At 34.7% G+C, this 72,089-nt stretch overlaps 2 protein-coding genes and 2 pseudogenes across 4 annotated transcripts; all 4 read left to right on the top strand.

Annotated features, from left to right (window-relative positions):
• The first annotated feature begins 6,577 nt into the window (after positions 1-6,577).
• Positions 6,578-8,104, top strand: LOC149220760 ((+)-borneol dehydrogenase 1 pseudogene; annotated as a pseudogene).
• Positions 8,105-39,096: 30,992 nt separating this feature from the next.
• On the top strand, positions 39,097-40,529 carry LOC149220759 (uncharacterized). 3 transcript variants are annotated; one of them, XM_089382851.1, is made up of 3 exons: positions 39,097-39,310; positions 39,399-39,443; positions 40,321-40,529. In XM_089382851.1, the coding sequence occupies exons 1-3, from the start codon at positions 39,111-39,113 to the stop codon at positions 40,382-40,384; spliced, it is 309 nt and encodes a 102-aa protein (XP_089238977.1). In that variant the 5' UTR covers positions 39,097-39,110; the 3' UTR covers positions 40,385-40,529. The 3 variants fall into 3 exon arrangements, with proteins under 3 accessions (XP_089238977.1, XP_089238978.1, XP_089238979.1); XM_089382852.1 differs by lacking the exon at positions 40,321-40,529 and adding an exon at positions 39,615-40,009; XM_089382853.1 differs by lacking the exon at positions 40,321-40,529 and adding an exon at positions 39,534-40,009.
• Positions 40,415-42,163, top strand: LOC149220758 (putative pectinesterase 68 pseudogene; annotated as a pseudogene).
• A 24,713-nt stretch (positions 42,164-66,876) lies between these two features.
• LOC149220757 (momilactone A synthase-like) lies at positions 66,877-68,233 on the top strand. Its single transcript, XM_089382850.1, has 2 exons — positions 66,877-67,029; positions 67,126-68,233. Exons 1-2 carry the CDS (start codon positions 66,896-66,898, stop codon positions 68,012-68,014), a joined length of 1,023 nt encoding a protein of 340 aa, XP_089238976.1. The 5' UTR covers positions 66,877-66,895; the 3' UTR covers positions 68,015-68,233.
• The last annotated feature ends 3,856 nt before the right edge of the window (positions 68,234-72,089 follow it).

Raw genomic sequence — 72,089 nt, 5'->3', positions numbered from 1 at the left:
ACCTTTGAAAGTTCAATCATTAAGCTAAGCAACATGAAACACTAGCTATCTCACTTTGTTTAGTGAATGTGGCTATAGTTTAAATGTTATATATTCTAAATTTTTCCATTTTAATCAAAATTTAATTTTAAGGTTACAAAATTTTAGATTTCAATTTTTGTTTTTTTTTTTTTTCTAGGTTAAGACTAAACTAAGTACCCACGGGGAATTGAACCAGTGACCTATCGCAAGGAGTGTCTTAACAGCGCACCCATTCACCGTCAATCCAAAGCCCCGTGGGCTAGATTTCAATTTTTGTTATTGAAATCATATATTCTAATTGAAATTGTATATTTAAATATATTTCTAAAATTTGTAAATATTATATTAATTTATATATTCAAAATTGTGATTTAAATAATATAAAATTAAAATTGAATTAATAATAAAATTGCTAATTTTTAATAAAAATATAAAATATTTAAACAAATTTAGCACACATTGACGAAACTACTCTTTTTATTATTATTATTATTATTATTATTATTATTATTATTATTATTGAAATAATGTATCTTGATTAGACAATGAGAATTTCGGTTGGACACTCCATCCATCATTAGAGTTGTATATGTTATTCGAAGGTATCATTTATCTTAGTTTCCATGATCCAATCCCTTGTATCCTATTTAATGCAGGGTGATAGCATGGAGTCGAGCTACACTTTTTTAGGAAACCAGGGTGCCTTTTGGTGAAAAAATGATAGCACTAGATCCAACTATTGAGACACTTAAAAATAGCTCGAAGGGGTGTTTTTTTTTTTGTTTTTTTGTTTTGTTTTGTCTTGTTTTTTTGTGATTTAAATAATATAAAATTAAAATTGAATTAATAATAAAATTGCTAATTTTTAATAAAAATATAAAATATTTAAACAAATTTAGCACACATTTACGAAACTACTCTTTTATTATTATTATTATTATTATTATTATGAAATTATGTATCTTGATTAAAACAACAAGGATTTCGGTTGGACACTCCATCCATCATTAGAGTTGTATATGTTATTGGAAGGTATCATTTATCTTGGTTTCCATGATCCAATCCCTTGTATCCTATTTAATGCAGGGTGATAGCATGAAGTCAGGCTACACTTTTTTAGGAAACTAGGGGGCCTTTTGGTGAAAAAATGGTAGTGCTAGATCCAGCTATTGAGACACTTTGGTGAAAAAATGGTAGTGCTAGATCCAGCTATTGAGACACTTAAAAATATCTCGAATGGGTGTTTTTTGTTTTGTTTTTTGTTTTGTTGTTTCTTTTTGTTTTTTTGTTTTTTTTGTATTTTTGTATTTTCGTTTTGTTTTGTTTTTGCTTTTGTTTTTTTTGTTTTGTTTTTTGTGTTATTTCTTTTTTGTTCAGTACGAAAAAAGCATAATTTTCTATTAATATCAGTAAAATAAGATATACATATGCCATTAATTGTTCATAACATGAGCCTAATTGGCACTGTTGGGATATACAAATCACCCTTAATGATAACAATACAAGGGGAGCGGTCCATACACAACAAGACTTACTTGATAGAAAAACATAATATTCATGAAAACATATATGAAATAGCAGAGATAAAAAGAAGCTATAGATTGCAAGCACCCCACATCATCAAAAAATAAACAAGATGTTGCATATATGCTTAGATGTGTTCTATGGATAAGAAACTGAAAGGAGAAACAAATTGAACCGATGCCGCATCTAATAGTAAAGTATGCTAGCATAAGGATTCTGTATGATAAAAAAGACAACACCATCTATGAGGAGGAAGAGACAGAGTTTTGCATAGATTGGTCAAGTCCATCCTCGTAGAAGGCACTGTTCATGCCGAGTGGCTAGGCTTCTATGTACAAAATAGAACAATAGTCCTTCATTAATGCTGCAAAAAGCTATATTTCACATTTAATAACCTGCAAAAAACATCCAGAAAAATCAGAATGTTAGGGGAGGGGAAAGTATTTAATCAGGGAGGGGAAAATCTTCAATATTTATGTTCTTTTGGTCCATAGTAATAGTTAAATACATCTTGCCTAAGGAACCAGTGAAGCCATTCTTTGGTAGAACATCCGCTGTCATATTCTGCTTTCTGTGGACATGGTTTATAGTGGAGTTGTTTAGTAAAGCCCATAATTGTTCAATTCTCGTCAACCATCCAAGCACTAATGAATTGGAAATTTTAGCAGACCCCTTTAAATGTTGTATTATTACGTTGGAGTCGCCATGGATGTGGATAAAAGGAATATCTAGAAAGTGTATGAACCATAGAAGGCCCTAAAGTGCCATAACCTCCGCTTTAGTGTTTGTGCCCCTACAACCATGCCAGAAAACGTTATATCTTTCTTCCTTTGAGATGACCATCCAGAAACCACAACCACATACTTTCTGTTGAGAAACACCATCAAAAAATGCCATCGGGAATCTCTATTGTATTTCTGTCTTATTAAGGCGAGGAGCCATCTTGCATGGTTTTTTAGAAGGGTATAAAGTTAAAGAGGTGAGAATGTTATCCATGACCTTATGAAAATTCTTAGAATAGTTTTGAAAAATGTAGTTATTTCTCCACTTCCGTATTTCCCAAAAAAGGATAGGCGAAAGAATTATCCAGTGAATCTTTTGGCTTCTCCACCATAATAGACAGTCTTTAACGCAATCATACTCATGAAAAGGAAAACCTAATAGAGAAGAGAGATGTTTCCAAATATGAGTAGTGAGAGGATAAGTAAGGAAAATGTGGTTATTATTTTCAGAACCCCTCTTGCAAATGGGATAGATGCTAGGACCATGCCATAACCTCTTTAAACAAACCCTCCATCGAGCTCCCATGTAACCCCAGGTTATGAGCTCAATTGAGCCTTAAGGCTGGAAATTTTAAAATTTATGTAAAGATCAATAATGATATCCAAACATTAAAATTGTAAGTATTTGTTAGTTTAAAAAAAGATCCATATTTAATTAGTAATTACATTTGAATAGGTAATTGACAATGACATGGAGATTGAAAAAAGATTATATCTCACTTGTAATTGAAATTGTAATATTATTATATTTATAATTTAGTAACTTAAAAATTAGTTTTTAGTATCATTTAAATTTTCAATGTTATAATTTAAATAATAAATTGATTCAGCCCAGGAGGCTTTGGATTGATGGTGAATGGATGCACTATTAAGGCACTTCTTGTGATATGTCACTGGTTTAAATCCCCCGTGGGTGCTTACCTATCAAAAGAAAAATTAAATAATAAATTGATTAAACATAAGAAAATTTATCAATTTGATTTTAATAAACATTATATTTATTTATATAAATAAGTGTAACTCAAAAATGTGAATGTGGCTATATATATATATATATATATATATATATATATATATCTATATATATATATATATATATAATAAAAAATAACTAAAGAGCTAATAAACATGAATCCCTCTTTCATAATCATATCTATTAAAATCTCTCTCACACACACTTTAGTTAAAAAAATAAGTGCAATATTAATTAACGTAGTTGTAATAATTATAAGTTATAATTAATATAGTTGTAATGGATGCAATAATATATGGAGTTATATATCTCTCTCAACTTGTAAAATGTGATTGCACTCAATTATGTTATAGTTCGGCATAATTGTCAAAAATATCTATATATATATATATATATATATATAGAGAGAGAGAGAGAGAGAGAGAGAGAGAGAATTTTTACTCCTAGCTTAGGTTTGCAATATATAGTTTTAAAATTATAAAAACATAAGGAAATCATAAATTTTAAAACATTATTTGAATAATTTGAATTTGAGTAATCTAGATTTAAATATGGGTATGAAATATTTTTAAAATAATAATATTATAAAATTTAGTTTAGTTTAGTTTGTTGTTATTTATTTATTTATTATAATTTGGTTTATTTTTATTGAAAATTTCTGCATAAAAAATATAAAACAATTAAGTATAAAAATATGCTATATTTAAAATCAAAACAATAAACAATTTATCATTTTTAAGAATTTCAAATTTGAAAAAGAAAACTTAAAATGGAGTAGAAGTAGAAGATTGTTGGGGTACATGAACATTAGGACCATTCTTGATAACTTTTGATCACCTACTAGAAATTCCCTACCCTTTAGGGCCACTTTATATTTTTAGCTTTTTCCTATTTTCAGTGGAGAGTGCCATCTAGGATAAAATGTGGCAATGACTAGATATTGATTGGGTAGCGACATGTCTATTTCCTATCCATTAACATGCTTTCCTTATTATCTAATCACATTATACATGAACACACTTCCTTTTCTATTTTGGGAAACTTCCTTATCCATAACCTTATCCATTGACCTTATCACCTTATCCTTTGACTTTTAGTTCTATTTCAAGGGTTCTCTCTCAAAGGAGTATTAGAGATATGTATTCATGTCAAGCAATGACACACAAGGTTTATGAAGTAATTCAAATTGGTTCTTTGAGCTAGTTAGAATATTTGAGTTCAATTTCATTCTCTTCTTTCTTGTTTTGTAATTTCTAGTGCAATATGTTTTATACAACTATATTTTGTGATTTTTCTTAAGCTCCACAAAAAGTTAGCTTAAAATATCAAAGATATGGGGAATAAATTAGAATATGATTTACTAAATTCCAAAATACTTGTAAGAATAATGCATCATAAATGGGTAACATAATTAAGGGAACTCCACAATGCAATGTAGAAACTCCATGAGAATGAGCCAAACTAATAAGAAATAATAAAGAATATAAAAAATACAAGGATACAACTGGAGAAATAACTAGTTGTGCTATAGGATTTGAACAAAATCCTAGTACAATTTGAACTGAAAGGTTACAAGGAAGAATCAATCACAACAAGTATGTTTAATATATAAGTAGGAAACTCAAATATAACATCTCTATAGGAACATATATGTCACTTAGAAGGAGAAAAATACAGGACACTCCAAGAAATTATAGACTATCGAGATAAAATGGGAATGTAGTTGTTTGGAAAGAGAAAGGGATTTGACTACTTGCTAGATTGAGCACAACTTGAAAAACCAATAATTGGAAAAGGAATTTACTTAGAGTATCTCTTACATGGTCCAATATTAATAGTTCAACTTGGGGAGAACAATTCATACATGAGAAATCAAAGAAACTATCAACCATATGTGGATCTATGTAAAGTTTGAGTTCAAAGTGAGAGTCTCTAAGTATTTTTTTTTGGTCAAATATGCAAGAGAAATAAAAACAAAAAAATAAATTAGTTAGTTAAAAAAACATTATAGATGTCAATAAAAAATAAACAATAATTTTATATATGAAGAATAAAAAATAAAATAAAAAATCAACAACTAAATAGCATTGATTTTTATTTAAATACCAGAAAATAGAAAATGTTGAGCAAAAAGAGTTTAAAGAAATTCCTAGAGAACCAATAATAACTAAAGGATGGCCTCTTCTATAAAAGCAACTAGTAGAAAGCACAAAAAAAAATAAAATCAGTATAAATAAAAACAAACACAAAAATGTATCCAAGAGGTTACCAAGGTTACCAAATGATATAGGGATGCATATTGTTAAAAATAAATACTCTTTAGCTATTAAAAAAAAGACAACTGCTTATTGGGAAAAGCAAGCATGAAGGTGTTTATGGAAGGATACAAGGTTTTCAAGGGCGAAAGAGTGTTGGAGTTAAATATCGACGGCAAATATTTTGTTAAATTTTATTTTTTTTATCAATATAATTAAATTAATTTTTTATTTTTAAAAAATTTGAAAATAAAATATAAAAAATAAGTAAAAAGTTAAATAAATTTAAAATTTAAAAATAAAATATAAAAATTAAATAAATCTTCTAAATATATTTTGTTAATTATCCAAATAATATTTATAAAACATTTTATTTATATCTCATAACATATATCAACATAAAAATAAATAAATTAGAAACACATTTAAAAAACACATCCCATGCATATCCCATTAATAGGCATCTTATTTACAACTTGTAACATTCATTAACATCAAAAACTAATTAAAACGTTGAAAAATACATGACAAAAACGAACGATGAAAACTCAGTGTGAAAACACATAAAAAGACACATCCCAACATGATAAAAAGCCATAACTTAAAGTATAATAAAATTTGTCACAACGAATTCACACGTATATTTTTGATACAAAACCTTATCATTTCATTACTGAACTTGAAATAAATACAAGACAATATCCCATTACAATCTTGACTTGTTTTAGACACCACATATATATCTTGTAGTTCAAAGAATTTAGAAATTAATTTGGAAGTGTTTTCTAAATTTTCAAAGATTTTGATAATACTGAATCCATTTTCTGACATAAAAAAATCTTATTTTCTTTTACTGCCGTCCAGAAAAATTTGGGGTAGCGTCAGTAAACAACACCTATAATATAACGTGGAAATGAGCGTGTACCTAACAAAGATTCGATTTAGAGAAGACGAAAACAACTTTCTGGTCGGTCGGCCGGCCATTTTTTCAAACAACGTGCAAAGTGTGTCATGCTTTCACAATGGCTGCAATCACTCCACTCAATAATGGAGCAAGCAGTCAAATTAAACAAAGAAAAAACAACATAAAATGCATTGAATACGTACTGCCCTTGCAACCGCCAACGTCCCAACGAAGACACTTTTTGGCCGCTAATAAAAAAATGGGGAACAGATTGCAGGCAATGATAAACAGAAGTGAGCAGCGTAGTGGGTTGGTGGCGGTGAGTATACATATATATATATATAGTCTTTCACTTTTCTGTATATCCATCGTCTCTCATTCCACAGGCAGAGGCAGCAGATAATATGAGGCACAAGAATTCGTGCCAATTTCGTTTCTTTGCTTACTATTCCTTACTTCATCTTTAACAAATGGATATATTCTAATCAGTGCGCTGCTAATTTGCAGGTTGCAGGGAAGGGTTGCTGTGATCACAGGAGGCGCCAGTGGAATCGGAGAGGCTACCGCCAAGTTGTTCGTGGAGAATGGAGCGAAAGTAGTGATTGCAGACCTTCAGGACGACCATGGAAACCGTCTTGCTCAATCCCTCGCTCCCAACGCCTGTTTTCTCCACTGCGATGTCTCGAAAGAGGCGGACGTTTCCGCCCTGCTGGACTTGGCGCTGGAGAAGCACGGACGTCTCGACAGTGTTCAGCAATGCCGGAATCCCGGGCGGGCTATTCTCGTCCATTGCAGACGTCACTGTCGAGGATTTGGAAAGGGTCATTTCAGTGAATGTACGCGGGGCGTATCTGTGCGCGAAGCACGCGGCCCGGGTGATGATAGCCACCAAAACCAGAGGTTCAGTTCTCATGACGTCGAGCATGGCGTCCGTGATGGCGATGCCCAACGGGCCTTCTTACACGGCGTCGAAGCACGCGGTGTTGGGGATTATGAAGTCGGCGGCCACGGATCTTGCTCCGCACGGCATCCGGGTGAACTGCGTTTCACCCGCAGGCGTGTCTACGCCCATGTTGATCGACGCCATGAAGAAGAGCTTCCCGTCCTTCGACAAACAATGCGCGGAAGAGATGCTGGAGACGACGATGGAGCTGAAGGGTGTCACTCTGGAAGCCATTGATGTTGCCAACTCTGCCCTCTTTCTGTGCAGCGACGACGCCCGTTACATCAGCGGCCATAATCTTGTAATCGATGGGGCATTCACGTCTTGCAAAGCCTTCTCCACTGCAAATTCCATGGATTTTCTTCCCATCAAGTCCTTCTTCGATCGGTTCGCAGCAGCGAGTTCGAAGAAAATCCAGAACGAAATGGATAAACCCAATGGTCAGTAGCTTTGAGGCAACTCACTCCATTTGCTTTTCACCATTTTCTCTTCACAGTTTCTATTATTTTGACCGTAAAATCCTGAAAACATTGACCGCGTAAAAGCATGACATGATGGAAGGAATCTATTTGTAATGGACAGATCAGCAGACATCACTAGAAACATGCATTCCTATGTAAGTGTGACCATTTTAAATACACGAAATCTGCAGAGTTTCTATGATAATTTTAAGGGAGAAGTTTAATAATTTTGTTTTAGACTTTTTTAGGTGCCAACCTATATAATTGTGAATGCATTCTAAATTAAATACACGAAATCTGCAGAGTTTCTATGATAATTTTAAGGGAGAAGTTTAATCATTTTGTTTTAGACTCTTTTTAGGTGCCAAGCTATGTAATTGTGAATGCATTCTAAATTTTTATTATTTAACATATATATATATATGAATTTGTGAGTGTAATACACAAAAAAAAAAAAATGATTAGTTTGTATTTTCTAATGAAATAAATAAATATATTAAAAAAAATTAAAATAATATATTTAAATACAATTATATATTAATAAATTTTTTATAATCATTTCAAAGTGGTTTTATATATTTTATAATTTTTCAAATAAAATTAACAAAAAGATTAAAAAAATTTCAAATTATTTTTTATTTTATTTTTAATCATATATTTATTATAATCATTTCAAAAGTGACAAAATCATGAGATGTGTATGCCTTCATACTCCACTAAGATGGGTTTCTTGTCCCATAAACAAGGGGGTCTCATACACCAATGTGGTGTCTTACTTAGTCGTGACCTTAAAATTGGATAATAATAATACAAATATCAAAATAAAATTCCAAAAAATAAATACTAATCTTTTAAATTTTAAAATCTTATAAACAATATTCAATTTGAATAGATAGTGACCATCATCATTATCTAAATTAATAATAATAATATCAAAATAAAATTCCAAAAGATAAATACTAATCTTTTAAATTTTAAAATCCTCTAATCAATATTTGATTTGAATAGATAGTGATCATCATCATTATCTAAATTAATAATTTTGCTTTATCAATTTATAATTTTTCTTTATCAATTTAAAATTAGTCTAGATCCATTTTAACTGTAAACCAAATATCTTTTCACTTTAAAAGAGGTTTGCATCTCACAAAATTTGACCCCTGTAGGTGCCTAGACAAGTTTAATTTTCCCTTTAAATAGACTATATCCCAAGTGAATAAAATGGGTCAATATCATGGGTTCTCATACCATGGATCAATATCATAGTGTTATTTTTGTTTTCACATTATTTTTTTAATTAATTTTATTTTGTTTTGACAAAGTAAAAATATTTTTACATAAGATTATTTTTATTTTTATTTTATTTTTATCGAATTAAAAAATTAACAATTTTGTTTTAAAAAAAATTATATTAAAAGAATATCATATTATTTTTAAAATAAAATTCTTACATTTTAAAATATTATATTCAAAATATTGAGACCAAAAACTGCGATAACTGACTATTTTAGTTTAATTTTAATTTTAATTTTTATATTATTTGAGTGAATTAAATATTAAACAGTACAAGACAGGGTAGAACATTACAACATTTCTATGACACTGGACTGGAGAGCAATCTCTTAGTACAATCAATCCTCTCTATTTACTAAAACAATATTTAAACATAAATATTCAATTTAAATAGATAATAATCATTATCATTATCATTATCTAAATAAATAAATTTAAAATAAAATAAATATGGTATCTATTTCTTAAAATGATAACTAACCATCATAATATACAAGTCAACAATGTACTCGTAAAACTGATTCGAGTACAGAATGGAAGGAAAATAAAATAAATATAACCATAATATATATAAGTCAACAATGTACCCCAAAAACTGATTCCAGTGGCGACGTGGAGGAATCACTGATGACAATGACGCTTCATGCTGATGGAAAAAACACAATCACAGGTTGTTGGTTGGAATGCAAAAATAGAGATACACTCTGACCCTGTCAGCCGGTACATCTAACAGATTAACAACCTTTGACCTGGCACCCGGTACATCCAACAAGTGCCTTGCTTGTCTAAGTTGGTTTACGTTATTGCCAATGTACTTTTATATAATTAAAATTTAATTTTAATTATATATTTTAATATTTTTACAAGTTATAATAAAAAATTTAATTTAAGACGGTAAAATTTTTAATTATTGTTATTTATATTTATATTTAAATATATTTATCATTTTTATAAATATTGTATTAATTTATATATTTAAAAATATCATGTTATAATAATAGGATGAAAGAATAATTAAATTGCTAAATTTAAATAAAAGTATAGGTCAGTTAAACCAATCTCACACACATTTATGATATAATCTTGCTGATTCTCGGTTGTGTTTTTTTTGTTTTTTGATTGTGGAAAAAGATTAAATTAAAAAATAATAGCTAATGGTTAATAGAATTGTTGTTATAAGAAATTATTTTAAAAAAATCAGTGAAGAGGAATAGAAGAAAATTTACTTCAGAATTAAATGTTTTAAAATGGAAAAAGAATTAAATGTTTTAAAATGGAAAAAGGAATTTCGTTAGTTAGATTTGGTAAAAAAGGGAAAATTCATGTGCATTCAAATTAATGGTGAATTGTTCACTCTTAAGGCACTCTTTGTCATAGTTTATTGGTTCAAATCCCTTTTGTGTCAAAGTATAATAACTTGAGTGGAAAAATTTCTATAATCCAAATAATCATGGAGAAACTGAAAAGTTTGAACAAGTTGAAAATCATGATGAGCAAGATATTCCGGCCAGGGAGAAAAATAAAAGTTTTGAACAAGTTGAAAAGCATGATGAGTGTGATATGATGAACAAGATATTGAGGTGAGGAAGAAAACATAATGTTTTGAACAAGTTGAAAATGTCATGATGAGTGTGCTATGATGAGAAATATATTCAAGTGATGAATAAAACATAATGTTTTGAACAAGTAGAAAATTATGATGAGCATGATATTCAAGCGAGGGAGAAACCAAAAGTTTTGAACAAGTTGAAAATGATGTTTAGTAGGATATTTAGGTGAGGGATAAAACTAAATGTTTTGAACAAGTTGAAAATGATGTTTAGTAGGATATTTAGGTGAGGGATAAAACTAAATGTTTTGAACAAGTTGAAAATCGTGATGAGCAAGATATTAAGTTTATTAATATAATTATTATTTAATTATAATTAATAATATTTTTTATTTAGTTAATTACGTCAAATATATAAAAGGGAGTTAGGTTAAAGAAATAAAATGTTAAAATTAATTAATTAGTTAGTTAAATTTTATTGATATTTTTAAGTAATTAAGTTACCATTGTTAATTAAAATATTTAATTAATTATTAAATGATAAAATATTGAAATGTTAGATCTAAGATTTTTGTGATCCATAATGTAGAAATATGTCTTCCGTATTAATCACATTATTAGGATCCTTTCATAACATTATTTAAATAGTAATATTATTAACTTTAGTAATCATGTTTATAATATTAATATTATTTAAGTATTATATATATAGAGAGAGACCTTGCTTATGTTAAATGAGGATTACGTAGACCAAGAATTTGATGATACTACACTAATAACATAAGTTCAAAGCCTTGAGGTTGCTAAGATCCCATCGAACTAGAGCATCTTGTAAATAGAAACTTATAGAAATAGGTCAGTTGTGTCACACCTTAGTATAGATAGACATGAGAAGAAAAGAAAATCGTTAGTGCTACAAGAAAAAAACCAGTGAGTCATGATCCATATATTTCTGTGGATACTCCTCTAGATAGTTCCCCACAACCAATCTAATAAAATTGTACTTAAAAATTTCAAAATATACACTATTGCAGTTTTATATCTCTTTATATTAATAGGTCTATAGATTATTGTTAATAGTGTTTGCATGCAAATTAAAATTATGGAGAAAATAGAGAACAATGAAATAAAACCACACACACACATTTATCAAAAAATATCACCCGGGAAACCCTTTTGGGTGAAAAACCCAATTGTAAGGTGAGGATGCTCTACTCTCTTTCTCTGAATGGAAATATGGATGCAAGTACAAAGAAGTATTCCCATGGCTCATGGGATACTATAGTGCACAAATCCTCTCTATGTGCTCTATCTCCTACCCCTCTTTGCAATTTTTACTCAACGATGGAAAAATGCACTCAAAAGAATCGAACCCCTTTTCCTCCTAGTGGCTTGATTATAACACAACCTAATAGACTACTAAGGGTTAGGTTTGACTACCTCAGCTCTTAACTAGCGTTACAATATAGACTCTTCTAGAGTATTCTTCATCATAATCATGTGGCTAGCCTCTTTTCCATGAATAATGGGGGCTCACATTGCATCCTCTTGAATTATGGTGGTGAAAGTAGGAAGGTCAATTTTTGAGTGGCATAAATTTTGCATATCGACTTTGATTCACGTGATTCTTACATCATTTGCAAGGTCTTTATGTGTATAATAGGAAAAAATGACATGCTCTAAAGTGACAAAGTTTTACCCCCCAAAAAATGCCATTTAGTGCCTCAAAATGCGCCCAAAAGGTTTTAGTCTTTGTTTTGCAAAAATAGGACTTGCTGGTAAAAATGGTCTTGAGAGTTGAGTCCTCTAATTTTTCCACTCTAAGAGTATCAAGATGGAAAAAAAATATAATGATCCAATCTGGATCACATAACAACTATTAGGCAGCATCTCCAAGCATCTACATTGGCTTGTCATTACCCTCATCCAAGGAGAAGGATATGCTGGCTAATCTCCTAGATAGAATGGTCAACTTGTTGTCTATAATGTCAAAATTTTCTTTTAGCTTAGTCATTCTGATAGAATTTTCCTACTAAATCTTCTTGTACCTCCCTATACCACCTACAATATTCAAATGGTGTTTAAAATAGTGTCTTCTTCATGCCATGATTGACAAAGTGATAAGAGCACATGCACAGTGTAAGTATAGTGGGAGTTGCATCCCTGTTTTGTGTGAGTTGGCATCATATCAAAGTAGGGGGAAATCCATGCTATGATTGATAAAGTGATAAGAGCACATGCACTATGTAAGTATAGTGGGAATTGCATTCCCCTTTTGTGTGAGTTGGCATCATATCAAAGTAGCAGGAACTCCAACTCCTAAACAACCTCTTTGGGAGAAATAATATTTTTAATATTTATATATGATTTATATTAATGTGATTATTGATATTGTTAAATAAAAATAGTCCATAATCATTAAAAATTTAGGTCATATTTATGACCATCAACCCAAATCCATGGTCATACTCTCCTTGGAAAGAGTCTCGACCACAATGCCTTCCTCTCCGTGCATAAACTCCACCTTGAGCTCCACTACTCAACCAAGCTTTATTGCATGAAGAAATGATCCACCTAGATCACATTTCCAAATTTGGAATCTATAATCCCAAATGTTGAAGGGCTCCTGCAAAGCCACTCATTTGTCGGTCGACCATTGTTTCAAGCCACATGCATTCTTCAAGTTTGGCTGGCTAATTCACGGCATTAGCGTACTGTTCTGCGACACTCTCAAAATTAAAAGATTATGCTTTCACGCAATCACCGCAATGGAATTAACACGTCCTGCCCCCTCAACAGTCAACGTCCCAACTAAAACCACTTTTTGGCCTGTAACCATAAATGGGGAAGATAGTTGGTCGCCGACAATGTTACCCACTTTTAGGTCTCTATCCAAAAATGAGCGGCGCAGTGGGTTGGTGGTGGGTTGGAATGCAAAAATATAGATACACTAAATAATGTGGTACGTATCAACCAATCACTCTCCTACATCGAACCAACTACCCTCGTACATGGAACAAGTGCCTTGCTTGTCAACATTATTTCAAATCTAATTATTATTTCTGCAGCAGGGCAGGATATTACGCATTTGATAATGCGTGGACTTTCAATTAATCAAGTTTTCTCTCAAAATTTAAATAGCAATGAATAAGTTAATTTTATAAAATACTTATCTACCTAAATACGTGTCTTCGCCTCTTTCACCTTTGCATATAAAATAGGTACTGGAGCTCTCTCTCTCTTGCTTTGTGGTTCTGCAATTGGATCTGTTGCTAGCTTTGCTGCTATTAGTGGTTTCGGGTAAACAGAATTAAGACCTATTGAAGTTCGGCACAACCCTTTCTCGCCCCTTGTTTGACTACAGAAAGGAGGAAGGCTTCGGTTAATGCGCATGGGGACAGAGCTACGGGTTTAACCGGCTTTGGTTCTTCACCCGATGAATCCACGCCTGGGACGAAGAGAACTAGTAGGTATGGAATGAATAGGACATAGTTTCCCTTCGGAAGGTTCCAAATCGAGATCTTCCAGTTCCAAATCCATATGCAGAGCTATCAGTCCCAGAAGCAAATGAAACAGCATCCAAGTAAACAGAGGTACCGAAGGCAGCGGAGCCAATTTCATTTATAATAGATATACAGTCACCCCACTCAGTTCCACCACCATCTTGTCCAGAATCCCTTCCGGTTCGATAGCTTGTTCCGACATCTGCTAGTGTTCCAATAAGATATGTTCCGACATTCCTCTCCCTTTGGTCGAGCGGCCTTACGGCACCTTGTTGTTCCTACAAGTGGTGTGCATCTCTATTAAGGTATTCCTATCCCCCGGAGGGTATAGCTTCCAATTGATGGCGGCCCTACCGGGCCCCGGGGATTGGGGTGGGTGGGTAAATAGTGGTCGAGCCTGCTTGCGCATCATTACGTAATTACATATAGAATTCATTCATGCATAATTACATATATAATGAATGATTGGATTCGAGAGCGTAATTACGTATATAACGAATGAATGCATAAGGTGCGAAGCCGCTTGTCCCTCCGGGGGCAAGGATTCTCACTTACCTTTTCATTCCTCACCCATATGAATGAGTGAGCCATCCTTCCTTGCCCGATGCGGACAAGTAGTTCCTTCCTCGATCTTATTTTAAAAAGCTATCTCTTTGAGGGGAAGAAATAGAAGGTTATCCCTGAACATATGTCATTATGGTTTCTCATTTCTTTCTTCCAGTCATTCATGAGAGATATTATCTATGTAATTATGCATTCATTCATTATATATGTAATTATGCATTTCAATTGACTTATTGGGTGGGGGCGTTGCTCAATATTCCAAAACCTCCGCCACGGTCAAATGGCTAATCTCGTAGGAACGTAGTCGCTTGTCCGCATCGGGCAAGGGCCAAAGCATCAAACCTCCGCGTTATTGGGTGGGGGTGAGCAAGCGAACTCTCGACAAGGGGGAGAGGTAGTTGAAGGGTTGGAACATGCATTCAGCATTCAATCAAGGAGGCAAGGAGGCAGAGAAACCAGCAAGCATTCAACCTTCCGCCTTCATCACCAGCCATGCCAAGTCCAACAGAAGCCAGAAGCCAGATGCCTTGAACCTTTCACCAAGGGAAGACCTTTTATGCGGATCACTTTATGGAGTTGAGGGAGAGACTCATTGTCTGACTTCCTTACATACACCATCACTGGATGCATGCTCTTCGTATTCCCCTGGGCCGGTTCAGAGTGGGTTCACATCGACTTCGGGTGGATGCAGAGCACCAGCTTAACCGACATTCGTTGCTCAATATTGCGAACCTCCGCCTCCTCGTGGGGCAAGAATAGGAGGGAAAGATGTGAAAACCTCCGCCACCCCCCCCACCCAATAAGTAAATTCAAGAAATTCTTAGGATTATATTCAGGGGACAAGGCTTGGGCGTTTCAAGTAGCCGTAAAACGCACGCAAATGGCCTTTCAGACTGGATTCCACGTCTGATTCATGCATCTGGAAAACTACCGCAACATAGATAAGATATTTCAGTCATTCCGCTAATGGAATCAGGAATTTCCCTACTGGAATGTGAGCCATTTCTTCATGCCACGAATTCCTTCCCCTCCCTGACCTGGATGGCTCAAAGTGTATGGCGATGATCCGGAACAGGTGCATAGTCAATAATGCATTGTAATGTAATCCAATCGAGGTAGGAACATGTGTTCCGTAGCGTTAAGTGAACATCTATCTACAGGTAGGACCTGCTGTTCCGTGTCGGTAAGTGCATGTAGGAACGTGTTTTGTTTCGTGGCGGTAAGGGGATCATCATCGCGTAGGTTAGGTAATCGGGCTCAAGGAATCGGGCTCAACTAGGGACTGGGTAGGAATCGGTCCCAATAAGTCAATCGGGCAATAGGAATCGGTCCCAACAAATAGGCTCACCGAGGAATCGGGCTGAACAAGTGAATTGGTAACGACTAGGTAATTGTCCTAAATAAGGTAATTGGTTTCGAGAAGGTAATCGGTCAAACCGGGGCAATCGGTCCCAACAAGTGAATTGGGAGCAAGAAGTGAATCGGTAACGGTAATCGGGCTAAACAAGGGCATTGGTATCCACAAGGGGAATGGGTGCACCTCACCACTGGGACTCCATTATCCGTGAGGTGCTCCTTCTAGTTGAAGCGCTACTACAAGCCTTATCTATTCTGGTTGAAGCGTAGCCTTATCTAAGGTGAGCAAGGAATGAATGGTAAGGAACGAAGTAGCTTTCCTAGCGTCAAGCAAGCCCCTACCGGTCCTTGCCGGACAATGAGAATGCCAGATCACCACTGCGAATACGGTCCACCGAGTTCAGAATGGCTGGTTGGAGCATGACCAATCACTATGGCCGGTCCCAATCACCAATCAATAGGTCACTATCTTCCTCGACCAATCACCCATAAATATGATGTTACGCTGGTCCATCATTGGTCTGGTCATGTTACGTAGATAATAGATAGACTTCGATAGATAGACTTCGATCGACTCGGTTCAGCAGGTTTCATGCCCACTGCATCGGAATCAGACTCAAGTCGGGCGAGGAGTGAGTCTGATTTGCAGCAACCACGGCCGCACGGATGCCGCCATACCGACCGAAATTCATGGCATGGCCGGTCCGTCCGGGGTTGGTTTAGCACGCCAATTTGGATGTATTCCCCGATCCATCGTGACTTCCGATGGACCTCGGTTCGCCTCTACGGGAAGGGCTCTCTTGCTATCTCCCCTTTCCTTGGAGGTTGAGGGACCAATCAATTGGTCACTTCCTCTTCTTTCTCCGGGTTGCAAGCAATAGCCAGCCTCGAAAGCGATATAAGACTTATTACATATTGAATCTCAATCAATCAATCAATAGGTGTCTAGTCAATAGGTCGAGGTCACCGACTACGGAAGCTACAGGTCATTCATGCGCCTTTGGGCTCAACCGACGTAAGGTCATTTATGGACCGACGTTAGGTTAGGGCCTTTAGGGTGCGCTCAACCATTCATGCGCCCTTAGGTCCTAGCATTAATGATCACGTTTATGCTGCGTATCTAATTCGACTGACTCGGTTCAGCAGGTCCAAGGTTGCTCGTGTCGGATCGGAATGCATCGGATGGTCTGACACCTGCCCGGTGCTGGAAGGTTAAGGTTGGAAGAAGTGGTACGTGAGTTGGGTTTAGAACGTAGAACACGCATGCCTATAGGTAGAACACTCAATGGGCTAGGGTGGCCTCAAGCTTGATCGACCAGAGCTTCCGCCCCGAAACCATGTGTCGGTGTTCTATGCGACTGGCATAGGATCGGACCCACTGGTGTGGAGGTTCAGTAAGCATCATACCAAATATCCCTACCATTTCCTCTCCTTATCAGTCGAGCCCCCTAAAGGGTCCTTTCGCGCGTAGAAGAAAATCCGGAGATCTACGAAGTGATGCTTCTTCGACGAGAGATGGGAGTCCGGTTCACTGCATTCGGGTGGGGCCCCTTTTGATTCATGGTTGAGGAGATCACGAACATGGCATGGGGATCCCGTCGATGATAGTAGTGACTCCGGCGCTAGAGGACAGGTGGACGGCCTGCCCTAATCAGATATGCCGGGTGGGCGGGAACAACAACAAATATTCGAGGAGTCGTTGGTGCCTTGCGCGTTCAGAAGGTTCAATGCCTACTGTGTTAGATAGGGACTCCAAGCCACTCTTCCTATTGATGGGTCCGGTTGATCCATGTCTGCTCCGAGCTCGGGTTCACTGATCAATAGGTAGGGGCAAGCGGGCTTCGAACCTTCAATCTTCATCTTAGGAGCGTGGGCCGGCTAACCGAACCTACTCTACCCCAACTCATTCCATCGGTTGAGATCTTATATAAGGTGATATCCAGTGAAATGGTTCTTGAACAAAGCCAAGACTCTCGGAGGCCCAATCTTATTTCTTGCTTGCTTGTGGGAACCGGATGAAACGGATCTAAATGCTACTTTCTTAGGTAGGAAGGGCTTAATGAATGCCGGCCGGAAAAACGGTTCTATTATATATAGATAGGGCTCTGGCTGGCTTGCTGGTTAGAACCGGCTCACCCTTTTCTTCCCCTCAAAGCCTGAGCTGAGTTCGGATATGACTTTCAGGTCAGGTTATTTCTTCCCCTCAAAGATCGCTCCCAAAGTGTGGTGTTATATCCTTCTTTCTTACAACTACTTCCTTTCCACCACTATTGAACTGAATTACGTATATAAAGAAGCTCGCTAAGCTGATCCGGACTGTAGTGACCAATCGATACCTAAAAGTAAAAACACGATTGTAGAGCCCACAGGCATAGAGCACAAAGGTATGGGACTATTGAGATTCTCCCTTTGATACCCGAACTTTCTCCTTGCCCTCAGAAGCGCAAGCCCTCCGGACCTTATTATAATAGGGAAAAATAGAACAAAATGATGTTGCTAAATCCAATCTACGAAGGCGGTTTGATGGTCTCACTCACTCCCAAGAAGTGGAAAATGGAAGAAAGTGGCGCATCGTATAAATAAGCAATTACCTTATCTACCATTACCTTATCTACCCTAGTAATAGACTAAGGAGGTATTAGGGTATCAATCCAAATAAATGGGTAAATATTTTTAAAATATTTATAAAATTATTTAAATTTTATTTATTTAAAATTTAATTGGTTAATTTTGTTTTAATTTTTTTATGTAATTATAATTGATGTATATCTGTGTTTCATTTTTTTTCAAAATATATATTATGTTTTTTTTTAAACATAAATGATTATTTTTATTGAAGGTAAAAAGGTTGAGCCAGAGCCTAATAAACCTCTATTACATCAAATTTTTCCAAGTGCCAAAAGGCCAAAAAGCTATTCTTGAATGGTTGGGATAGCAGTTACTAGCCTAAGGGATAGGGTTCCTTGTAAATTCTCCTTGGGCTAAGTGACATCCCTGATTTGCCCTTTCGTTCGCTTCCTTGTTTAGACTTCAAAGGATATGGTAGAAGGAGATGCAGGTGAAGTTTTGCATCACTTTGCAGAGTCTCTGCAAGGTCTTGTTTAGTGCCAAGTTGTTGAAGTAGTCTTCCTTGTGTAAGGTTTTTATCACAATCTCCTAGTCTTCAAAGACTTCAATGTCTTTGTCGTCGTTCTCCTGAGCAAGCTGGCAAGCTTTGAGCAGTGTTAAGATTTTTGTATGGTTGTTGGTGTTCTTCCCTAGGCCCCAACTAAAGTTGATTTTACTGTCACTGTCCCAGGAATAGATTGCTCCCCTACTCCTCAGATCCCTGAGTTTCCTTTGGACGCACCATCAAAGAAAATTGTGGCTTTACCCCGGTTCTTCCACCACTTTTGGAAATCTACTTCAGTGCTCTGAAGTTGCCACTCTAGATCGGGGCTAGGCCGAGGGGGGTTCTTTTTGTTCTTAGCTTGTTCCAGAGGTGAGCTGAGCTAAATGATCTTTCTAGGGAGAAGCGAGCTATTTGGCTTGAAGGGGAGATTCTCCATTGTCTCCAACAATAAGGCTTTAGATTCGGTAGCAACGACTATGGATGAGGGCAAGCTGTTTTGAAAGATGAAATGATTTCTAGCTAACCAGACTTCCCAGCAAATGTATTTTGGTATCGCGTACCATATTTTGGACCAAGAAAATTTGCTCTTCATCGTATGGGGGTATTGGTCTTTCCAAGTGACGAACAGATTAACTACTGTGATCTACGAAGGAGTTTGGGTGTTGAGCCCCTGGAGCGCCTGTGTCTAGACTTCTTGAGTGAAGTGGTAGTCAATAAACAGATGATCCATTGTTTCCTGAGCCGCGCAACAGAGAGGGCATCTATGTGGCTCGACGATTCCTCATTTTTCTAAGTTATCCCTAGTCAAGACTCTTATGTGCATGAGGGTCCAACTAAAAAAGTTGATCTTTGGCAGACCAAACAAATCCCAGACTTGCTGCCACACTGTGGAGGTGTGAATCTGGAGGGGCTGGGCTTGAAGAGCTATGAAACCCATCGTTGTTGTGTAAAGACCAGATTTCCCCCAACCCCACTTATCCCTTGTACCAAATGCACCGGCGCCAAGCCTGAGAGTGCAACCATAAGAGAATTCTGTTACATTTGCAATCTGTTTGGAGGGTGCGAGAATGCCCAAGCAAGCCAACTTCCACCAGGATCCTAAGCAGAGATATATGACAGCTTGTGGATGCCGCGTTGAATAAGCCATGCGCGGAGATCAACAAAATCATAAGAGTTTTTGAGGGGTTGAAGGCCCATGATTTTACACTCCCATGACATGATGTTTTTCCCGTTTCCAGGAATTTCGTATCGCTGCTCTTTGAAGGACTCCCATGCTCGACTACAAAGTTTCCATAGAGTGGTTCCTTTTATGGAAGTACCTTCCTTCATATTGTTTATTGAAAGCTCGTGTAGATATTTTTTGATGAGCACTTGGCTTACTAGATGTCAGTAATTTGAGAAGATCTTCCATAAGATATTTCCTCCCAAGGCCAGATTGGCCAGCCTAGGGTCTCTTACATGAAGACCCCCTTCTGATAAAGGCCTTTTCACAGTATCCTAGCTTACCAAATGAAATACTTTTTGGTTCCCCTTTCCTCCTTGCCATAGGAAAACTCGAATTAGTTTGGAGAGCTACTCAGTGATCATATTTGGGGCCAAAAGGAATGAGGCTTGATATATAGGCAGGGAGGAGATTACGGATTTAATTAGAGTAAGCTTCCCGGCTGTGGTGAGCCACTGGCCACCCCACCCTGTTATTTTTGCCTTAATTTTATTGATGATTTCCAACCAGTGAGAGGCCTTGCTGTTTCCTAGCATTAATCATAGCCCTAAGTACCTGATTTTTTCCCAAGTGGCAAAGCCCGTGAACCCTAGGGAATGGGCGATCTAGTGGATCGTTTGGTGGTCTACCTTCCAATCGTACATCGCACTTTTCCTTTTATTAACAAGAACTCTGGAGACTCTACATAAGCTTTGGATGACTTCATTGAAGACCCTTGCAATTTTAAGGGAAGCGCCTCCCAGAAGAAGAGAGTCATCTACGAATAGAGCATGGTTGATTGGATCTGTTCCTCTCATCACCCTGATGCCTGGAATTGTCCCAACTAGCTTCATTGCTATAAAATTATGACTAAGAGAGTTTGCCATCAAAATGTACACGAAGGGGGATAGAGGGAAGCCTTGCCTTATGCCCCTCGAAGGTTGGAAATAGATGGTTGCTTGCCATTTACTAGAGGGGCAATCCACGACTTTCCTATGCAAGATTTAACCAACCTTACAAAATCAGAGCTGAAACCAAAAGTAGAAGGAACTTGGAAAAGAAAGGAGTGCCTTACCCGATCAAAGGCATTAGCCATATCTAGCTTTATAAGCATCCCTTGCTCTTGGCATTGGTGGCTGGAGTGAATGGTTTCTCGCACTAGAATCGCATTATCCAAGATGTGTCTGCCTTTAACAAACTCTCCTTGAATGGGAGAGATGATATTTTCTAGCAAAGGCTTTATTCTGTTCGCAAGGAGTTTGGTGAGTATTTTATAAGAGGCATTGCAAAGCGAAATAGGCCTGAAGAGATCGAAAGACCCCGGGTTCGCCTCTTTTGGAATTAGAGCTAGGAAAGTAGAGTCTGTGCTCCCTTCCACTTTGGCTTTTTGGAGGAAATCTTTGATCATTCGAAGCAGATCAGCCTTGATGATATCCCAATAAATTCTGTAGAAGTGGATGGAGAAACCATCGGGTCCTAGAGCTTTTTTTGGCTCCATCCCCCAGATGACATTGTTGATTTCTTCTTCAGTGAAAGGCTTCAGGAGACTTGAGTTATCCTCCTTTTTTACCATGCTTGGGATGTGGGTGAGGCATTCTAAAAATTCCTCCTCAAGGTCCAATCCATCTTCTTTGTAGAGCTGTTGAAAGTGAGAGGTTGCAACCTCTTTTAATTGAGCCATTCCTTTGTGGATAGTCCCGTCAAGGGAGGTAATTTCAACAATATAATTTCGAGAGAGATGAGCTCTAAGTTGCTTGTGGAAGAAGGAGGTGTTTTTGTCTCTAGATTCCAGCTAAAGGTTACGAGATTTGAGCCTCAAATGTTCTTCCTCTATTCTGAAATAGCAAAAGGTGATGAGCTAGGTTTCTTGCTCCTTTTGAATTCCTGTATAGGTAATGTTTTGTTGTTCCTGGTCTAATTGCAGATCTAGGAGCTACTCGCACTACAACAAAACCTTGTGATTAGCATCCCTTTTTGCTTCCTTTTTTGCGTCTAGAGCCCATTTTTGGTGCTATTTGTGTCCATTTATCAAATATGGTGCAAAACTTGATGCAAAGTTTGCACCCAGTTTTTCACCAAGTCTTACATCAAGTTTAGCACCAGGTATTGTAATAGGTTTTGCACCAGATTTTACACCAATTTTTATGCCAAGTTTTATTCCATGTTTTGTGCCATCCTTTGCACCATGTTTTGCATCAAGTTTGGCACCTAATTTTATTTCACCAACTTTTGAATCCTCTATTGCATCCACTTTTTGTGCCTACACTTGCATCAACTTTTGCATCATCTCTTGCATCCTCTTTTGCATCATTTTGTAAATCATTTTTTTGCATTCATTTTTGCATATTTTTTGCATCCCCTTTGTGCCAAGTTTTGCATCGAGGTTTGTGTCTAGTTTTAAATCTAATTTTGCATATAATTTTGTTGCATTGACTTTTACATCTTGTTTTGCATCCATATTTACATCCTCTTTTTCATCTGTTATTGTGTCCACTATTGCATCCATTTTTCTTGTGCTAGAATTTGCACCTAGTTTGACACCTCCTTTTGCACCCTTTGTTGTTTCTAAATTTGCATCCATGATTTCATCCTCATAGACATCTAGGTTTTCATTGAATTTTACATCTATTTTTGCATCCCTTTTTATATCCACTTTTTCCTCAAGATTTGCATCAGGTTTTGTGTCTCATATTGCATCTACTTTTGCATCAAATTTTGTTGCATCAACTTTTGCATCCTATTTTACATCCATTGTTTCACCCATCTTTACGCCCACTTTTACATCCCTTCTTGCATCTTATTTTGCATCTTCATTTGCTTCTTTATTTTGCATCTATCATTACATCCAATTTTGTTGTGACACAATTTGTGCCATGTTTTGTACTTACTGTTGTACCCATGTTTGCTTCCAATTTTGCATCCATATTCGCATCCTCTTTTGCATAAAATATTGCATCTATTTTTGAATATACTTTTGTGTTGGGTTTTGCGTCTCATTTTGTATCTTCTTGTGCATGTACTTCCATTGCATCCATATTTTGCATCCAATTTTGTTTCTCCTATTGCACTCGTGTTTGCGTCCACTTTTACATCCCTTATAGCATCTTGTCTTGCATCTAAGTTTGCATCTTTTTTTGTGTCTATTATTACATCCACTTGCTCATCCACTTTTGTTGTGGTATGATTTGTGCCATATATTCTTCCTATCGTTGCAACCCGCATTTTCTTCCACTATTGCATTCCCTTTTGTGTCCAAGTTTGCATCAAATATTGTTTATGTTTTCTGCATCCCATTTTGAATCTACTTTCACATCCACTTTTGATTCGTCCAATTTTGCAACTAATTTTGTGTCCACTATTGTACCCATGTTTGGCCCCTGTTCACATCCCTTTTTGCATCCAAGTTTTCGTCCTTTTTGCATTCAAGTTTGTGTCTTTTTTTTTACATTCATTTTTGTATCCACATTTGTTTCACCATAATTCATGCTAAGTTTTATGCCTACTATTGTTCCCATGTTTTCTCCCACTTTTTCATCCGTGTTTAAATCCTATTTTGTGTTCAAGTTTGCATCAACTATTGCATCTACTTTTTCGTCCACTTTTGTGTCAATTTTTTTTTTCTTGTTTTGCATCTACTTATGTTGTGTCCACTCTTCATCCAATTTTATGTCTACTTTTACCCCCATTTTTTTTGTTCACTTTTGCATCCCTTTTCCAACGCACATCATATTTTTTGCATTGATGATATTTCTTATGACATTGAAAATTATGAACAACTGATGACAATGTCAATAATTATAATGATGATGATAATGGGGATGATGATGATGACATGAATTGTGATTGTTATGATAATGACAATGATGATAAAGATGATGGGGGTTACAATGACAATGATGATGAAGATGCTAATGACCTTGGCCATTCTTCCTAGTTTTTAAATGTTGTCATGGTCATAATCATTATAATTATGTTTGGCGTCATCTTCTAAGTCATCACCATCTAATCATCATTATCATTATTTTCATCTTGGTCATCGTCAACAACAATTATGACATGAATGATGATTATGATGTTCATGATGAAGATGACAACAATTATGATAAAAATTATATTAGTTATGATGATGGGGATGATGACAATATTAATGATGATGATAATGGTAGTGATGATGATGATCATCGATCATCTCTAAAAATAAAGTTTTTATTTCTCTTGCATATATCATGTGTCCTAACAACCCTTTTCCAGCACTCGTAACATTTTTTGGGTTGATGATATTTCTTACGATACTTATAATTATGAACAATTGGCGACAATGTCCATAATGATGATGATGATGATGACATGAATGGTGATTATGATGATAATGAAATGATGAGAATAATGATGATAATGATGGTGGTGATGATGGCGATAATGAATATGATGACCCTCTCTCTAAACTAGGGAGGTACTCATAATGAGACAAAAAAGTACTCTTAAGTTGAAATATTCATATAAGAAGGGATTTGGATTGATAAGCATCAATGATGATTTACATCATCATATCCAACATTGTCAAAATAGCAAGGCCTTGACTAACAAGTTTATCTCTCCTTTAGATCAGAGCATAAGGTTGGGAGGCATAAATTTGGACACCATTGCCTCTCTAGGCACTTACCCCACCAGGATGTTCACCAGGTATGTCCTCACATGATCATTTCCTAATCCATTATCATAATATTTGACACTAGGAAATGTCAATCCTCATGACTATTCTTATCTTGGATTAATGTACTTGACTTATGGCGGTTAGTCCTAGTCAAAGTCCAAATTCTCAAAGAATATTGGTCCCAGATGTTTATCCAATCCACCATTCTCCCTACTGGTGTTTTTACTAGTCTTACGACTATTAGTCTTGGCCATAGTACATGACACATGGATAATATGGTGTTTACCCTCACTCCCTCTCAACCAGAGAGGAGACATCCACAAGCATAATATTTTCTCAAGAATACCCATCATTTTCGTAGAGAATAACATAATTAATTTGTTTTCATCACATGATGCCTTTATGATTAAGCATTCATAGATTTGTGGCAAAATTTTTTCTCCTTTTATCATTTGTGATGAAATAAAATCAAAAAGTGAAAGCCAAAATCATTAAAGATACATTATACTAATTTATCTAAGTCTAAGCTCTAAGATTGAAGTGAAAATTCATGTAAATGTTATATCTATGAGTTGTGCCAAACTTATGAAAACCTTATTCCCTAAGTCCTATATATAAGAAAAAGAAAAGAAAGAAAAATAAGGCCCAATGAATGGTAACTCATGTATTCACTCCCTCTTTGGAAAATATATGAATATATACACTCCTAGTCACTCTTGATCACATGTTTGTGATGGTTAAATCATGAAGTCCTATTTTACCCTTGCATTTTCACTACATCATTTAAGCACCTAATTGAGGATCTAGGGAATGTTTGTTGCCTAAGGGTTTCATGTCTACTCTTGTTTTACTTATGTCACACTACTGTCAATTTATGTGATGGAGTGAAATACATAAATTTGTGTAGTTATTAGAACAATGTATTAAGTTAGTCACCACACACACATGTATTACATCTCATTGATCCACATGTGTGGGTTGGAGACTCATTGCTTGACAAATTTAATAGAGACTACTTTATGGATTTAATGGTATAGCTTACAAAATATCTTGTTAAACATTGTGATTCATCCTTTCTTTTCCTCGAGACACTTGATAATATTGAAGTCACTCCAAATAAGCCATGGAGATGGGGAGTATAAATTGTTTGTGCTAGAAATAGAATTGGGAAATAAAGGTTTTCCATTTGTGATATTGGAGTCATAGACATTGGATACATGGTAGTAGTCCTCGATGTCAATCAACTAAAATTGTATTGTCATAATGCGAAAAGAGGTAAACATATTGGTAACCTTGATGTCTTGATCATTTCAAATAATAACCATCCCACCCAAGTATCTCTAAGCATCAACCACTACTACTTGGAAATTCCTCCGCCATTTTCTAATTATATGAGGTAGAACCTCACTTAATATTTTTGTTTCTTATATCAACATTATTGATGGGTGCTTTGTGTACCATTTTTCTTTTAGGATTCTTTGTTTTCTTTTACTATTGAGGTCGCTCATGTTCCATGAGACTATTTTCATCGAGAATTTACACAGAAAGGAAGTATAACGTGACTAAAAAAAACATGTCTCAAGATTTTAAGTTCTTGGACAATTCCACTTCATGACTCCTATATTTCCTTAACCTGGGACTGAATGGTGAACTTGATGGTCTTAAGGTAAATTGCTCAAATGAAAATCTAAAAAAGAGGTGACTTTTGACTTTATCACATACAACTCAATATACTAAAAGAATACCCATAACAATTTCATCAAGCAATGAATCATTGCATTATAAAATACAATCTATAAACCTTCTGGGAATGTTTTGATAAACCATACTAAAAAACCAACATATTTAATATTAATATTTAACAATAATATGGACAATAACACATTTTGATAAATTAAATAACATATTATCAAGCCTAAAAAATGTCACTAAAAGAAAACTATAAAGCATGCAACTAATGGAAGTGACAACTCAAGGCCAGCATAAGACAATTAGTCTATTTAGACTAATATTAATGGGGACAAAGATCTACAAAGGACAAAGACAAACCTATTTTAACTTTATTGTTTTTTTAGGTTCAAGATGAACATTTCAAGATATAATGAAAAACATAATTAGTTTTATTGCATTAAGAAAACCCAAGCACACTCTATAACTTATCAAGGAAGAGATGTATAATACCCATCTCAGCGACACAACACATGGCATTAAGTTACTTTTTTATATATAATTTAAACTCTTATCATAAAATCATAGATTTAGCATGAATGGATTGTTTAAAATCCATTTTTATAAAAAAAGAAATATAATTTTTCTTATAGAAAAAAAAATACCAAAAGCTAAATATAATTTTTTTAGAAAAAAAAATACTAAAACTAAATATATATTAAAAAAAACTAAAACATAAGCAAACTAGAATTTGAATTTGACACTCTTGTTCACTTTCAGAAACTCGTATGGTGGAATGTGATCTCTTTATCCTCATCTTTAGCTTTTTCCTAAAAAATAAAAGCATACAAAAGTGGGAAAGAGCCATAAACCATGGGGAAGCTTTTTCCTAAGCACAAAAGCATCTAAAAAGTGGAAAAGGCCATTTTTATACGAGGAAATATTATTCACCAAAAATATTTTCCCAAATTGAACTAATGAGGAATTTGGGAAATCTTCATAGCTGTCACTTTCCTATATATTGGAGGCTTGGCCATTGAAAAAATGATGGGAATTCTTGTATTGTCACGCTACTCAGATCAATCTTGAAAGGGAGAGTTTTGGAGCTAGGAGTTGGGGGAGGTGTTGCTGCAAATACATCTGATTGTTGTAACTTTCCTCCAACTCCTTTATTAATATAGATAAGTTGTACTTCCTTCCATATGTTTCTATTCAATCTTTACTTATTCTATTTAAATAATGAATGTATGTAATTTTGGTTTATATTTATTTATTCAATAATATTTATATGTTTTCGATAGTTTCGATTATCAAGATATTATGCCATGAAGGTTGCTTTATTCTCTCTCTTATGTGTAGGACCAAGCTTTGGAGCTAGCTAGGAGTGCTTCCTAGCTATACTAAAAACTCCAGGAAGACCTGCATGCAAGGACTCACAAGAATTCCTTCTCTTTTTCTTAATCTATACTCTACATCTTGATCTACTAAGAATCCCGAGCCTTAGAACAACCTTTCTCTTAATTGGTCTGTCCTAGGTTTCCGGGATAAACTGAGAGGGTTTTATGTTCATCTAACCGTGCATTAAATCCGACAACAAAACGATATTTAGAAACTTTAATATATTTCACTATGTAATTGAAATTAGTAAAATGAACCCATAGAGGGGGTCATAAATGGAAATAAAAGTAAAACTCTAAACAAGAAGCCAAAAGTGGATTTAACCATCGATGCAAAATTGGGAGTAGAATTGGATGTTAAACTAGCCATCAAATCAATATGCAAACAATGACACAAAAAGGGTTTTAAAGTAAAATTAAAAAAGGGTGCAACAGTAGACACAAAGAATGGAACAAAATAGGGCATATGAAAGGATACCAAAATGGGTGCAAACAGGGATGCAAAAATGGACACCAAAATGAGGATGCAAAGAATGGTGTACAATTAGGATGCAAAATTGGGTGCAAAAAGGATGTAATATGTTATGAAACCAGCTCAAGAAAAGATAGAAAAGATAGATCAATGCCTTAGAATTCAGCCTCTTCGAGGGGGAAACCTCCTTTACATTACATAAATAAACAATTCTTGGATGATACAAATGAAAAGACCTCCTTTCTATATATAGGAGTCTAAGGGGTCATAACATAATCAGAGTTGACATAACAATAATAATGTAAGGGCACAATAATAACAATAGTGGGTTTCTGTGGAGCACAATAGTAACAATATGGGCACTACATGGGTACATCAAATATAATAAGTGGGTTGTACTAATAACAATAAGGGGTTACACTAGTAGTATAGGGGCCTAACATGCCCCTCTCCTTCAAAAACTGTTGTCCTCAACGCTTGAGTAGTTCTTGATGCTTCTGTATAAAATTATTGTCCTCCCATGTGGAATATTCAGTAGGTAAGTTCTTCCACTTGATGAGATACTCTGAAATTGATCGATTTCGTAGCTGTCGAGTTCTTGTTTCTGTGACTGCTCCAGGTTCCAATATGATTTTTCCTTCCTCTTCAATTTTTGGCAATATTGTTTGAATTGGGATCTTTTGCAACTTTTGAATAAGTGGCCATACTTCTCTGTCCTTCTTCCATTCATCCCTTGCTTCGTTTATCCAATCTGGTTGGATAATAGAAATAGCACAAAACAATGCTTCCACATCCTCATCCTTGAAGAGTCTTCCCATTCGGTAAGGTCACCATTTTTTAAGTGCATGTAGTATTGCCAACATTTCCTTCTCATAAATAGCTTGCTTGAGGTGTAGCAGTAAAAATACCAAATCACCTACATCAAAACATTTTTCACTACGATGTTGATCTACCTGTTGTTTTGTTTGATTTTGCACTGAAGTGGCGTTATCCTTTAAAATTTTGAGAACTTGTTGTTGTTGCTCGATGTGATATTTCACTACTTGAACCTTTTTCTTCTTGATATGTCCTTCTATCTCTAGAGTTTGAGGAGTGGTAATTTCTTCCAATCCTTTACAAGATATGGTCAGATTCATTTCTTGATGCTCGATGTGATCTTTCACTTCTTGAACATTTTTCTTCTTGATATGTCCTATCTTGATAGTTTGAGGAGTGGTAATTTCGACCAACGAATTACAAGATATGGTTGAATTCATTTCTTCTTTCTCGATGTGATCTTTCACTTCTTGCACCTTTTTCTTCTTGATATGTCCTTCTATCTTGAGAGTTTGAGGAGTGGTAATTCTTGCCAATGCTTTACAAGATATGGTATGATTCATTTCTTCTTTCTCTAGGGTGGGGTCCTGGCGTATATCTTCTTCTTTTGATGTTTCTTGATCCTTTTCTTCCTCCTCTTCATATTATATGTAAAATAATTTCTTCTTAGCACACTTATGACCTTTAGTGCATTTGCTATCACAATTGTAACAAAGCCCTTTTTCTCTTTTTTCTTCCAATTGTTGTGGTGTAACCCTTGTAGGTTGTAGAAGGTTAGGAGAAACAACACTTCCATCTTTATAGTTGTGAGGGGTATGCATCCTGGTTTCCATAATTTTTCTTTCCACTATGTCACAAAGCCCTTTTACTCTTTCCAATTGCTGTGGTGTTGCTCTAAAGAAAGTGTTTCTCTTTGTATCCTCATAATGTGATATCATTTCCTTCGTGAAAATTGACCACGTAACAAGTTCTTTACGAGAACAAAGTCCTTCATACCATAAAAATTGATCTGGTTCTAAATATGAAGATGCAATACATAGCTTTTGTAACAGTGGTACACCATGTAGATCTAAATATTGCTCCATCTGAAGTATCCAATTTACCAGATCCTTGCCATCAAACTTCCTCATCTTGCTTTTTCTTGATTTTAGGAGCTAGATCTTGAAACAACTGTAACTCTGTACTTTCAGATCTTTAAGTTCTAACATTGCGACCTGTGGTATCCCTCTATGTCCTCTTACCAATGCCACCAGTCTGATCCAAATTGGATTCTCCAAGAAAGAGTTATGCACAATCTCCCAAGATGACCTGATCATAGACCTTTCCAGAAGAGCAAACTTGTATGAAGTGCCACGTGTCATTGTTTCGACCTTTGGCTCTGAAAAATATCTACAAGAAACTATAGTCCGTCCTATTTCTGTACCTTCTTACGAAATTTCAATCTGATGCTCAGAGAGAAATTTATGACGATTTTCCCCAGGTCACCTGTTTGGAATGTAATTCACGAGTCTGCAAAAAGACCAACTTCCTTATATGATATCTCCACAAATATAGCGCGAAAAGCTCTGAAATTCAGACCCGAGTTTCAGTACGATCTTGTCTCAAATGGGTTTTTCTTTTAGCTTCTGAAACGTTGCAGAAAAAAAGTTATAGCAAACATTCCACGATGACTTGTTTGGCGCAGCGAAACCCTAGAATCCAAAGCTCTGATACCAAATGTTATGAAACCAGCTCAAGAAAAGATAGAAAAGATAGATCAACGCCTTAGAATTCAGCCTCTTTGAGGCAACCTCCTTTACATTACATAAATGAACAATTCTTGGATGATACAAATGAAAATACCTCCGGGGTCATAACATAATCAGAGCCGACATAACAATAATAATGTAAGGGCACAATAATAACAATAGTGGGCTTCAATGGGGCACAATAGTAACAATATGGGCACTACATGGGTATATCAATATAATAAGTGGGTTGTACTAATAACAATAAGGGGTTACACTAGTAGTATAGGGGACTAACATAATAAAATACACAAAACAAGATGCAAAATGAGACTAAAAAAGGGTGAAACCAAGGATGTAAAAAATGATGCATAACTAGATCAAAATTCAAACTAAAATCTAGGTGCAAAATGAGATGCAAATGTGGACACAAAATGTGGCAAAAAAAAGTATGCAAATTTGGATACCAAAAATGATGCAAAATTAGATACCAAAAATGATGCAAATTTGGACATAAAAAATGGTGCAAAATTGGACACAAAAGAAGAAAAAATGGTGCAAAAATGGGCATAAAAATGGCTCAAATTTGGATGCAAATTGAGATGCAATATTGGATGTAAATTGAGGTGCAACAAATCATTCAAAACTTGGTGCAAAAAACAACTGCAAAAGTAGGCAACAAAATGGCTCAAAATTGAACGTAACAATAGACACAAGCTGGGATGCAAAGGTGGATGCAACATATGGTTCAACATAGGATGTAAATTTACATGCTCAAAAGGATGCAAAATTGGATGCAAGAAATGGTGTTAAAAATGATGCTAAATTGTATGCAACAAATGATGCAAAATTAGATGCAAAATATGGTGCAAAATAGGATGCAAAAAAGGGAAATAAATAAAATGCAAAAGTGGATGCCAAAATGCATGAAAAATATGGCACTAAATCAAATTCAACATATGGTGCAAAATTGGATGGAAAAATGGTGTTAAAAAAGATGGAAAAAATGGTGCAAAAATAGATGTAAAAATAAGTACAAAATTAGAAGCAAAAAAATGGCATAAGACCATATGCAAAAATTGGCACAAACTAGATGTAAAAATGCACTAAATCAGATGCCAAAGATGGTGTAAAACTCGATGCAAATTATGACACAAAACTAGAAGAAAAGAATGCCACAAAAGAGGAAGCAAAAAATGGTGCAAAAAATGGCACAAAACTAGAAGAAAAACATGTTGTAAAACCAAATGAAAATCTTGGTGCAAAATATGATGCAAAAAATGATGGAAAATTTGGCGTAAAGAAAGATGAAAAATTTGGTGCAAAAAAGGATGCTTAAATTTTTTTACAATAGAGCCAGGTTTAGCGCCAAGCTACTCATCCCAATTCAGAAAAATAATGCACTAAAATTTGGTGCTAAATTTGGTGCAAATTGTCTATTTTGTTGTAGTGTCCGTGGTTTGCTTTCTATAGCAAGAGGGGGAGTGTGAAGGCTTTTTTATCCACTCTTTTACGGCTATTTTGGTGGCCTTTAGTTTCTGTTCCCACACAAAGTTTGGCAAACCATTGACTAGGGTGGACCAAGCATTTGAGAATGTTTCCATAAAGCCTTCCCTTTTTGTCTAGAGGGGGTTGAACTGAAAGGGGATGGGCCCTAGTCTTTCCTTTTCTTCGAACTACAGCAAAATGGGCTTGTGATTTGAAGTCATCTTTGGCAGAATTCTAGTGGTGATAATCTTCTTTTCTAATAGGAAGGTACTTTGTGGAAGAAATTTGTCCAGACGGACCAACATATGATCCTCCCCGACTCTATTGTTTGTCTAAGTGTAGAGCCCTTTTTTGACTTAAAATCGAATAAATCCCACTGTTGAATTAAATCTTCAACGAAGGGAAGAAAAGGGTCTCTACTGATGATGCCTCCTCTTTTTTCCTTTGGTTGGAAGACTAAATTTAGGTCACCTGCTAGAATTATGTTCTTGGGGGAGTATGCATCTAGAAAATCGGACAGAGTTTGCCAACATTCTTTCTTTTCCGCAAAGAGGACTGGGACATAGAGATTGAAGAGAGTGAAGGTGATCTTACTTGCATTGTGCTGGAGTTCGGTGTAAATCCAGTGTTGCGTATTGAAGGAGCTTTCGAGGTGGAATTTGTCTTCCTCCCAGAGTGTGGAAAGACCTCCAAATGTGCCCCTCACACTTACTACTTTCCCAACATTGTTTTTCCATTTCTCTTTATTGATGTTGAGAAGGGTGTCCCCTTCTATTTTTGTCTCTTGGAGCATGAGGATCTTAGGGGATTTAGATTTCACTAGGTTCTTTACCGCTTCGGCTTTTAGTAGGTTCCCTAAGCCTCTGCAATTCCAAGAGACTAATCACATTATTTACTAGCATGGGGGTGGGTAGACCCTCCCTTAGGAGGCCTGGTTCTAGTATTCCTATCGATGGACATCTCGATCATGGGCTGGTTTCCTTGCATTTTTTGTCTCTCTGCTTCTTTTTCCCTTGCCTCCCTAAGAGATTTTCTGCCAACTGTTTTCGATGGCCTCTCAAATGTCTTATATTTGAGGAGCCCGAGATCTCCAGGGAAATTTTCCTTCTCATTTCTACGTAGGAGAGGGGGATGGAAGCTCCTCTTGGAGATTCGGCTTGAAGAGGGGTTTCCTTTTCTAGAGTTTGATCCTCTATAGTGGTAATAGGTTATTTTTCTACCTCTTCCATTACTGTTGCTAGGGGTTCTTTAGGGGTACTGAGTATTTCAAAAGGTTATTGGGTGACTCTACTCTTGGCAGGACAAAGCTCCCTTCCCCTTGTAACTGTACCAAGGGTGGGGCTTCAGTTCTCGGAGGCACGCCTTTCCCTTTGGTTTGATTATTCTATTTTGCTGAAGTTGGTTTCTAAACCTGATTCCATTGATCTCCCTTTATATTCCCTGCCTCCTCCTCTACTTTATTTTTGCAGTGCTTGGCGAAGTGCCTGTAGCCATGGCAATGCCGACATTTAAACGAGAGCTGCTCATAGTCTAACTCTACAATGTAGTATGAGTCTGCCATGGTGAGCTTTATATATTTAAGGAGGCCTTCCTCGAGGTCCACTTCTATGCAAATTCTCATGTAGAAGTATTGATCCTTTATTTCTGCTTAGGCTATGTATTTTCCCAGCTTATTGCCTATGGTTTTTAGTGATTTGCAGTTCCAGCAGTGCAAAGGTAGATGAGGCAAGCGTACCCAAACGGGAATAGCCGAAGGCATGTCGTGAGAAGGAGCGAAATATGGGTACCATTGATTCAAATACAAGCCTTGGCGGCCCATGAAATACAGACCATTTTTGAAGATAACATTCCTATCCTCTACCGAATCAAAGAAGAAAATGAAAAATCCCTTACCGACTAAATAGCTTCTGATTCTTTCTTTGGTTAGATATCTCCAGTTCCTTTGCACCCAGGCATCGACGGCTTTGGGTGAGGGCTAGAGCCCAGTGAACTGCCCAATGAGTCCTCATTCAGCTAGATTTAGGGCCGATTTGCAAGGTTCTTTAGATGGCAGGGTGATAGTGGGTATGGAATCCAACCATTTTATGAACTTCTGCTGTTGCATGCTTGCTGGGTGTTTATTGCAAGCTGCGACCAACTTCTTAAACGTTGATAGTTCAGGAGGAAGAGGAGGGGAGGCCTTAAGGCCCCCTCCTGGGGCCATGGCATGACGGGACAACTGACGGGGGTCTCTCAGAGATGCATTGAACTTCTAGACGCACCATGCGCTCTTCATTTATGTATTTTTTTGAACTTTTACTTTCAATTCAATAAAAATAATAACTATATATAATTTAATATGTTTCTCTCCTTTGAATATATATATATATATATATATATATATATATATATATATATATATATATATATAGATATATAGATATATAGATATATAATTATTTTAATATGTTTATAGTAGTTTGAACGAGTTGTTAACCATAACCCAGCATGCAATAAATACAACCACCAAGGCAAGGAAATTCACGTCCTTCAACAATTGGAACTAGAAGCATTATTAATGTCACTCCCTTTTATATAACTAGTTGGAAACATTATTAATGCTACTCCCTTTTATATAACTAGTTGGAGATATTCCTTGATGACATGACAAATCGAAGTGACGTGTAGTTTTGCATGTGTAGTTTTACATGTAAATGTACCAAGAGGTAAAATTGTCAATTCAAGATTTTTCATTTTACATGGTAAATAAAAGGAAAATAATTAACTTACAATGAATAAAAAGATAAATAATCAATAAGGTAAATAATCAATAGTGAAAATTATATATATATATATATATATATATATATATATATATATATATATATATATATATATATATATATATATATATATATATATATATATATATATATATATTTTCTAAGTTAAGTTAATCTATTGATATATAACAAAAATGTGTAGAGAGGACAAAGCCTCAGCAAAGTTTAACATAGTGTTTCAGAATATATCTAGATTGCCCCAACATTGGGGAAACAAATCCACAAAGACAAAAACCCGAAGGGGTATCAGTCCTTAAGACTGGAAGCAACAACAAAAAAACCAGTGAAGTTTTACCATGATAAAAAAAGATCCATACAAAAGACAGTTGCCAACAGAACTAACATAATAGAAAGACCAGACAAAAGACACATGGCAGCCACGTCGTATTAGTTGAATTCATCCGGGATGGGTTCCTCAACAATTAGGCATGCCCAGTCATCTGCCTCCTCCATCGACACTCTGTTGTGTGGCCCACCTCCCTTGCCATGTGGCTCACCCGTCGGATGGACACCACCATGTCTGCCAATCACCACCTACGGAGCTAACTCGCCATAACTGACTCCACCTGGGGATCTTGTGGCTGCAGAGCTACCACCCTCAACATGCTGACTGCCACCAATATTCTTGCCATGCAGAGTAGAATTACCTTCGTCCAGCAAGTTCTTTCATGTGTCTCTATAATCATTGCATTTGGGAGCTTCCTCTTGCTGCAAGTTAGAATTTTCCACTTGAGAAGCAGGCTGCTCATTGTATTTGGTGAAGAGGTTGGAGATTGTAGCGGTAATTACTGGCCTATTCAGGGTGCTACAGAATCTAAACTGGGTGGAGTGGGGCGCAGGATGAAGGGGCAAAGGAAAAATAGAAGAGTGAACTACAAAATCACCGTGATTTGCACCTGAAGACCGAGCATGGCCCCGTCCTCTACGAGTATTGGGATATCTGCCAAAACCATATCGCTAGGGATGATGCAGCTCAGGGGAGGGAGAGGAGGCAGTAGGCTGAGGGTTTGGTTCAGTCTGAGGGCGGGAACTACCTCCCCGAGTTCTGCCTCTTCGACTTCTCATGCAATGTCGCACCATGTTGGAATTTCTGTCTGAGTGATCAGAGGGAGTTGTTACAGAGGGAGAAATGACAGAGGGAGTGCTAACAGAGGGATTATGAGGGGGGGCAGGGATAGGTTGGGCAATGGTTAGATGTCATAAACTAGAATGGGAATGGTGATGCCCATTTCCAAAATCAATGCAACAAACTAACCAGCAGCGACGCCCAGTTACTGTGTGGGAGTTGGGTTTAGAATCTTGGAGCGGGCAGATGTAGTGGAGCAGGGGAGAAGGAGAGACATTGAGCTAAGGGGAAGCCATGTCCGAACAGTTAATGGCTCTTTCTCGATTCGAGCTTGCATTAATTGTTGCCTGCGGTGTGTCAAGAGAGCGGCTCAAGGTGGTATGGGGAGAGGTGCCATCAGCCAAGTGGCCCATCCTCCCGCCACTGGTCTTCATAATTTTCATTAAATCACTGTATGTCACCCTCATCCGGGTAAAAATTAATATATATTAACTCCTATTAAGATAAGAAATTAGTATCATTATAATATAAATTAAATATTAATAAATATTAATAAATATCAAAACATTAAAGTTATGATATATTTTACAATATTTATATTGAATTTTTTTTTTTTTTAATGAAAATTTTATTATTTTAAAATTGTATGCTTCTGTGATTCATGATATAATGCTTATATCTTACGGAGAAATCACATAGATAACTTGGTCGTGATGACGAACCTAGATCTAGGTTCGAAACACGTCAACCCTTTGTTATCTATGTGATTTCTCCTGAAGATCTGAGCAAATTTTATTATTATTAACTATTTCAAAACCTAAAAAACACTTTTATTATTATATTTTTTAAATAAGAAATAAAACTTAGAAATTCTTATATTAAAAGTGTGGTAAGTCCTAGTTACCAGGTGCAAGCCCCGGAAATGATGATTGACACCATGTGATTCATTTCACTAGTTTCAATCTCACTTCTTCACCCCTTTTAGCATAACCTGATGCAATGAGTGCTAAGTGGACAATTAAAAATTATGAGAAGGATGTAAGCCCCAGAAGTGATGATTGACGCTATGTGATTCATTTCACTAGTTTCAATCTCACTTTTTCACTCCTCTGAGCATCACCTGATGCAATGAGTGCTAAGTAGACTATTCAAAAATCATGAGAAATTAGTCCGTTACGATTACCTCTCATGGAAATGGTCATACATGAATGACTTACTTAATGCAGTTGAATCCAAAAAATTGATATTTAATGAAATAAAACTATATTTTATGTTTAAACAACCTGAAATAAACCATCAAAATAGAAACCATTAAATTTTATATAGTTAAAATATTGAGAAATAAACGCGATTGTATTATAAAATATTTACAACAAATCTATATGACAAACATAATTATAATAAATATCATTTTTATTAAAACAAAAACAAATAAATATAAATAAATAACCAATAAAAACTCTTCATATATCATTTCTATTAAAACAAATTCAAATAAATATAAATAAATAACAAAAAGCTTTCTCTAATTTAGAAAATGAATTAAAAAATTGGTTCTCAATCTTTTATATCACAATTCATTAAATTAAATTTTTTATAATAATAATAATAATAATAATAATAATAATAATAATATTTAATATTTAATATGGAACATTACACAATATAATCTATTTTTTCAATAAATTTTATTTAATTTGATATAAGACGAGATTATGCTGAAGTTAAAATACCAAAGTATTTAATTTATACACTTTCAACATTTAAATTCAAAATATCAATTGCACGGCAAGCTATTATGCATTTGATAATGCATTGATTTTTAATTAATCAAGCTACATTTAACCTTTTCAATCCAAATTTAAATTTAGTCTTCTCAAATGTTTCCCTACTCCTCCATAATTTAATTATTACAATTTTATTCAAGTACATATATGATATAATGTGTGGATATGAAAATTTTAAAAATTAGTCATGTTATTATACCTGCCGAAGCAGGTATATAGCGATCGATATCGCTTTGACTACGTTTGAATTTTTAAATATCAACCGCTATTCAATACTTTAACCAAAGTTTTACGCAAAAAGTGAATTTTTAAAATCATTTAAATATTTTTCGATGGTTTTCATTGGCCATTCAGCTTTGGGGTCTTATTGCCGACGTCGAACTTGCTTTTAAGCGAAGTTTGGCCTTTATCCAAAGTTTTTGGAGTATCATATTAATTTGGGTGGATTGATCTATTTACCCAATGTTTTTAATAAACATTTGGTCAAACAAAAATTTTATCCAAAGTTTTGTTACGGAGGTCTTATTGCAGGGTTTCGTTTTCATATGTAATCGTCCCTTTTAACATATGCTAAGTTGCTAAGTTGCAGGGTTTTGTTTTCATCTTGGGAATCTTCAATGAAAACTATACGACGATCCTAGCCTTACATTTGGAGAACCCTAAATCTAACACCTGTCACTCATTAGGGTTGGCTTGGTAACTCATTTCACGGAATAGGCTCTAGATGGCTAACATGCTATCCTTCTTAATAATGTAGGTGGCTCTTAACACCATGAAATGTGCGGCCATTAGTTCAGTTGAAGGTGTACCCAGGTTTGCAGGCTCACCCCCTCATCCGGAGAAGAATCAAGTCTGGAAAGGGGTTCCTTACGGTTTTTACTTTCGCAACAGGGGTTTCACTTGTCTCAATTTCACCTGCAATCTCCAGGACTGCATGGTCGGAGCAATGTCCACCACTTGCGAAGTGCTAAGGTGAGGGTTTGTAATTATTATGAAATTGTTACTATATTCTTTACTGCATAGTGAACCAACTCACAAACTGCAACGATGTTGACTACAGTCATCCCTCCTTGGGTGTGAGCCACGGTCCCTCTTGCAACAACAGGTAAGCATCGACTCTTAAACGCTCTTGTCCAATTTGGTCCTTCTATTGCATTGTTCATTAATTTTAACCCATCTCCCTTGTTTGCTGCAGGTAAGGGTTACCACGCTCAAATTCTAGGTACATTGAGGGCTATGTCCTCGTTTCTGTCTAACACATAACTTATTTTCCCAGGTTCTTTTCTTGCTCTGCTCCATCACCAGAATAGTCTGAACGAAATCTTAAGTTATATGGTCATGGCTACTTTCCACCAGCGTTTTCTTAGTTTTTGTTTAAGTAATATAGTTTTGTCGGATGGTATCTATGCATCCCACCGGTTGTAGTCTTACGAACCATTCAATGGTCTGAGGATTTTCTTTTCTTTTTTGTTTAACTTACACAGGACTGTAATTTTGTTTTGTTTTGTTAATTTCTCTTAGTTTTTTTCTTCTTTTTTAATTTATAGGGGTTCGGCATAATATTACGACTCCAGTTTGTATCTAAACGTAGACCCACAGCGAGTTAATTAACTAAATGCAATTTTGTTTTCTATGGTTCGCTTATTTAAATATTTTGGTGGTTATCTGATAGCGTTGTTTCCCTCTCTCAATATTTTGTTATGCTGTAATTTAGTTCGGATTATTTCCACATTACTCTCCAGGGTTGTATTCAAGTTTAGATATGTAGAATCCATATCAGAACTGTCACCATGGCTGACCTCACGATTGGCCGGGGGACTTAATCTGGTGTGTTGTTTTTCAGATGAAAAATTGCATACTATTCTATCAGTTTGATTGTTTCTCGTTGGGAAATGATTATGTAATTTTCTTCATGCATAGATGTTATGTTATGTGGTATCTATATGTATATGCATTGAACCAGATATTTTCCATTCTTACAGGTACTTTGTGTTTATTTGCAATTCAAATACCGTGTTCAGAATTTCACCGTTCACACTAAAATAAGGTGCAATTTACTGTTTCCATAGGGTGAACATGGAACTGGAAAATAGGCAAACAGGAAAGACCAAAGGCATTAGAGTGTACGGGTTGATTCCTGCAACAAAGCCATACATTACATTTCAAGGTGCAGGAAAGGAATTCACGATAATTGAATGGCACAACAAAGCCAGCGAATTGGACCCAACGGTGCAGCAGCTGCGTACATACCACAACGCTTCTGTCACAGTGCTAGCTAACAATTTTTCTGCCAGGAATATCAATTTCAAGGTGCAAAAATGGTTAATGGTGAATTCTAATAATTGTTATAACAACTTAATTTGATTGTAGATTTCATATAAAAATAATGCTTAAATGGTGTTGTCAATGTCAATGCAGAACACAGCTCCAGCACCCATGCCTGGAATGGAAGGATGGCAAGCAGTTGCATTCAGAATATCTGGGGACAAGGCCTATTTCCTGGGGTGTGGATTTTATGGTGCGCAGGATACACTGTGTGACGATGAAGGCCGCCATTATTTCAAGGAGTGTTACATTGAAGGATCCATAGACTTCATTTTTGGCAATGGGAGATCCATGTACAAGGTCAGAACATGATAAACTAGCACAGAGACCCATCTAAACCATCTCCGGACCTGGTTGCGAGACAAAAGTCCACCAGGTTCATACACTCTAGGTGAATATCAGACATGGTTTTAGATGGGTCTGTGTTGTCTAGTATAGAATCATTGCATTTAATAGATCTACTGCATTGTTGTCAAAGAAATTGATTAGAAACATATTAGCTGAGAACAAAATTTTATAGAAATAGAAATTGGTTTTTATCAAGTTTTAAGGATTAGGTCAATTTATTTAACCACAAATTAGCATTCAATCCATAAATAGTGTAGTGAATTTTATTTTTCCCGATAAATAGTGAACCACATCTACGATGGCATGGCCAAATTTCCAGCTACCATATCCTTAACCTTGAGCAACCATCCATAGTAATTTCTTCAATGAAGTTAGCGCAATGTTGTGTAACGAAGCCATTAGTCTGCAGCCAAACAAGCTCGTCAATCCAATGTCTAGTATCCTCGCCTAGAAAAATCAATTTAGTGCATAATAGCTACGTTAAAGAAATTAAGGACTTACATCATAGCTGAATAAGATGAAACGAAAAACGAATAGAGCTGCCAAGCCAGACACTTTTCCCGTTGGAAAGTTAAAGGGCAAGTGATCCAATATATAGAACCGACCCCTCGATCTGGTCCATAGCATGCATTTTCAACTCGTCTGATTATGCCATGGTGAACATGCCTATGCCTAGCGCCACACCGAGAATTAATCTGGTTGTTTCTTTTTGAAATACAAAAGCCTTCACGTGCATGGATTACATTTTGCAACAAGATGCATTCGATGAATTATTGTTTTCTGTCTATTACACAATGTGGTTGATATAGTTCGAGAGAAAACAAAATGTCAGAGAAAATATTGTTCCGATTGTATTTAAATTTTGCATGCCATATATGTTTGTTAAAAAGGGAAATGGTACAGATTAAATATTGTTCCAATCGTTGTTGTATTTTACACGATATATAAATTTGTTCAGCTTTATCCGAAAAAAAAGGTTAACTAAAAATTGAAATAGTTGGATTTAACACAATATATAGATTTGTTAAGCTTTAACTGATAATGAAGACCTTTATTAATGTCTTGTGCGAACAGGTGGGCAGACGGGCACACGTAGTGGTTGTGTGTTTTGCATGTTGCTGGATGTCTGGGTGTCTCGCAATGGCGGGCTGAATGCTTGTCCCTAGCTGTTATAGAGCGTCAGTTCATAGAGAGAGCCCTGTTGTGGAAACAATTTCGCCTCTTGACTAGGTAGATACAGTTACGCTTCTCGTTGGATTTATTGACTGGACTAATGAAGTTCCAGTCTAAGAAGCAGCCGAGCCGAAGACTAGCAATGTATGGTCAAACTGGAAACTAATACTTGGTTAGTCATGTGTCCTATGCTTCTTTTGAACTTGGTCAATCGACTTCGCTTATTATTTCAATCCAAGTTAATATACAAGCTATTTTCGGCAGGTATGCCGTGTGCAACGCGAACTTGTTTTTCATGTGGATACTTAAATTTTCAAAGATAGTAGTTTGTTTGTTTTTCTTCAATAGTTTGTATAATAAAGTATTAATATTTATATTATTATATTTTTTGATTTGCATTTACATAATTAAGGTTTTAAAATATATTATATTTAAATATTATTTTTATACAATTTTGTTTTATGTGATTTTTATATATTAACACAATTTATGACACAATCCTGCTACTACTTGTGATTGATATTGACAGAGTATTTTTCTTCATCTTAATTGTGTATTTCATTGCATTCAACTTCTTCATTGCTCTTCTCAATGTATACATATGCAATTGTATTCAATAATATATATATATATATATATATATATATATATATATATATATAATTTTAAGTAATTAAACTAAATTAATAACGACCATAATATAGATATACAAATTTGATAATAATTATTTGCATAATAATTTTGAAGAAAACATATCTATGAAATTAATGGTAAGCCATTAAAGTTCATCTTACATGGGAAGGTGACAAAATGGGAAGGTGACTTTTGTAAACATGTTTGAAGTGTGAAAAAATTCTTATTCTACTTTAATGGTTATATAATCACCTAATGGAGATGACTTAAAATACAATTGGACTTAGTTTCCATGGACTGAATGAATTTTGTTAGTATCATTTTAGGAAGTTTATCCAATAAAGTGCAACTTCCATGCACCCATTTTGGGGTAGCTAATTTATACCTTCTTATTTTAAATTTGGATGAGATTTCTCACTGTATAACATTGAAGAAAAATCTGGCACAATCGTTGAGTCCATACATGAGTGATAGAGCATAATTTCATCATAACATATGTATACATTTGAACATTGTTGATAGTCACAAAAACCTTTCGTGATGTATTTTACAAAGTGAATTGACCATTTATACCATATATAGCATCTATAGCCCTTGTTCAAATGTGGGACTTGGTTCATACCTTTGAAAGTTCAATCATTAAGCTAAGCAACATGAAACACTAGCTATCCGACCTTGTTTAGTGAATGTGGCTATAGTTTAAACGTTATATATTCTAATTTTTTCATTTTAATCAAAATTTAATTTTAAGGTTACAAAATTTTAGATTTCAATTTTTGTTATTGAAATCATATGTTCTAATTGAAATTGTATATTTAAATATATTTCTAAAATTTCTAAATATTATATTAATTTATATATTCAAAATTGTGATTTAAATAATATAAAATTAAAATTGAATTAATAATAAAATTGCTAATTTTTAATAAAAATATAAAATATTTAAACAAATTTAGCACACATTGACGAAACTACTCTTATTATTATTATTATTATTATTATTATTATTATTGAAATAATGTATCTTGATTAAGACAATGAGAATTTTGGTTGGACACTCCTTCCATCATTAGAGTTGTATATGTTATTCGAAGGTATCATTTATCTTGGTTTCCAAGATCCAATCCCCTGTATCCTATTTAATGCAGGGTGATAGCATGGAGTCGGGCTACACTTTTTTAGGAAACTAGGGCGCCTTTTGGTGAAAAAATGATAACGCTAGATCCAACTATTGAGACACTTAAAAATAGCTCGAAGGGGTGTTTTTTTTGTTTTTTTGTTTTGTTTTGTCTTGTTTTTTTTGTGATTTAAATAATATAAAATTAAAATTGAATTAATAATAAAATTGCTAATTTTTAATAAAAATATAAAATGTTTAAACAAATTTAGCACACATTTATGAAACTACTATTTTATTATTATTATTATTATTATTATTATGAAATTATGTATCTTGATTAAAACAACTAAATTTCGGTTGGACACTCCATCCATCATTAGAGTTGTATATGTTATTGGAAGGTATCATTTATCTTGGTTTCCATGATCCAATCCCTTGTATCCTATTTAATGCAAGGTGATAACATGGAGTCAGACTACACTTTTTTAGGAAACCAGGGCGCCTTTTGGTGAAAAATGATAGTGCTAGATCCAGCTATTGAGACACTTAAAAATAGCTCGAATGGGTGTTTTTTGTTTTGTTTTTTTGGTTTTTTTGTTTTTTTTTTTTGCTTTTGTTGTTTTTTGTGTGTGTGTGTGTGTTTTTTTTTGTATTTTTGTTTTGCTTTGTTTTTGTTTTTGTTTTTTGTTTTGTTTTGTTTCGTTTTGTTTTGTTTTTGTTTTGTTTTTTGTTTTTTGTTTTTTGTTTTTTGTTTTTTGTTTTTTGTTTTTTGTTTTTTGTTTTTTTTGTTCAGTACAAAAAAAGCATAATTTTATATTAATATCAGTAAAATAAGATATACATATGCCATTCATTGTTCATAACATGAGCCTAACTGGCACTGTCGGGATATACAAATCACCCTTAATGATAACAGTACAAGGGGAGGGGTCCATACACAACAAGACTTTCTTGATAGAAAAACAAAATATTCATGAAAACATATATGAAATAGCAGAGATAAAAAGAAGCTGTAGATTGCAAGCACCCCACATCATCAAAAAATAAACAAGATGTTGCAGATATGCTTAGATGTGTTCTATGGATAAGAAGCTGAAAGTAGAAACAAATTGAACCGATGTCGCATTTGATAGTAAAGTATGCCAACATAAGGATTCTGTATGATAAAAAGGACAACACCATCTATGAGGAGGAAGAGACAGAGTTTTTCATAGATTGGTCAAGTCCATCCTTGTAGAAGGCACTGTTCATGCCCAGTGGCTAGGCTTCCATGTACAAAACAGAACAACAGTCCTTCATTAATGCTGCAAAAAGCTATATTTCACATTTAATAACCTGCAAAAAACATCCAGAAAAAATCAGAATGTTAGGGGAGGGGAAAGTATTTAATCGGGGAGGGGAAAATCTTCAATATTTATGTTCTTCTTGTCCATAGTAATAGTTAAATACATCTTGCCTAAGGAACCAGTGAAGCCCTTCTTTGATAAAACATCCACTGTCATATTCTGCTTTCTGTGGACATGGTTTTTAGTAGAGTTGTTTAGTAAAGCCCATAACTGTTCAATTCTCATCAACCATCCAAGCACTAAGGAATTGGAAATTTTAGCAGACCCCTTTAAATGTGATATTATTACGTTGAAGTCGCCATGGATGTGGATAAAGGGAATATCTAGAAAGTGTATGAACCATAGAAGGCCCTAAAGTACCATAACCTCCGCTTTAATGTTTGTGCCCCTATAGCCATGCCAGAAAACATTATATCTTTCTTCCTTTGAGATGGCCAACCAGAAACCACAACCACATACTTTCTGTTGAGCAACACCATCAAAAAACGCCATCGAGAATCTCTGTTATATTTCTGTCTTGTTAAGGTGAGGAGCCATCTTGCATGGTTTTTTAGAAGAGTATAATGTTAAAGAGGTGAGAATGTTATCCATGACCCTATGAAAATTCTTAGAATAGTTTTGAAAAATGTAGTTATTTCTCCACTTCCATATTTCCCAAAGAAGGATAGGCGGAAGAATTATCCAGTGAGTCTTTTGGCTTCCCCACCATAATAGATAGTCTTTAATGAAATCATACTCATGAAAAGGAAAACCTAATAGAGAAGAGAGATGTTTCTAGATATGAGTAGTGAGAGGATAAGTAAGGAAAATGTGGTTATTATTTTCAGAACCCCTCTTGCAAATGGGATAGATGCTAGGACCATGCCATAACCTCTTTAAACAAACCCTCCATCGAGCTCCCATGTAACCCCAGGTTATGAGCTCAATTGAGCCTTAAGGCTGGAAATTTTAAAATTTACGTAAAGATCAATAATGGTATCCAAACATTAAAATTGTAAGTATTTGTTAGTTTAAAAAAAGAGCCATATTTAATTAGTAATTACATTTGAATAGGTAATTGACAATGACATGGAGATTTGAAAAAAGATTATATCTCACTTGTAATTGAAATTGTAATATTATTATATTTATAATTTAGTAACTTAAAAATTAGTTTTTAGTGTGATTTAAATGTTCAATGTTATAATTTAAATAATAAATTGATTCAGCCCACGAGGCTTTGGATTGAAGGTGAATGGATGCACTATTAAGTTACTCCTTGTGATATTTCACTGGTTTAAATCCCCGTGGGTGCTTACCTACCAAAAGAAAAATTAAATAATAAATTGATTAAACGTAACAAAATTTATCAATTTGATTTTAATAAATATTATATTTATTTATATAAACAAGTGTAACTCAAAAATGTGAATGTGGCCATATATATATATATATATATAACTAAAGAGCTAATAAACATGAATCCCTCTTTCATAATCATATCTATTAAAATCTCTCACACACAGACTTGTTTAGTTAAAAAAATAAGTGCAATATTAATTAACGTAGTTGTAATAATTATAAGTTATAATTAATATAGTTGTAATGGATGCAATAATATATGCGGTTATGAATCTCTCTCAACTTGTAAAATGTGATTGCACTCAATTATGTCGTATTTCTGCATAAGTGTCAAATATATATATATATATATATATATATATATATATATATATATATATATATATATATATATATATATATATATATATATATATATATAATTTTTTACTCCTGACTTAAGTTTGCAATATATAGTTTTAAAATTATAAAAACATAAGGAAATCATAAATTTTAAAACATTATTTGAATAATTTGAATTTGAGTAATCTAGATTTAAATACGGGTATGAAATATTTTTAAAATAATAATATTATAAAATTTAGTTTAGTTTAGTTTGTTGTTATATATTTATTATAATTTGATTTATTTTTATTGAAAATTTCTACATAAAAAATATAAAACAATTAAGTATAAAAATATGTTATATTTAAAATCAAAACAATAAACAATTTATCATTTTTAAGAATTTCAAATTTGAAAAAGAAAACTTAACTTTTTTTTTATAAAAAGTTATGTACATATTATTATAATTATTTTCTTCGTAAAATAAAATAAAATTTAGATTTATAATTAAGGAAAATTAGAGTTGGAATATATTTGAATATTTATAAAAATTAATTTTGTGGAATAAATAAATTTTATAATTCCCTTAAAGATAGGTATTGAGAGGCTTCTTTTTCTTTTAGATAATTATGATAGCTTGATTGAGACTCTTTTAACTAGGTCAAGGGATCCATTGCCAGCTATTTGAAATTTGAATTTCAAACACTCTAATGAGCATTTTAAATGCTCGATGAGTTGTTGAGGGCCTAAAATAAGATTTTTAGCTCTTCTTCTGTAGATTTCTCTACAACACCAATTTTTCCTTAAGTGACAAAGTTGATCATGTTGGATACAGGAAGAAAACCTCTATTCCTCTTTTAACCACGTCAATGGATCCATTGCTAGCTATTTGAAATTTGAATTTCAAACACTCCAATGAGCGTTTTAAGTGCTCAATTAGTTGTTGAGTGCCTAAAATCAGATTTTTAGCTCTTCTTCTGCTGATTTCTCTACAACACCAATTTTTCCTTAAGTGGCAGAGTTGATCAAACCTCTATCCAATGGAAAATGAGTTTGACTTTCTTGATATGATATTTTTTTATCTAATTTCTTTTAAACATAATGCTTGAAACCTTTTTGGTTAGTTTCAAAGGGGCTAAATAAAAAATCAATAACATTGTCTTCACTTACTAGTCCTCTTAGAAAGGGTACTCTTGGTTTTTCAATTTATTTAAAGAGTTGAAAAAAAGCTTACATAACACATGTTTCTCCAAAATGCAAATTAATTCGCCAATTTAAATTCACAATGCTTAAATGAATTTTGAGGGTTGCAATTCGATAAAAGAGGAAAATCTTGAAATTTCATCGCCACATTTGGCTGAAAAGTGTAACCCATATTTATGCATTCACCCTACATTCAAGATTGCACTATTTGGGGGGGGGAATTTCTCAGTTATTTCCAAAGTGTCCAACAAATGTAGAAAATATGGTTAAAGAAACTCCATATTAAATCCTAGGTGGAAGCCATGGGAATGGGGAATACTTAGACTCTATAATCAACATAGAGTATCCATGTCCTATCCTTCATTAGAACCAACATGACTCGAATCCCACAAGGTGAGGAGCTTGGTCGAAAGTGTCCCCTTTGGAGGAGCTCATGAATATGACATTTTATTTCTTCGTTCTCCAAGAGAAAGCATCTATATATTGGGCCATCGAGAAAACGAGAAATATGTATCAATTCAATAAAGTGTTGAACATGGAAATGCAGAGGCATTCCACATGTGGAGTGAAGATATCTCTATATGTCTCTACATTGTGTCCAACTACTTTTGTTATTTAGAGAGGCATTATGTTGAGGTTGTGGTGGTCACAACAACCTTACTTTGACTTTCTAACAAGACTAAAAAGAAGACAAAGTATGTGGTCTAAGATATTACCTTTTGGCATTTTCGGCTAGGATAAATAAAATTGCAGTAGTTGGAACTACCTTTGGTTCCCTATAGAGCTAATCTCCAATAGTAACAATGGCGTTATGGGGATGAGACTCATAAACAACATGTTGTTTCCACATATAAGGTTATCCAAAAATAATGTCACAAACTTCAAGTGGAGACACATCACATAATACCTCATCTTTGAAACTCTTGATGCCATGGGATAGGGCGCATTGTTGGCTAACACATATGTCTCATCCATGGCTCAACCAACCAATGGTGTATAGTTGGGGATGTGACATTGTTAAAAATTTCAATATCTCGATGACCTCAATTGATATCAAGTTCTTTTGGCTCATATTCTCAATAATGAAATGTAGTGGGGTTCCCTTCATCCACATATGTGAAATAAAGAGGCACTTCCTTTAGCTCTTTTGGTTGGATCCTTATGGCTGTGATGGTAGCACTAAATTATGCATCAATGGTCTAATATTTTGTATCCTAATGTAAATCAAAATCATAACCGAAGCATATTTCCTTTTCTTTAATCTCTACAAACAATGATTATGAGTGGAATTCATTAGTGTTGTCCCAAGGTATTTTGTGGAACTCAAACCACTTACTAGTGTCCTTTTTCTACTTCCCATTATGATTATTTTTCTATGACTTGGGATGGTTGTCTTAAGGATAGATCTCCTTGATCTATCCCTTTTTTGTGAGTTTGAGACACCTTTTCTAGGATTTTGTTGTAGTGTATTTTCAAATTCAAACTCTTGCTAATTTATCTACATCATTTTCTATTCAAATTTCATAGCATATTGATAAGAAAATCCTAGTGAGGTGATGTTGAAGAATTCCATCTCTATTTGGTTGTATCTATGTATACCACTACAGTATTTAAGAACTAGGTGCCACTCAAAGTGAGTTGATACCTAGCTTTGAATACAAGGTATGGAGAATATTAGTGTACTCTAGAACCATTTGGTTTCTCTCCTATCACAGGGTTGTCCCTATGATGTAATATTCATCATAGTTCCCTATAGGGTAGCATTCCTCCTCAAGGCCATCAACAAAATCTTTTGAGTGGGTCCTACCTTAAATATCGCAGACTAATCTTCATTCTGACTCTCATATTAAACTTCCCACCAATATTTGACATGGGGAACAAATTTTAGGAGTTTAAAACTGATTCTTTTCATCATTAGAATATTTTTGTATAGAGTAATAGTATTTTAATAGATTTAACCATTTCTCAAAATTTTTTACATATATTTATCCTTCAAGTATGGGGATATCAAAGTTAACTTGTGCCTTGAATAGTGTTGTTCCTCCAAAACAAAAATTCTTGAAGTGGACTTCGCTAATCTTGAAAGTTGTCAAAGGTTTTGGGAAAATTTGTTCATCATCTCATTCCTTTGTTGTGTGAGTTCCTCACAAACCAAAAAATTGATAGGATCTCCCACACTATCATATATATTTTATTCCCCCATGGTATGTTACTTGGGTTGGAAAGAGCGATTGTTCCCAAGTGAAACTAGATTGAGACCCAACTCTCTGTACCACGACACTACTGAGGACATGCACCAAGAAATAAAAAGAAGAAGATTGCTCTGATGCTACTGATTCGGGTTGTAAAAGGAATTAAACTAAAGGAAACAAAGGAAGTGAAACATACACAATGAAATATAATAAAAATATTAGTGATAGAGTGAAAACAAACATCTATTAATAAATGAAATAATAAAATATTATAGAACACAAACTGGCTAGAATAGTGATAGTTATCCTTATAGACAAAGAGATGGAGGTTACTCACATTCACAAAATATATTATAAGAGGAAACAATAATGGCATTTCAACATAAATAAATAACCTTAAAGGTTCATAAATCTAACCCTAGAAGATGAAACACCAAAAGGTTTGTGGGCCCCAAGGTGGTTAGTTGGAATATCGACTTCCTAAGGGAATTTGTTTTTCATACAATGTTCGTTTGGTGAAAAAAACTTTTTAAAAGGAACTATATAAGGACTACAAATTTTGACTATGTCCAAGGAATTCCATGACAACGATTGGCCCCCTAAATTTCCAAGAAACATCATTTAGGGCCTCAAAATGGTCATGGAAGTTTGGGATCCAACTAATCTCACTTAAAGAATTTCATGCAGTGGTGGATTAATGGACTCTTATAATTTCTTGGACTTTATAACTTGACCTAGTCAAGACAATAACTCTAGGTGGCACTAGTAATAACTAACAATCATATGACTTAGGTTGTTGTATAACTAATGTGGTACTAGAGATATAGGCCAAAAAATAAGATTAATACATCATGATCGTTGGTTTCCATATGCATCTGATGCTAGGAGACTAAACAATTGATATATAGTAAATTATAAGATATACTACTCACTACCTATTTCCACTTTGCATTTCTTAGATTTTCCTATAATGTACATATTCCTCTTAGTGTGGCCTCCAACTATGGAGGTTGAAATTTGTTTCCTCATGCTATAGGTTACCTTCACATTCTCACTTTCTACATACTATTTTTATATGAGACACTTAAGCGCCCACATTTTGTATCAACCATCAATGTATAACCATCTTATCTTATCTTATCTATTTATGTCATTTGTCTCTTATATGTCTATGCTTCACATCATTTTTTCCACCAATTCCTTGCTCTTTCTATGTCATGCGAGCCAACTTGTACTTACAACAAATATTAATATTTTTCCATATTAGCAATTGGATGAAAATAATGTGATTTTAAGTGGACAAGATTAAAAGGAATTAAACCAATAATCAAATTAGTGTCCCACCTATTACACCTTATTAGGCATAATTAGGTCCCAATATGGCAAACCCACTCATGTGATGAATACTTTGTTGACATGGTATTTCCACATATTATACAATGGTGGTAGGTCACGGGGAACTAATGTCTAATGATGGGGCATTGGTTGGTCATAATAGGGTGCCATGTGTCCCAACCAATCATCGAATGTGCATTGGTAGTCTAAAAAAGATAATAACAAGTTAGAATTTTGATGAACATTGAGGCAAAAAGGATAAAAAATAAGAAAAAATTAATAATTATTTTAGTAATTTTAAATGATATGGTTTATTTATTTTATATCATCAAAGAAACTTATAATATTTATACAACATATGGAGTAGTGATACTTCTAGATTTTTTGGGCTAGGAATGTCACCTTAAACCACTCCAAATTACCCCTTAAGTGTAGTCATTGAATCTAACTAGGTGTATAAGTACCATTATCATTTTTTAGCATTGAGTATGGGTCTTGGGGACCTCAAAAGGGTCAAGGTAGAAAACATGAAACTTAGGCTCTAAAGGAAGATTTTAGCAATTCAAGGCCAAGAAAGATGCCTCAAACTACCACAAATAACCTCACAAAGGTATTCTTGGTTTATGGTTGAGGGTTGCAGTGTTAATAGGTGGTTTTGAGGAGTAAATATGTGTCTTGAGTCCTTATAAACAATATAAAGAAGAATTCCATGACTTATTTATTAAATAAAGCTTTGAGGCATCTATAGCCATGAAAAATGCCTCAAATTATGAGACATGAGTTTTAGAAGGTATCCTTGGCCTCTAATAAGTCATGTTAATTCCATCACAGGGCCTTAGTATGGTTAATGGGGGGATCTCAAGCATTAGCTAAAGTACAACACTTTTATGCATCTACGGGAAAACATGACACCTCAAACCACTACAACTATCCTCGTAATGTTTTATGTGGCTTCAAAAATTCAAAGGTCATGAATGACACCTCAAAACACCATAGATGATATCTCAAGGGTATATTTGGCCTTCAAGTGGGTATATGGGAATTATTGTGACATTCTAAGCATTAGTTATGGGTTTAGTTCCTTGGACATGATCTAGTGAGGAAGCCTATGATTTAGGTGTGGAAGGAAGCTTCTAGGCATTTTGGGCTAACAATGAAATATTGAACCACAAGAATGACCTTTTTATGGAATCTCATGTCTCCAAATGGAGATAGAAAGTATTATAAGGTTTTGAACATTAAGTATGAGGCTCTAGACATTAAATATGGTGAAGGGTAAAAACCTAACAGTTAAGTCATAAAGAAAGTTTATAAACTTTTAAGCTAAGAATGACACCTTAAACCATAAAAAATGATCTCTTAGGGGCATCCATTCCCTCTAACTAGTTATGTAGGTACTAATACAATTTTTTAGCATTAGATATGGGTATTGAGGCTCTAGACATGTCAAGTGATGAAACATGAATCTTAGGCCCTAAAGGAACTTATATCCATCCAAGTCTAATTAGGATGCCTTGAAAAATCAAACACGGTATCCTAATATTATCTTGACATATGGTTGGGAATGTTTGTCTAGTTGATTTTGAATAGTAGGAAAGTGGCCTCGGGTCAAGGAAACATTTTAGGGAAGAAAGCCAAATTACTTAGGTCCTAAAGAAAGATTTGAGGAATATAGAGCAATGACCAATACCTTGAAGCACCACACATGACCTTTGGATGGTATCCTTGGGCTCTAAGAAAGAATTTTTATGCCATCACAATGTTTCGAGCATTAAGTATGGGTCTCATTACCTTGATATAGTCAAGGGGGGGGGACCTAGGAAATCACTAATGTACAAATATTGTATGGATCCAAGACCAAACATTATGGCCTATACCACTACACTTGATGTATCAAGGTTTTAACACACTTTTAGGGATCAATAGTCATACATGATACCTCAAAATATCATAGATGACATCTTGAGAGGATCTTTGGCTTCTAAGTGTGAATATTATAATCATTAGGAGATTTTGAATAGTGGTTATGGATCTTGGGTCCTTAGACATGATTGAGAGATGAAACTTGGGTCATAGGTCTTAAAGGAAGCTTTGAGGCATCCAGGACCAATAATGACATGTTGAACCACCATGAAGGACCTTTCCAAGGAGTCCTCATTCTACATATGGGGATAATCAACATCGTGAGCTTTTGAATATTAACTTTGAGTCTTTATACCCTAGATATGGTTAATGGAATAAACCAAAGAGTTAGCCCCAAAATGAAGTTTTTAGGCTTCTGGCACTAGGAATGAGATTTTGAACCACCACAAATTACCTCTCAAGGGAATTCTTCACCTATAACTATGTATATATGTATCATTATCATATTTCAGCACTATGTATGGGTCTTGAGGTAATAAATACGATCAAGGGAACATGCATGAACCTTAAGCGAAATTCTTTGAAGAATCTAGGGCAATGTAGTGTTGTGATGATTATTCGTTACCTGATAACAATTTGTGGAGTCTTTTACTTTTCTTGTTAGTTATGCTTCTTCTTCTTCTTATTAGTGCATATGTGTGTACCTCATCAAACTACTACCCAAAAAAAAACAAGAACACAAAGTTTAGCTCTCTTTGAGGGATAGAACCGCTCCACTCTTGAGAGGAAAACCCTTTGTAAGTTTTCTCTTATTGAAGCTTCTTATTTGAAAAACTACTAAACCCTAGACCCTTAACTATAGAATCCTCCAAACAAAAGTCAAATCCTTCATCTTTCTGCATTATAAATTTTGGCAAATGGACCTCTGTCTTCCAGCACTCTGCTCCTCAACACTTTGTCCTTCTTTTGCTGCTTATTCTTCTTTCCTTCGTAGGAGAATCCTAGAATATTAGGGCTTCTTTTCTTCATTATAGGGAGGTCCTTATTCTCTTTTATTAGATACCTTGTAGGCATATGTGTGTATTTGAATTAGGCCTTTAAGTGTACTATTTTCAACTGCTATTAAATCTACATAAGTTGAATTTTGGGAACTTCACACATGTGGATAGAAACCCTAGAGACAATCCTCTTTACCTCGTTGTCTTTTCTTTGCTTCTTTGATGGAGAGAGAGGCCTTGTAGGCCTATTTTTCACCCAAAACAGTGGTGTATGATGACTGCTCCTATGATCGCAGATAGTCCTTCCTTAACCTCGCACATGTGGTTGTAGATGCTTCAGAAATGGCCTCCTTAATTTCGTTTTTCTATCTTCTTATCTCCCTGCCCTTTTAGCCCTCTTCTTTATCTTTTCTTCGTCCTTTTTGGCCCTCTTATTGCTTTTGGGTTTCATAGAGAGTTGTGTGTTGTAAAAGGAGTGGACATCCTCTATAAATAGAGTTATATCACTCATGTTTAGCCCAACTTGACTGTCCTCCAGACCGACATGACAATTTACACCAAAATTCATCTTTTATCCATCGTTTTGCTGCTTGGAGACTTTGTTGATGCTAGGAGAGGATTTGACTTTGCTTGGAGAAGTGTCCATGACCTTGTACATGATGTAAAATTCCCTCAAAAGGTCTTATCATAACTATATTTTGACTTTGACTTTCTAGAAACACTTTTAAATGTGCTTAACCTATTTTCAATGAGCAAGAATCTCATTAACAAATATTACAAAAATAATTTCTCTTTTACTGAATAAATACAAATTACATTTATGAAGACCTAGCCTAGTTACATTTCCTTCAACACTCCCTCTTAACTAGGGAGGTATTCATAAAACATTACAAGGTGTTTAGAATTTTTCAATCTTGAAGAATTCACATAAGAGAAACCGGATTTGCAATCCATCTGTTATAGCATCATATTCATCATCATTGTCATAGTGCAAGGCCTTGAATAACAACTCCATCTCTTTACGAGACCATGAGCTACAATGTTGGTGAGACCAATGATTTATAAACACCTTCATCATTGTCTCTCAAGGTACATAACCACTCAGGTGTTCATCGAGTATGACCTTCTAGGACTATTATTATCTTGGGTTCCCAGCCCTCAAATAAAATTGGTCCTTTTGCCTACTGTTATCTTGGATGCCCTACACATCCTCAAAGAGTATCGGATGTCAAATGATTACCTAATCCTCCCATCCTTTCTTCCCAAGTGAAGTCAAGAATGTTGTGTCTATCTTGTGTCTACATTTCCATTCATGGCCTTCATCTAGACTTACAGATGTTAGTCCTGGTCTAGTGCATGACCCATGAAATGGAAAACGCAATTGTCAATCCTTTGTAATCAGGGGTGATCCAAAAAATCCCTCTTGATCAGGGACCTGTCAAAGCTCCCTCTTAATTGGAGACTCTTTTCTTCATCAACAACTTCTTCCTCGTGAGTCCTTTACCCCTTGATCTTCTTTCTTTCTTGATGTCATGAAGTCTTTGTTTGAACTTCTTCTAGGTAGGGAACCATCCATCAACTACTTTCCCTCTTAGTTTTTCATGTCATTGCTTCGTGGAAAGAGACTATCAAGTTTTCTTGTCATCTTGGCTACTCCTTTTTCATCTTGTCCATGCTTCAGAATACTCTTCCCATGGATGCTTCAGAGCACTTGCTAGGTTACATGCTTTTACCTAGTAGCCCATCATGATTTCTTCCTGATATTGCTTCAACATTGCTTTTTATTTTGTTGGATGGATTCTTCATTACCACATATCTTTATAGCAGAATCAGGTATTTGCACCTTTTGTATCTCCAAGGCCTTCATAGGTGTCAAGGGTGTTTCTTTATCAGAGTTGTCATGCCTTCTTTCAGGAGATATCTTCAAGGCCTTTGTCAGATAGTGATTCTTGATGATCATGATGTTCTTCACATGCTTGATCTCTTTCCTTCATTTTCTTCTTCTCAGATAGATAGCTCAACCATCTAGTGCTTCTTCTGAGAGCATTCGTTTATTGATTTCTTTCTGGACTTGTCATCATTTCTTCTCACTTCTTAGTCAGCAATCTAATGCTCCTTATGTGAGCATATTCTTTTGTTGACCTTCATCACATTGTAGTGCATGCCTTTGAGCATGTTCTTAGAACTATAGAATTATACCCATGACACAATAATATACAAATGATAACATGGCTTAAACTTTGTTGCATACATACCACATCTTGATTCTCCTTTGATCATCCTTGCTTCATTTGATTGACCTTGGTGTGGCCCTTCTTGCTTCATCTTAGCTTTCCTGTATACCATTCCTTTTCTTGAATCCCATGAATGGGATTCCCAATAAGACATCTTCCTTGGTTACAATGAACCTTCTTTTGAAGATTCTATCATAGGATATTAAATATCCTTGCCTTGCAAATGTTTCGTTTATTTTGATGAAGTAGGTCTTCTAAGATTCTTATCATGATCAATTTTATTTCATTGTGTATGAGGTCCTATACTAGGTATGCTTCTTCTATGTGAATATCTTGAGCTATATCTTCCATGCTCCTATATTCTAAAATATATTTCTACTTATGCATTTTTGTTCTTCTCATAAAAGTTACATCTACATCAGTGGCTTAGGACTCTATGTACATCATGTTGCTAGATTCTAGAGGGTGTTTCTAGCAATGTAATTTTAATTTATTCCTACATTTTCCTATTCTACTCAAAACTTTGAAAGAATTCTAGAAGTAAAGAGTTTGACCTAGTCATAGTAGAGATCCGGAGGATCTTCCTTGTTTTTCTTCTTTCCTTCTTCTTTCATTTCTTGAGTTATGTGAGCTTCTTCCCTCTTCCTTTTGATATTGTTGTCCTTCTTAAGCTTAGGACAATTCCTTTTGTAGTTTCCATATTCTTGGCATCCAAAACACTGGATCTTGGACATGTCTTTGTTGTTTTTTTTCATCGACCAAACTTGCCAAATTTACCCTTTTTGGCTATGGTAGAAAATGCTTGCTCTTTTTTTCCCACATATTCTTTTGCCTTAAGTCAGGTTTCCTTTGTTCTACATGGAGACCACATTTCACTGAGAGTGGTTGCTTCCTTTTTGGCATATATGCTTGATGTGAAGTTTCCCCACTCCTCAGGTAGAGAATTGAGTACTACAATTCGCATCTCTCTATCACACATGACTTCCCCAACCTCTTAAAGTTGATATCTCATTTCAAATATTTTTATGAAGTAGGGAGCTATTCCTTCGTTTGTTATCTTCATCTTGTATAATTCATTCCTAAGAGATATTACTTTTCCAGTTGTGGATACCAAGAATAGCTCTACTATATTATCATATATATTTCTTTCGATGTCTCAAACTTGGAGACATAAGGAATGAGAGAGTCTTTGATTGATTATATCAGAATCCTTTGAGCTCTTGTCTCATCCTTATTGAACTTAGTTAAGGCTTGAGTCTTCTCCTTAGCATGGATAATGATATTCCCTTTGAAAAGTTCTAGGAGTTCATTCTCCTTGAGAAGTAGATTAGTCCTCTTCTTCCGTACAATAAAGTTCTTTGTTCCCCCCAATTTATTGCTTTCCTTGCAAAAAGACATTGATGTATATTCAGAAGGGGACATGTACTTACTTGATATATTTTGTGATGTGATGGATTTTCTTCCTCTTGGAAGGCTTGATGACTTATCTTCCCTGGATATTGATGTTCTTCAATTTGCCTTCCCCAAGTAGACTTGCTTGGTGATGATGTTTGCTTGAATACTTGTAGCTTGATGTAGGTCCTACTTCAATCTGCTCTTCTTTGTAGGTGCCTTTATGTAAGGCTCTTCTTCTAGCTTTGTATACCTCCTTGATGTATGATAGATTGTAGACCCTTATTGTCCTTGAAGTGGTTGAGGCTTCTAGACTTGATTCTTCAACTTTGTATATGCTTCTTTTAATGAGTGTTCTTGAGTTTCCCTTTCCTTGATGTGTCACCTAAGCTCTGAAACCATGTTGAAGAATATAGGGCAAAGTAGTGTTGTGATGATTCTTCGTTATTTGATAATAATTTGTGGAGTATTTTTAATTTTCTTGTTAGCTTATGCTTCGTATTATTCTTATTAATGCATATGTGTGTACTTCATAAAACTTCTACCAAAACAAAATAACAAGAACACAAATTTTGGCTCTCTGCCAGGGACAAAACCTCTCCACTCTTGAAAGGAAAACCCTTTGTAATTTTTCTCTTATTGAAGCTTCGTATTTGAACAACTTCCAAAGCCTAGACCCTTGACTATAGGATCCTCCAACCACAAGTCAAATCCTTCCTCTCTCCACACTATAAATTTTAATGTGTGGACCTCTGTCTTTCAGCGCTCTGCTCCTCAACACTTCATCCTTCTTCTGCTTCTTAGGCTTCTTTTCTTCTTAAGAGAACCCTAGAACATTAGGGATTATTGTATTCGTTATAGGGAGAGCCTTCTTTGCTTTTCTCGGATACCTTGTAGGCCTAGGTGTCTATTTGGATGAGGCCTGCCTTCAACTGCTGTTAAATTTGCATAAGTTGACTTCTGGAATCTTTGCACATGTGGACGAAAACCCTAGAAACAGTCCTCTTTATCTCGTTGTCTTTTCTTTTCTTATTTGTTGGAGAGAGAGGCCTTGTGGGCCTATTTTTCACCTAAAATAGTGGTATATGATGACTATTGCTATGACTGCAAATAATCCTTCCTTAACCTTGCATGTGTGGCTGTAGCTACTTCAAAAATTGCCTCCTTACCTTCGTTGTTTTGTCTTCTTATCTCATTTCCCTTATAACCCTCTTCTTTGTTTTTTCTTCATCCTTTTTGGCCCTCTTCTTGCTTGCGATTTTAGAGAGAGTTGTGTGTTGTATGAAGAGTGGGAAACCTCTATAAATAGAGGTTTGCCCTCCTCTATAAGCCAACTTGACTGTCCTCTGGGCCGACATGATAGTTTACAACAAAATTCATCTTTTATCCATCATTTTGCTACTTGGAGACTTCGTTGATACTAAGAGAGGATTTGAATTTTCTTGGAGATGTTTCCATGACCTTGTACATGATGTAACATGCCCTCAAAGGGTCTTATCATAATTATATTTTGATTTTTACTTTCTAGAAACACTTTTAAATGTGCTTGACCTATTTTCAATGAGAAATAAACTCATTGGCAAATATTACAAAAATAATTTCTCTTTTCTTGAATAAATACAAATTACATTTAGGAAGACCTAGCCTAGTTACATTTCCTTCAACAAAAATATGGTAGTTTATCTAGTTTTTCATCTATTGTAATAAGAAAATGTATGCACTTCAAAACATGTGTGTGCTTTACTTTAGGAATGCACACACATTATAAAATGCATGCTTTCTCTTACTTAGAAACATGTGTGCATTCTAGAGCACGTGCACAGTCAAGCATGTTCACACTCTTTCTTAAGAACACATGCAAGTTCTAGATAACATGCATTCTCCTACAAAGGATCACATGCACATACATTCTAAAAACTATAGGTTGTAAATATTTCATGGTAGTTTTAGCAGCACCAAAGCCATCTAAGTAGGTACATGGACATGTTTCTATGTGTTTGTTCTCCCATGCTCAAAAAATCTTAATAGTAATCTTCTAAGCATGATGGATATGTGTAATTCCTTCCATTCTTAACAAAAAATTGGCACATGGATTATATATATTACCATGTGCCAATTCCATCTTAAACATAGAATGAATTGCACATATCCCTCATACTGAGTAGCACACCATTTGAGTGTTTTAATGATACATACATACATACATACATAACCAATTTAAATCCATACTGAAACTACAAATCTATCATGCCCAATGAGGGATAAGTCCCTCAAGGTTCATGAAGACTTTTGAGAGATTTTTTTTTATAGAAAATGTGTCAACCTCAAAGGATTTGATCCCTCTAGGATTATAGATCTAGACTTGAAATGTATCTACCTTAATTTTTGTTTAAAAATGAAATGTGTTATACTCCATTACCATTATAGATATATAGTTATAGCCATCTTAAATTTAAAGTTATCATCATAGTTTATGTGATGGAAATATCATCATGAATAATAATGAAAAAAGTATCATAAAAATACCGTAAATTAATGTTTATTAAGTGATGTTAATCATGATTATTGTGTGCTTAACTTAGAAGGATCTATTATATTATATCTCATATTCTTAACGAACATGATTTCAGCATGACCCTCAGATGGGGTGTCAATAAGTGGGGAGATAACCACCATTGCATGTTGATCAATTACCACTTTTCCTTGCATTAACACGCAACATATTATCCATTAGCTAGTTATCATAGATGTGAATGTAAGGATGAGTGAAGTTATAGGAGGGAGTACAAACCCCTTCCTAATTGATGCTAAATTGATAATTGTATCAGGGAGGTGAGTATGTAAAGATATTTCATGTGCATTTTGTCAAATGGAAAGTGCAATGATTTATGGAGTGGTACCAAAGTGCAAGGAATAGAAAATTTTAGTCCAAAATGAATATTTCACCAACAAGAATGGATGAATGGTTATTTAATGGTGGAGGAAATCACTTAGATTATTTTATGAGTCTCAAGAAGCAAAATAATGGCCTCCTTGGTGTACAAGTGATCTAAAACCTCTTTGGAGACTCGGTGGCATGGGGTCTTAGGTAATTTTCTTATTTTCTTTTGCATCTATGCTTGGTTTATGTCTATTATCTAGGTTGAAGCGAGAAGGGTGGTAGTTTCTCCACTCTATGGGGGTTAGGTGGTTTATTTCCATTCTTTTGGAGGCCCTCGAATTTTAAGGTTCCTAATTGCAATGTCCATGTTGGGTTACCTATCTCTTGCATTAATTTCATTGCTTCAATTTCAAGGGGGTCAAGTTTCCTTGCTACTTAGCCATCTTATTCAAAATGAAAATAAATGTGGGCAACTCCATGAATGGGAAAAGAAAAACACCCTATATTTTCTCGTTAAGGGCATTGAGCTTTGTGAATTCGACACATATGTATAGGGACATTAAAGATGTAATGTAGGTTGCAAGGCTCATCCATGAATGGAGTCATAAGTTGTATAAATAAAAAATTGATGAATTGGAAAGGAGGGTTAAGGAGAAAAGGAGAAATTTAAGTTGAATTCAGATATTGGATGAATTGGATAGATGGGTTAAAGGCCTAGTATATTCTAGCACCTGGGAGGTGATGTTATTTAGAATGGAAGAAATATGTTGGTTGGTAAAAACTCTAATTGTTCAAACTCTAGAAAATAAGGAGGATAAAAATGAAGACATCCTCCATACAATCATGATTATTGAAGGCATGTTTGGAACGATCCACAAATTTTGAGATAGGTATAATGGTTTCTCAAGTGCATAAGAATGTTGAGATCAAGTATCATACAAAGAATTCATGTGGCTTAGAGAAAACAATATCAAATTCCACCATCTTTAAGGATAACCTAAAACCTTCTATGTATGAACAGGAGGAAAAGGAGCCAAAAGACTAACCTCTCAATGATAAAAGGATTTCACCTAGAGTTTGAAACTTTTTTTTAAATAATAATTGCCATATATAAGTATAGGATATTATTTTAGTATGCTATTTTTTATTTATATTTGTTGGTAAATTAGTATATATAAACTTTTTGGATAAGCATTTTCATATTTAGTTAATGAAGGAGAAGGTTTCCTTTAAAACAAACCTTCACAAAAGAACTGTTATAATCTAAAAATTATTCAAGTGTATAATGTAAAGTAAATCCTATTATTTTTAACTCAAATAAATAATTTCTACATAAATTAATTGATTTAATTTCACCTTCAAAATTACCTTTTCATCTAAAATATATATTTAAAAAAATAATACTCTCATTCTCACCTACATACTAAAGAATAAGATGAATTAAATAGACTCTAAAGAGAAAAATACACAAATATATTCCAAATAGTTGAATACAATGTCAAGGTTTAAATTCAATTTACTATTTTTTAAAATTCTATCAATGCATTTTTATTGATAGCAAAAAGCAAAAAATATTACAAAACTTTATTGGGAGCCCTTCATTCCTTCTTCTGACCTGTAGGACTATGGGACACTAGGATTACCATGCATATAGTGGAAAGTAGAATTATCAAACTTTTATAACAAGTATCGAAATTAGATGAAGACCTTCAAAACTAGATGACTTTAGAATGTAGACATGAGTGCACTTGAGTAAAGTTACTAGAGTAGAGAATATAGGATCGCTTTTAGAGTTTTGTAGACTAACAAAGATGACTAGGTAAGGTGGGTTCCAATAACTATCCAAAATAAAAGTTAAACATTGGCTTGTTGGACGTTTTAGTCCAACCAATCAACAAAAGGCAAACAACATTTTCTTGGAGGACATTCTAGTCTAAAACGATGACTGGCGATTGTGAAGGAGAGTTTGCATGGTTGTTGTTCATAGACAACTTAATGTTTGCAGGCATGGAGTTGAGTGGCATAATATTTATGATAGCTACCTCTTCTCGATGATCGTTAGAGTCTCTATCTAAATCTAAAACCACAAATCATTCCACAAAATTCATTCTTACCACGATATCATCAAAATTGTACCCGATATCCCGCAAAATGTGCTTAATATCCTCTTGGCTGACAAAGAGATTTTAGTTATCCACTTGTTTGTCAAGGAGAACCAAACTAAGCAATGTCTCAATTTGATGATGTTGTGTGATCGAGTGTAGAAAATAAAACCTTATTTTCTGAAACTTTCCTAGATCGAGTATTGATTATGCGCTGCTGCCACTGATCTTTGAATATGAGAAATATTTGCGATCCCCAAATTCCTTGGCTTCCAAATTCAAGGTTTCCTTTCAAACTTCCAGAGGGGTGACTTCAAAGTAACTTTCCACCAATTCCCATCCTAAAAGGCGCTTGTGTCTAGAGACAGACACACCAAAAGCTCCACCTCAACAAGTTGGTAATCTTCGGCTTGGAGCCATATAAAACCTGCAAATAAAACACACAACAAGAAACACCAATACACAAACAAATTCCCAACAAACAAAACAATGAGATTGAAGTCCTCATGGTGGCTTCACTTAATGAACCTTTGACAGATCATGTGCATTTGTGGCATACTAAATAATACCCTTAATTTCACTACATATTGGAAAATACCTCTAAAAACATATTATTTGACTCCCTACAAATATGAACCCAGTACACCTTCCTAATTTAAAAAAGCCCCTATTTTCTCTAGATATTATAGGTATCCATTTTTTCATTAACATTTTTTATACCCCTTTATATTTTTCATTAACTTTGAGCTCCATTTTTTATACCTGCCTATATAAAAACCCATTAAACCCTATTATATGCTCAATATATTATGTCATTTTTTCCTCAATATATACCCGCCAATATGAATGCCCATGGTATGGTAGTGCTCCCCTAGTGAAGCCCCATGGCAGACCCATTAGGGTTCTAAGTGGCAATTGTACTGTAAGACGAGATAACCAAAATGATAGACTCCAAGAAACAAACAAGTTCATGACGATTAAAACACCAAGATTGTAGTCCCACTAGGGTTCTAAATGGAAATTGTACTACAAGATGGGGTGACCAAAATGACAAGAGCAGGAATTGTTACCCCAAGCGAGCCCTACTTGGAGCTTGTATAAGTAATCCGACTTGCCAAACGAAAAATTTGAGGAAGAGTGTAATAGATTTCAAAACTAGATAAAAGAGGTGCCCATACAACATACCCATAGATAAGAAATAGAAAACGAAATGATATCCTTGCAGGGTCAGAGGACTATAGAGATGTCGAAAATAAGACTGTGACTACTTCAAAGGACGAACTAGTCTTGTAGTTATGCAAAAAAATATGAAAAACATTAACTCTTATAATGAGTAAAAAAAGACCTAGACAATTCTTACCTCACCACAAAAGACTAGAATATACTATAGAAACCAATGAAAACTAAAGTCAAAACTGTAACCTCCACTAACCAGATGGGAAAGTATGAATAGGAATTGACCTTCGAAATCTCTGCTCTTCAAACCATGTGACCACCTTCTCAGAGGAGACACATGAGTCGCATGGCAAAACATGACCTCCCTAAGAAGAGACCCCACTAAGTTCATTTGATTTTTGTGCTAGAAGAACATCATACTATTCTTTAATTGAAAATATGATGGGTTGTACTCCATTTACAAAAACAAAAACTAAAGTCACAACTTAAACCTCCACTAACCAAATGAGAAAGTATGAATAGGAATTGACCTTCGAAATCTCTGCTCTTCAAACCATGTGACCACCTTCTAATAGGAGACACATGAGTCGCATGGCAAAACATGACCTCCCCAAGAAGAGACCCCTCTAAGTTCATTTTATTTTTGTGCTGGAAGAACATTATACTATTCTTTAATTGAAAATATGACGGGTTGTACTCCATTTAGAAAAACGAAAACTAAAGTCACAACTTAAACCTCCACTAACCAAATAAGAAATTATGAATAGGAATTGACCTTCGAAATCTCTGCTCTTCAAACCATGTGACCACCTTCTCAGAGGAGACACATGAGTCACATGGCAAAACGCAACCTCCCCAAGAAGAGACCCCTCTAAGTTCATTTGATTTTTGTGCTGGAAGAACATTATACTATTCTCTAATTGAAAATATGATGTTGTACTCCATTTAGAAAAACGAAAAGTAAAGTCACAACTTAAACCTCCACTAACAAAATGAGAAAGTATGAATAGGAATTGACCTTCGAAATCTCTTCTCTTCAAACCATGTGACCACCTTCTCAGAGGAGACACATGAGTTGCTTGGCAAAACATGACCTCCCCAAGAAGAGATCCCTCTAGGTTCATTTGATTTTTGTGTCGGAAGAACATTATACTATTCTTTAATTGAAAATATGAAGGGTTGTACTCCATTTACAAAAAAAAACTAAAGTCACAACTTAAACCTCCACTAACAAAATGAGAAAGTATGAATAGGAATTGACCTTCGAAATCTCCTCTTCAAACCATGTGACCACCTTCTTAGAGGAGACACATGAGTCGCATGGCAAAACACAAGCTCCCCAAGAAGAGACCCCTCTAAGTTCATTTGATTTTTGTGCTGGAAGAACATTATACTATTCTTTAATTGAAAATATGATGGGTTGTACTCCATTTACAAAAATGAAAACTAAAGTCACAACTTAGACCTCCACTAACCAAATGAGAAAGTATGAATAGGAATTGACCTTCAAAATCTCCTCTTCAAACCATGTGACCACCTTCTTAGAGGAGACTCATGAGTCGCTTGGTAAAACATGACCTCCCCAAGAAGAGACCCCTCTAAGTTCATTTGATTTTTGTGCTCAAAGAACATTATACTATTCTTTAATTGGAAATATGATGGGTTGTACTCCATTTACAAAAACGAAAACTAAAGTCACAACTTAAACCTCCACTAACCAAATGAGAAAGTATGAATAAGAATTGACCTTCAAAATCTCTTCTCTTCAAACCATGTAATCACCTTCTCAAAGGAGACACATGAGTAGCATGGCAAAACACGACCTCCCCAAGAAGAGACCCCTCTAAGTTCATTTGATTTTTGTGCTGGAAGAACATTATACTATTCTTTAATTGAAAATATTATGGGTTGTACTCCATTTACAAAAACGAAAACTAAAATCACAACTTAAACCTCCCCTAACCAAATGAGAAAGTATGAATAAGAATTGACCTTAGAAATCTCTCCTCTTCAAACCATGTGACCACCTTCTCACATAAGACACATGAGTCGCATGGCAAAACACGATCTCCCCAAGAAAAGACCCCTCTAAATTTATTTGATTTTTGAAAAGATCCCTCTAAATTCATTTGATTTTTGTACTGGAAGAACATTATACTATTCTTTAATTGAAAATATGATGGGTTGTACTCCATTTACAAAATGTGATGTATACTTCCACAACGTGAAGTATGGTGCAGTCACATCCTGCCGCCCACCTAAAACCAAATAAACTGTTAAAATAAGGACTACTGTCCACCAAAAACGAAATAAAGGCTGACTCAAGGCACACTGATTAAGATTTTTTAATTTTTTTACAATATTGAAATAAGGATGCCATGTGCACTATGATTTTTATAATACCTGGTGCATGTGCACTACGATTTTTATAATACCTGGTGCATGTGCACTACGATTTTTATAATACCTGGTGCAGAAGCTATTGCCGGAAGCTTCTCATAGATGGTCAGAACAGTAAAGTAGGTATTATCTGGCAGATAATCTAGTGGTTGAAGGTGCTCATAGGTGGTCATGGAAATCAAGTGGTTTGGTGGACACTCATGGACATGCCAGGGCGATGAAGACACTACAAATATTTTGTTTGCGACCCACCACTTTTCTGCATATCCACCGTCGGGCTTTGCACAGGCAGCAGACAATATGAGGTAATTCTTCACTGAAATTTCATGGCGATATTCATTTATTTGTAACATAACAAAGAATAACTCTGATGGCTGCTTTTGTTGGATTTGATATTTCAGGCTGGAGGGCAAGGTCGCTGTGATCACAGGAGGAGCTAGCGGCATAGGAGAGGCAAGCGCCAAGTTATTCGCGGAGAATGGAGCGCAAGTAGTAATTGCAGACATTCAGGACGACCTCGGAAATTGTTTGGCTAAATCTCTTTCTCCGAATGCCTGCTATTTCCACTGCGATGTGTCAAAGGAAACGGATGTATCGGCCCTGGTGGACTACGCGCTGGAGAAGCACGGGCGTCTCGACATAATGTTCAGCAACGCCGGGATCCCGGGCGGGCTATTCTCGTCCATGGCAGATGTGACTCTTGACGATTTTGAGAGGGTCATGTCGGTGAACGTGCGTGGAGCGTATCTGTGCACGAAGCACGCGGCTAGGGCGATGATCGGCGCCAAAACCAGAGGCTCCGTGGTTATGACATGCAGCATGGCGTCGGTGATGGCGATGCCCAACGGGCCTTCTTACACGGCGTCGAAGCACGCGGTGTTGGGGATTATGAAGTCGGCGGCCATCGATCTAGCGCAGCACGGCATTCGGGTGAATTGCGTTTCTCCGGCGGGCGTGCCGACGCCCATGTTGATCGACGCCATGAAGAAAAGTTTCCCCTCTTTCGATAAACGATCCGCGGAAGAGATGCTGGAGAAGACGATGGAGCTGAAGGGTATCACTCTGGAAGCCATTGACGTTGCCAAGTGCGCCCTGTTTCTGTGCAGCGACGACGCCCGCTACATCAGTGGCCAGAATCTGGTGATCGATGGGGCGTTCACGACTTGCAAAGGTTTCTCCACTGCAAATTCTATGGATTTTATTCCTACTAAATCATTCTTCGATCACTTAGCTGCGGGAAGTTGCAGCAAATCCCAAAACGAAACAAATGGGCACCTACCTCCTCAATAATCCCACGTTCTGTTACTGCGGTATCCCTTGCGTGCCTTTGCTCAGGTTATTTTAATAATTTCTCTTCAGGAATCCTAAAATATTTGTTTTTACTTAGGAATTCTAAGAGCAAGATATGATGGGTGGAGTTTTTTTGGAAATCAGGGATCGGTGCATCAGAAGTCCTAAAATTACCCGGGGAATCTTTGTTTGTGCACTTCAAATCAAAATTGTCACTGAAAAGTTTTTACTAAAAACACTGTTTTTAGGTTTTCAAAATCTAAATAGAAAAGCCTATCATAATAGCTAGATTCTGAAAATCTAGTCCAATAGAATTAATTTTGATGAATCATTTTTTATTATGATTATTTAAATTATAAGATAATGTTGAATAGATTATTCATAATTTATTTTTATGAGATATAATTAATTATGATTAATTGTAATTAAAAATTCAACAATATTATATAACAAATTATAGATCAATTTATAAGCAATAATACAATTTTTCTGAGATAAAAGAATTTTTATATCATAAATTTTAATTAAAAAAAATTATTTAATTAGGAATAATTTTAAATACCGTTTTATAATTATCAAAACTATCTTTAATATTGAAGTGATAGGTTTTCTATCTTCACTATCCCAAATTACATATAATTTTTTTTACTTTCATATCAAATCATACATACAATTTTTTAAGTAGATATTAATTTATCCCAAATTATATATATATATATATATATATATTTTGTTTCTTTCATATCAAATGATACGTACAACTTTTAAGTATATATTGGTTTACTATCAAAAAAAATTATATTTGAGTATTTACTAAATATTTTTACAAAATTTATAAATTTAGATTTGATAGTGTTTAATTTTTATTTTTAAATGAATTTGGAGTAATATTATAAAATATTAGTTTTTTTATATTTACAATTTATTAATTTAAAATTATTTTTATTCCATTTTAAATTAAAAAATCTTATTATTTTAAATAATATAAAAAACTAACTTCATAATATATTTATATTCACCATAATGAATATATTAAATATTATTATAATTATAAAAAATATAATTTCAATATTTCATAAATATAAATATAAATATATATTTTATTTATTATATTATATTAGTTTTCAAAAAATAGGTTTAATCAGTTTGTTTTTGTTTTTTATTAGTTAGTGTTTTAATTAAATATTTTACAGATTATAATACAATTTTATATAATTTAATATTCTTATTATTTTGCAAATTATTTATTGTTGTGTAATTGATTGATAGGATGGAGGTGGTGTTTTTGGGCAGTTTTTTGTAGTTTTTTTTATTTTTTTTTCCAAGATTTCAATTCTATCAACAATAAAATATTTAAAAATAAAATTTTGATAAATAACAAACAAAATCATTTACTTATATTTAATATTAATAAATTGTCTATGTCCAACTTAGTTATTCAAAAGTTGTTCAATGATACCATCTATATAAAAATTTATTTTTTAATATTAACAGGTAGATAAACATTGCTCCCCACACTCAACTACATCTATTTTATTTTTAAGAACTATATATAAACTATCATATAATAGTTATAATATTGGTTTAAAATTATAGCTTAACTTCTTTTTTCTTTTAACTCTCGATCTACTAAATATAAGGGTTCAAATCTCTTTTCATTTAAAAAGGGTTTGCATGCCAAGAGATTTTCTCATTTTATTTTAAAAAGATTTACATCTCAACAGATTTGATACCTCTCAATACTTGATAAATAAATAGTTAAAATAAATTAAAATGATTTATATTTAACTATAATTATTAAATTAATTAATTATTTTTATTTTAACCTAATGTATTAAAATATCTATAAATTATATTTTTTATTTTATTTTTATATTATTTTAATAGAATCTAAATCTAAAACATTATATTACGGCATATCTACCCTACTAAACTAAACTAAAGTGCACAAATACACAACATTATTAATTAATTAAATGGTAAATTTGCAATTGTTATTTGACATAATATCAAATATTGGGTGTCTATTTCTGGATGTACACAAAAGACAAAGACAAGGCGGATGCTTGTCACATACCCTGGTAACCTCACATGTAAAAGTAGGGAGTTAGAATTTTTATACAAATTACCCACAGTTAATTATCCAATTCACAACTCCACAATTCGTCATTAACCATTAGATATAATGTACTTTAGCACATCAAGTAAATTGCAATAAAATACAGTAAGTTGCTTAACCATTAACCAGCATTGTGGTAGTTTAATAACATAAGCTGTCTCATGAATCCTTGCATCCATTCCATGATTTCCTTAACCATATAGTTAATCACATACTTGGACATTATGATTATGCCATCAAATAAAGAACCATCAACATCAAGGATTCATCATCACCAAACTCACACAAAAGGCAATCACGCCATTGAACATCAATATACCCTGGAAACCCCGTAGGGTGAAAACCAACAAACGTTTAATCTTATTATTAAACGCTCGTGAGGGATTTCACCCCTCACTCAATGGCTTATAAGAGATTCCATCCCTTAACCATTGTTATAAAATCATTACAATGAATTATCATTAAGTTGTCACATAACTAGCTAAAAGCTAATACAGTTTTCATGTAATCTTTTACTTACGTACCGCCACATACAACATTCCTTGTGGCATGATTGTTCTAACAATGTACGTCACTGCAACTCGAACTCATCTGCATGGACCATTGATCACTTTCCTGCCACAATGTTAACATCACTTTTCTTTGGCACCATCCGCCATTGTTTCCTGTCAATGTTGTCAACAAGCAGCTTTGGTAACAAGATTAGACACCATATTAATCAATCAATAAGCAACCTCTAAAAGAGATCTTTTAACATCTACTCATATGCATGAGCAAGCATGACATAATAACTAACTAGTACATATATTCAAGTAAATACTTGTTCTACTTTCCACAATGCTTATTCACACTCATGCACAACTCTCTTAAGAGATCTAACTCATTAGTTCTACTAAAATGTATAACACAATGACCATTCTTTGTGCATCCAATAGCCTATCATAACAGCCATTCTTTAATGTATGCAGCACAAGTTTCCTTCTCAGAATTCTACCATCATTTCCTATAAACAATTACATACTTCTCTCTTAAAAGGAAGTCATTATAACCTCATTTCTTATCTTTCTATATGTAGGTTTCTCATGTTTCCCTTTCAAGAAGTTATTATAGATACCCATCTCTATGCATAAAAATCAAGAAACAATAACAAGGATTAACTTAACCTTTTATGCACCACAATCAAGAATTCGACACAACTCATCTAGCAAACAATCTTTTCAAGAGATTATCGGTTCCAAAAAAGATAACATAATCACTTTCTCTACGTACACACAAAATCATATTTCCGATGTCACAAAGGCTACCCCTTTTTTTTTGCATGCACATGTGTTTCTTTTCCTAACACAATTACTTTTACTTCAAGCACATAATCTTTCCATGGAACAAGTATGGATTCTTGGTTCTTGTATGAACACTATTCATATGTGTCTTTAAAGGAAAGAACCTCTATTTTTGTTTTCAAGAGATCTCCCATAAAGTCATTATTTTCATGCAGGAAGAATGCACTCTTTCCTAAAAAGAAACCATATTTATGTGTATATAAAACATACTCTTTCTTCAAGAAAGTTAGTATGATTACCTATGTGCCTAGAAGCACATTATTAGCAATTTCTATCATGCATGCAATGCATAACTATTTCACAAGAACTTCAAAATCAGCTAGCAACACAAAGCATTTAAGCTTATATCCCTTTTCAAGAAAACGACAAGTGACTCGGCATTTAACACAAGGAAATCTTTCCAAATAAAACATACATATATTTTTCCTTCTAAAAGGGATGCAAGGTACTTATCTTTTTCATGGAAGCCTCCACACCGCATGATCCCGATGTCAAAACCGCTCTTTGATCTTTCTCTCCATTTTGCTACACCACCACGAAGCTCGACGAGGGCCTCACACATGAGAAGTCATGTACAGAGGGTCCAAAACGATGGTTGAAGTGCAAAGAATTGACA

Source organism: Pinus tabuliformis, chromosome Q (genome assembly GCF_031772625.1).
Source record: "Pinus tabuliformis cultivar Carrire ecotype Pingquan chromosome Q, CPIR1, whole genome shotgun sequence".
Taxonomy (NCBI): Eukaryota; Viridiplantae; Streptophyta; class Pinopsida; order Pinales; family Pinaceae; genus Pinus; species Pinus tabuliformis.
Note: the sequence above shows the minus strand (reverse complement) of the source record. Positions and strands in the feature narration are given on the sequence as shown.

Coding starts and splice junctions, on each gene's coding strand:
- LOC149220759 (XM_089382851.1), top strand. CDS start 39,111: ATGAAATGTGCGGCCATTAGTTCAGTTGAAGGTGTACCCAGGTTTGCA. Junction 39,311..39,398: donor ACCACTTGCGAAGTGCTAAG/GTGAGGGTTTGT, acceptor TGTTGACTACAG/TCATCCCTCCTTGGGTGTGA. Junction 39,444..40,320: donor GGTCCCTCTTGCAACAACAG/GTAAGCATCGAC, acceptor CCATTCTTACAG/GTACTTTGTGTTTATTTGCA.
- LOC149220757 (XM_089382850.1), top strand. CDS start 66,896: ATGGAAATCAAGTGGTTTGGTGGACACTCATGGACATGCCAGGGCGAT. Junction 67,030..67,125: donor CAGGCAGCAGACAATATGAG/GTAATTCTTCAC, acceptor TTGATATTTCAG/GCTGGAGGGCAAGGTCGCTG.